The 72,089-nt window shown below is 34.5% G+C and overlaps 4 protein-coding genes, 3 long non-coding RNA genes and 1 other non-coding gene across 12 annotated transcripts; 2 read left to right on the forward strand and 6 right to left on the reverse strand.

Annotated features, from left to right (window-relative positions):
- Nucleotides 1-9,716: 9,716 nt before the first annotated feature.
- On the reverse strand, nucleotides 9,717-23,356 carry LOC127876728 (ubiquitin thioesterase OTU1-like). 4 transcript variants are annotated; one of them, XM_052422162.1, is made up of 3 exons: nucleotides 23,293-23,356; nucleotides 22,957-23,095; nucleotides 9,717-14,538 (listed from the first exon to the last, which is right to left on the reverse strand). In XM_052422162.1, exon 3 carries the CDS (start codon nucleotides 14,532-14,534, stop codon nucleotides 13,620-13,622), a length of 915 nt encoding a protein of 304 aa, XP_052278122.1. In that variant the 5' UTR covers nucleotides 14,535-14,538; nucleotides 22,957-23,095; nucleotides 23,293-23,356; the 3' UTR covers nucleotides 9,717-13,619. The 4 variants fall into 4 exon arrangements, with proteins under 4 accessions (XP_052278122.1, XP_052278131.1, XP_052278137.1 ...); XM_052422171.1 differs by lacking the exon at nucleotides 22,957-23,095 and having other exon boundaries at nucleotides 23,293-23,355; XM_052422177.1 differs by lacking the exons at nucleotides 22,957-23,095; nucleotides 23,293-23,356 and adding an exon at nucleotides 23,157-23,260.
- A 12,745-nt stretch (nucleotides 23,357-36,101) lies between these two features.
- Trnaa-agc (transfer RNA alanine (anticodon AGC)) lies at nucleotides 36,102-36,183 on the forward strand. The gene has a single exon. It is a non-coding gene; the product is annotated as a tRNA-Ala (tRNA).
- A 3,187-nt stretch (nucleotides 36,184-39,370) lies between these two features.
- LOC127879949 (uncharacterized) lies at nucleotides 39,371-41,495 on the reverse strand. The gene is made up of 3 exons (XM_052427458.1): nucleotides 41,304-41,495; nucleotides 40,999-41,154; nucleotides 39,371-39,895 (listed from the first exon to the last, which is right to left on the reverse strand). Exons 1-3 carry the CDS (start codon nucleotides 41,338-41,340, stop codon nucleotides 39,708-39,710), a joined length of 381 nt encoding a protein of 126 aa, XP_052283418.1. The 5' UTR covers nucleotides 41,341-41,495; the 3' UTR covers nucleotides 39,371-39,707.
- A 3,178-nt stretch (nucleotides 41,496-44,673) lies between these two features.
- On the reverse strand, nucleotides 44,674-45,954 carry LOC127880728 (uncharacterized). Its single transcript, XM_052428466.1, has 3 exons — nucleotides 45,696-45,954; nucleotides 45,370-45,562; nucleotides 44,674-45,163 (listed from the first exon to the last, which is right to left on the reverse strand). Exons 1-3 carry the CDS (start codon nucleotides 45,727-45,729, stop codon nucleotides 44,980-44,982), a joined length of 411 nt encoding a protein of 136 aa, XP_052284426.1. The 5' UTR covers nucleotides 45,730-45,954; the 3' UTR covers nucleotides 44,674-44,979.
- A 2,102-nt stretch (nucleotides 45,955-48,056) lies between these two features.
- LOC127881402 (uncharacterized) lies at nucleotides 48,057-50,429 on the forward strand. The gene is made up of 4 exons (XR_008050169.1): nucleotides 48,057-48,200; nucleotides 48,680-48,793; nucleotides 49,045-49,207; nucleotides 49,359-50,429. It is a non-coding gene; the product is annotated as an uncharacterized LOC127881402 (long non-coding RNA).
- A 2,084-nt stretch (nucleotides 50,430-52,513) lies between these two features.
- Nucleotides 52,514-55,074, reverse strand: LOC127881823 (uncharacterized). Of its 2 annotated transcripts, none has more exons than XR_008050373.1 (4): nucleotides 54,937-55,074; nucleotides 54,324-54,428; nucleotides 53,808-53,947; nucleotides 52,514-53,064 (listed from the first exon to the last, which is right to left on the reverse strand). It is a non-coding gene; the product is annotated as an uncharacterized LOC127881823 (long non-coding RNA). The 2 variants fall into 2 exon arrangements; XR_008050455.1 differs by lacking the exon at nucleotides 54,937-55,074 and adding an exon at nucleotides 54,760-54,880.
- Nucleotides 55,075-57,191: 2,117 nt separating this feature from the next.
- On the reverse strand, nucleotides 57,192-61,356 carry LOC127830927 (uncharacterized). Its single transcript, XR_008026381.1, has 2 exons — nucleotides 61,003-61,356; nucleotides 57,192-57,770 (listed from the first exon to the last, which is right to left on the reverse strand). It is a non-coding gene; the product is annotated as an uncharacterized LOC127830927 (long non-coding RNA).
- A 3,293-nt stretch (nucleotides 61,357-64,649) lies between these two features.
- On the reverse strand, nucleotides 64,650-71,240 carry LOC127867531 (uncharacterized). The gene is made up of 8 exons (XM_052408813.1): nucleotides 71,068-71,240; nucleotides 70,152-70,302; nucleotides 69,606-69,887; nucleotides 69,051-69,317; nucleotides 68,022-68,204; nucleotides 67,498-67,608; nucleotides 66,859-66,945; nucleotides 64,650-65,769 (listed from the first exon to the last, which is right to left on the reverse strand). Exons 1-8 carry the CDS (start codon nucleotides 71,238-71,240, stop codon nucleotides 65,437-65,439), a joined length of 1,587 nt encoding a protein of 528 aa, XP_052264773.1. The 3' UTR covers nucleotides 64,650-65,436.
- Nucleotides 71,241-72,089: the final 849 nt, after the last annotated feature.

Here is a 72,089-nt window from a genome sequence, read left to right on the forward strand (position 1 = left end):
ACTTTTTACTAATATGCATATAGTTATTAATTCGCAAGACACATTGTTTGTACGAGATTTAACTTGTTTATATTTACCCTATATCCAGTTTTTCTGCCCCCGTATGATGCATTAACAATTACATTTATTTTTCCGTCCGTTTGCCGCGAAGATTGTGTTTTTAACTTCACGTTTTAATACTATTGGGTTAAATATCTCTCAAATTTTCACGAATTAATTTTCTTAATGTGTAGAGGATCGCAAAGAAAGGAGTTTTGGCTACGACACGTTTTGGCAGAATTATGGCCCTTTGATGTTGATGTTTTTTTCCCACCATAATTAATAGTCCCAAACATTTTATGTGTTAACTCCCCTTTAACAAGTGACTGCATGTCGTCCAAACTATTGCAGTCTAATTACCACAATGTGTATTTGATTGTTTATAAAGGAATCTTGACTGCGACCAGTTTTGGCTGATATTAGACATTTGTATATTAGTCCATTGTAGAAAATATAGTGGATTTTGTCCCTTCATTTCTTGTTAAGAAATTATCAACAGTTACATGCGCTTTTACGCTTGCACTCTTATGCAAGAATGGTATAGAAAGTATGTGTTAATGATGTTCGTTAAATTGTCGCGATTTATACTAAAACGTCATTATTTAATTGCGATCGGACACGAACCATCCAATATTCCAATGAAGATGGGAAAAGGCAAGCACGAGATCTTGACCCTTGTCATGTAGCAGCACTGCCTATCTCACGAACTTGAGTAATTTGGCTCGTTTCATTGAATAATTTATGATTGGGATCTACAGGATACAATTAACACGCATGGGTGGGGCGAATAACTGCTGCAATTTTGCGGTATGAGCAGTGTAAGTTTCGCCGCACAGCCAAGGTTTTACTCCGGTCAGAAATGAAAGAAATCTTACACAATATACATTAAAACGTGATCAGTTGAAGTATTCGATAATCAGATTACTAATTTTCGCATCAATTATTCATACGGTTAATATTAGTGATAAGTGCTGAAAACGTTGACAGTGATTGCGCGGAATTCCCGCGAAATTTACATATTCGAAATTGGTAAAAAAAACAAATTTTACTTTGCATTGCACGCTTCGTAATGATTAAGACAAACGTAACTAACAATTCAAAATTGCGGTTACTATTGCAACACATGCAAAATTCTGTTTAAAGCGGGTATATACGATTTTTTATATGTGTTTAATTGTAATATATTGATAAAATATGTTACAATAACACAAAATAGGCAAGAAAAATTATACATTAAAGCCGAATTTCATAAAATGCAGCAAAGACAAATTAGCGCCACGAGCCGATAGTGACGTACATATTTTCCTACAATAACCGAAGCATTCGTCTTTGTATTAGGATCGGAGATAGTGTTCGTGTGTCGTATGAATAGATATCGTTGCAGGAATTCAAATAAACCGTTAAACTAAGTTTAGATGCACATCGTACATGTATGGTATACATGCTGGCGAATTCGGCTGTACAGCCATTTTCAATTTCAGAATTAAATATCTGGCTTATTTCGCATTTTTCGACATATGTTCTTCTTAACTTTTATTTTAATTTATATTGAAATATATATATAATAAGTTTTTTACACAGTTTATATAAATTCATAAATATTTGACAAAATCGTATATACCCGCTTTAAATACCATAATGCATATACATGTACCATAACAAATACTGTTCTGCGAAATGTAATGAAAGCTGAGTTTTAATTTACCAGACATGCCAATTTATTTTGCAAGTATATATGCAGAATCTTGTCTGCAAGTAAGACTGTTACATCCACATACGTCCAAAAATGTCTGATCATTAAAGCGTTAGTTTATTTCATTAATTTGAAAAAAAGCGGGATTTTAAGTGCTATTAGATTTGCGAGCACAGGTTATGAATAATACAATTGTAATAATAAAGTGTCCTTAAGTTTTGCGTTGTTGTTATTTATTTCAAACCTTTTAAATACATATCGACTGTGTAATTTGTTTTAATGATTCACTGGTATGTATGATTGATCACTAAATGATAATCGGTTTGTAGAGATAAAATGTGTTGCCTGGCAAAATTACAGCATAATTTTATCATATACAGTAGAATAAACATAATCTTGTGCCCAATTTTCGATGTAAATTTGCATTTTAATGAGCACTGTTCGATTGTCAGTGTGTAAGTATAACATAGAATTGAATTAAAGAACGTGTTATTTCTTTGCATTATTTTAGACACTTGTTACGAAAGAAAACTGTATTAAGCCGTGTTAATATTATGAAGGAATTAGTAATTTTGCGCATTTAAAAAGAACAAAAAAATGTCATTGATTATAAATCAGTGTTAATGTTGGTTTAATCAGCGTAACGTTGTGATCGAATAAGATCATTTTCCACAAGCATAATATATCTGATAAACTTCAAAATGGAACGTTTATCAACCAATACTTAGAACAAAACACATCTGTAAAATCGATATGGAATTTAAACATGAAGTCGTTCACTTTATTTCTTGTAGGGATGGGATTTGAATACAAAAATGATAATTGAATATTCGTTTTCCCTTATTCGAATATATTCGAATATTCGATTTTAGACATAAAATGAAAATGTCCGAACTTAAGCCCGTCCGGAGTATAGTACTGTTCCTCATTGCCACACATTACACTTTCAATCGTTTTGTATATGCATCAGTGGAAAATGAGATAGATTTATCATTTTTGAGATTAATACATGATTATTTTTCCTTTTATATTCGCTTAATACATTTAGTTTCATAACATTTATTTATTTCACATGTTACCGGTAAACATTACCCTAATTCTGATTTATTTCATTTTTGGATTACTTCCCTTTTATTATATTTGTTCTTTTGGTTTCGCATTTTTTTCAGTACGGACTCCAGAACCACGACGATGTCAAAACTTGGATAGAACTTTAATAATAAATAAATTAAATTGCTCATTTGTACTTTAAAATAAACACAAACGTTATTAAAAAACATAAAAATAAATCGAATATTCGAATATGAATTTTGGATTCGAATATTCGGCCGATTTTCGAATATTCGAATATTCGGTCACATCCCTAATTTTTTCTTGTTAAACAAGGAACAGTAAACCAAAAATAATCCACGGAGTCAGAAATACATCAACTCATGCAAATCCAGCAACCCTGCTATGCCCGTATAACAACAAACAATTGTCTATCGATAAATGGGAGAGCAATACAGAGATATTTTATGATAGGCTTGCTTTAACCAACGTGCTTAGAGCTATTTCCAGACTTTATAAATTATTCCATTTTCCAGTCATTTGGCTTGCCTATTACCAGAGGGGCTAATCACGTGAGAGTCAAGATGGCGACGTCCATGCCCAGAGAGGTATTTTCGCCCTTATATATCCTTTTTTACTTGTTTATGTGTTATTTTTAATTCCGCTCACTGTCAAGCCATATCAGCAACAAGTAACTAGCGTTTATGTTGAATTAATATTATCTATTTATCTCGACTTTACTCGCTTCAAAATTTTTTAGCGGGATGACCTAATTAAAGCTCCACTAAAAAAATTCGCGGCAAGTAAAGTCGAGATATAACAGAAATGTTGATATAAATAAACGATAATCACTTCTTACTAATATGGCTGGAAAGTGAGCGTCATTTTAACATTAAACAAGTGAAATAAATGGTATAAAACGGCAAAAAATACCTGTCTCGGCATCGACGTCGCCATCTTGACTATAATCACTTAATTACGTCTTCTGATTTCACGCAAGGAAAACTCTAGGAGAATTATATGCTTCTTTGACTGTGCACATACTCCTTTCCTTTTTTATCTCGCAAAACTTAAGTCCCAAGATATGACAGTTATCAATAAATAGTAGATGGATTTTTCCCCATTTTTTCAAAACGGATACAATTGGGTTAGTGCTGGACTTTGAAAGGCGTAGTTCAAAACAAGTTGTGTGAAGAACATTGATACATGCTTACCATATGTGTCTTGTTCTGAGAAAACTTGGCTTTATTCATGTGCGTGAAGTGTCGTCCCAGATTAGCCTGTGCAGTCCGCACAGGCTAATCAAGGACGACACTTTCCGCTTTAATGGTATTATTAGTTTCAAGGAAGTCCCTCCTTACCGACAATCAAGTTTAGGCGGAATGTCGTCCCTGATTAGCCTGTGCGGACTGCACAGGCTAATCTGGGACGACACTTACGCAAATGAATTAAGCCCAGTTTTCTCAGAACAAGACACATATTATCCACTTACAGGTTTTCTTGCACGAATTATCATTCAGAAATACACTTGTATTCACAAGAGCAATACTTAAGATGGCATTACTCGAATACACTTGTATTCACAAGACGCAATACTTAAGATGGCATTACTCGAATACACTTGTCTTCACAATACGCAATACTTAAGATGGCATTACTCGAATACACTTGTATTCACAAGACGCAATACTTAAGATGGTATTACTCGAATAGACTTGTATTCACAAGACGCAATACTTAAGATGGCATTACTCGAATACACTTGTCTTCACAATACGCAAAACTTAAGATGGCATTACTCGAATACACTTGTATTCACAAGACGCAATGCTTAAGATGGCATTACTCGAATTCACTTGTATTCACAGGACGCAATACTTAAGATGGCATTACTCGAATTCTCTTTGTTTCACTTTTTTCAGGAGAGTTTAATTGTTTTTATTAAACTTCTAACGACAAATTGAAAAACATATTTTATTTTTATTATATTTAATAATGTATGCATTGAAAACCAAAATGTTTTGTTTTGCTTAAAATATGCATGTTAACAAACACGTACTTTGGATTATAATTTATCATACCATTCGAATTGGATATTTCTCCTCGAATTTAATTATTGTAATGTTATTTGTGTGTCTAATGTTTGAGTATTATGGATTTAAGTAAACGTGTGTATCTAGTGTTGATTTTTCGCAATGCTCTGGCTAATGATTCTGACAAGTTTAGATACCGATCGTTTCATTCTAGTATGACACCGCGTGGTTGGCAAAGTTGAAAAATTGTCAACAAAAACATGAGATGCAGAAGTGGTGACCACATGCGTTTCCGTTAAATCTATGTTCACCGTTCGTTGGTTGCTGTAGCTCTGTACCATTGTCTTGCTGGTTCACGTCTACAAATACTAGTTCTCAGGCGGCGAACTGATAATCATTTAGGTATACATGTATATAAACTTTCACAGAAAACGTAATTTGCCATGATCAACGAAAATATAAAGAACACCAAAAACACGCATAGCACAATACGTTTTCGCTTCAAATATTTTTTATTTTCTTTACGCTAATCGCCTTTTTGTACCTAAGCAGTGTGCTCTGTATATGTTTACAACTTAGACACTCGTTTCGGTTAAATTATAATTTATAAACCTTGTAGTTATTAAATATGAACTATTAAAGCTTCATTTTCACACACGCGAAAATTTCTTTTCGCCACGACCAATTAATAGTTAATAAATTCTAGTACAAATCATTTTGGCAGTTGTTAGGTTGTTTTTTTAAATTGATTCCTTTTGCAATACACATTGTTCGTGCGAGTTTAAACTAGTTCATGGTTATTTCATATTCGGTTGATGATCCATGGAGAAAAGGGCATCAATCATTGCATTTATCCGTTCGTCAGTTCGTCCCGAAGCTTGTGAATTGTACTTCTCTAGATCTCGATAAAACTTCCACAAATGAAGGACCATAATGTGTACAGGATCGCAAAGAATAGAGTTTTGGCTGCGACAAGTTTTGGCAGAATTATGACCCTTTGTCTGTATTTCCGCTATAGAATATATAGTCCCAAAATTTTATGTTTTCAACTCCTCTTTTACTATTGGCTGAATCTAGCCCAGAGTATAATTACATCAATGTGTATATGATTGTAAGTAAAAAAATTGACCACGACCAGTTTTGGATGAATTTTCGGTCCTTTGTTTGTATGTCCATTGTAGAATACATGATGGGTTTGTCAGTGTCGAAATTATAGTTTCGAAAAATTAACCCTTTTTTATAACTTATTTAAACATAACGATTATACTCAAACTTTCCTTGTAAGTGTGTGATATTGTATCGTGAAAGAAAGTAAAGAATTTTGAAAAAACAACAACATGTTTTCTTCCAAACTTGAACAGTGCATATATTCCTTAGGTTTTTTTTTATGGGGGGGGGGGGGGGGACATCCTGATTGACGGTATTTTATTTCGCATTTAAAAACGTTTACGTGTTCGATGAGACTATGTTGAACAATTTTAGCTTTAGAAACAAGAGAGATATAACAAAAGGGTTTTGGGCGCTCACTCGAGAGCCGCATACACTTAGTTATGAGCAAGTTGTGCTCGCACTGCACGACAGCCTAAAAAGGACATGGTAGCCATATTTTTCAACGGACCATTTTTAACTAGAGATATAATTCAAACAAACTTGTTGAAGATGTTTCGTGATGTTTAGAGTGTTCACAGGGTAAATGTTGACGACGGACAAAAAGTGATCCTAAAAACTGACCTAAAGCATATATTGTGCTCAGAAGACCTAAAACATGGACTTATGCTGCTGTGGCGATTTTGCCATATTACCATTAAAATAACAGTCATGCAAAATGCAATGAAAGCATGGATGTTATTCGTCAATCTGAAGAAGCTTAGTCTGCAAGTAAAAGTGTTCCACCCAAATACGTCAACAAACGTCTAGTCACACACGTGTTAACTAATTTAAGTAATTCGACTCAATCGATGCTTTTTTTGTTTGGAGTGATATACGATATATTTCATAGAGATAAAAGCCATTGACAGGTCAAATAACAAGATCTCAGAAACAGTTGGTTTATACGTTATCCAGTGTCTGATCTTTGATGTAAAGTTGCATTTAAACGAGCGCTGTTCTATTGTCCGTGTGTAGTTATAACATGGAATCGAATTCAAATATTCGATATTTCTTTGGATTATTTCGGACCGTGTATAAAATGCACTTGTTAAAAAGCGAACTGTATTTAACAATGTTCGTATTCGATTAGAACGTTTCATTGATTAAACCAATATTAATGCTGATATATAATCAAATTTAAAAATCTATTTTACTTTTATTTTATTAAAAGCAAGGGACTTTTATATATTCGCAAAAATATAATTTCCTTTACTAATATTATTTCCTGCATGTAACATAAGCATAAAAAACCGATGATCTTCAACATGGAACTTATATTAATTAATACTTAAAACAAAACACATCTGTAAAATCAATATGGAATTTTAACATGAAGTTTAGGGAGCATTATACTCCACAGAGAGTCAGATACACATCAACTGGTGCAAAACTAGAGATCCTTTAACAATACATTTTCACAGGATAAATAAGAGGGCAATCATGAGATATTTTATAATATGCTTGCTAAAAGCAACGCATTAAAAGCGATTCCCATACTCAATAAATGATTTCCTCAAGCCATATGGCTTGCCAAATACACGCAAGGGAAACACTAAGAGAATAATATGCTTAAGTGGCATTGCATATAATCGTTTCCTTTCTGATCTTGCAAAGCTTTCATCCCAATATATACAGTTATAAATAAATAGTGTATGGATTGTTCCCTATTTTCCCAAAACAGATACATTTGAGTTAAAGCTGGAATTCGAAGAGCGCAGTTCCCAACAGTGTTTCAAGAACATTAAAACATGCTGACTATAGTATTCACATGCACGTTTTTTCAAAGGATGAGCCCAACATGCTTATTGCAATATGGAATATTCTAGTACTGCGTAACAATATCGCAGACAATAATTATGGAAACCAAATACTCGTATATCTTATTCCATTCGGATGGATTATTACACTTTATTCATCAAGACAATATATATGTCATTATCACTTGATACACCAACTTTGTCATATAAATTTAATAGTGAAGTGTTGTATTTTTTATTGTATATACTGGAGGAATAATATACCATGTTAGTTCAACATAAGTTGTATAGTAGTTGTTAAACAATAAAAAATGATTTTTTTCTCAGAGATTAATTTCTCTAATTTTGCCTTGACCTACATTGTTGACCTTGACCTTAAACATATTGACCAACTCCATTGGCGAACTTATTTACCGACAATCTCAGTTATGCTAAATAGTAAATACTATATTTGACCGATTACCTCGACAAAGATCGTGTATCTTGGTTCAATCAACTCCTGTCACTTGTTAAAAGTTATAATAAGATCCATCCGCTATTGAACAAAGTTGCACTCAGTACAAAGATTTGCTTGGTGGACTCTTTCATGTAAATTATGACCTTTACGATTGCATGGGACCGTTGAACCTAATATTACAGAAGAACGTTATGTAGCACAATTGTGTCACTTCTGCCGAGTTATATGACGGATCATTTATGCTGGACAAAGTTATGTCTGCAGTAGGCAGTGTTAACCTTTCACCTTTAACTGTGCCTTGTAATTGGAACTGGCGTCTGTGTGTGACAAGCCATAAAACATGTTACTGCGAGGTTCTTTGAGAAAACACATTCATGCTAGACAGACATTGCCGGACGAGGAATTTCAGAGTTCATTTTTCATTCCCTTGAACTGTGACATTTACCTTGAAACCAGATATCTGGTTCTTGCGATTTCCATAATGCTGTGGATTAAGTTTCAATGATTTATTGCCCCAATGCTACATTTTACTATGACCTTGCTTTTGCTTGTATTGCTTATTATCATTATATTAATCACTATACAATGTAGTTTTCTTTTAAATCCATTTGATGCTGCATAAAGATATGCTCCAGAAAAAAGTGCTTAAAATTCATGTCCAATATTTGAGTTTATATCCTTAATAATGGCATTGAGCTTTGACCTGATTTTTTCGCAACAATTTTATATCATGCTCATCAATTTCACCAAGTTATTTCAAATATGATCCATATTACCAAGGTTCTGTAACAAACGCAGGACCACCTAACCTGTTAGTGTATTCCCATAATATGACGATTTTTTAAACAGTTATTTTTTTTTAATATAGCTCTCGCCCTCACATGCATTATGTCACAATTTTTATGTCATGCATATACGTTCTAAAAATGAACAATTTACATAAACTATCAGCTAACTTAACACATTGGAAAGGAAACACTGTGGCCCGTGCTCTTTCAAGTAATTTTGCTTCGCATCTTTTTCAAATTGCATATTTTTTACATAAGAATTGTAAGCTATATTCATGTGTATAATGTCATTTGTTTGTCTGGTTGTCTGACAATACTTTGTCTGCTCAAACGCAAAGTCAACGCAAGTCAAATCATATGGAACATTAACACAAAGAGGTAAACAAGAACTTTGTCATAAAATCCCCGCTTTGCTAGTCATTGCAGCAATGTCCATGGCTTAGTTTAATGGCACACAGAAGAGACAGAAATGATTCACTGCGCGCATAACATGTTTATTACACATCTTCACTTCATGTTTATTTGGTTATTTTAAGTGTCTTGAACATTAACACTTCATAGTGGCAATATTTTCAGTTTCAATTCGTTTGCTTGAAATATATGTAGACCATCCAAGGACCAGCGGACTCCAACATACAACGTCAACATTTGTTTTAGGGGTATAAAGATTTATATGTGTTCCTCTAAAATAAACAAGTAAGTTAATTATAGTATTGATGATACAATGTCGAATAATAATACAAATGAATATAATATATGGGAGTCGCTTTATTTTTTGCATAAACAAACATCACATACATGTACATGACTGAGCAACATTTAAATGTTGGACCATGTCCTTGTATAAGTCATGGAAACAAAAAAAACACTATATTGTTATAACTACATGTACATTTTTATAAATACTTATTATGAGTAACAAATTTGTCAAATATATAAACAGTACTCTTGGAAAACAGGGCTTAATGTATGTGCGTGGTTAGCCTTTGCAGCCTGCAAAGGATAATGAGGGAACACACTTTCTGCTTCTATGGAATTTTGCCATTAAAAAGTGTCTTCTTAATAAAAACCAGTTTAGGCAAAAAAGTGTTGACCCTTTAAAGCCTGTGCGGACTGCGTTTTCCCAGATCACGGCTCGTATGAATGTGCATTCCTTACATATACAGTTTGATTTCATTGAATACTGGTACCATCAGGATGGTTAAGGAAGAGATTATTCAAAAAGTTATAGGGTAATAATTCCAATATACACATGTAAGATGCATGTAACACGTGGATATTTAATCTGTTTGTATCCCACTGATTTTCACACACTTAAACCTATTTATAAACACCATATTAAGTTGAAAATAATGTGATGTAATCTTGCCACTTTACATATTTTTGTATGTCTCTCCAGTGTCATTTAAATGTAATTTAATTCTCAACATGCAGGAATCTTATACAATTAAAATTTAAATAGAGAAAAGACAATACTTAAATATAAAGCATGTTGATATTTTGTTATTTGTATTCCTTGCAAAACCAAACAAGAGCTGTTAGAGGACAGCGCGCTCGACTTTTCAAGTGCTTAACAGTATATTATAACCTAAGCCATCATGGGGAAATTGTTCAAATTATATAATAAGGTCAAGGTAATAGTTCAGGTATATTTTTCACAATCTATTGAACATTTGTAAAGACATAACACAAACTAATAAATTTTTTTCCAAGTTTGATAGCAATAGCTTGGGTGGGAAGTTTGGACGGTCCTTCAAAAATAAAGTAAAGAAATATTTATGCTTTTTGTAAAAATGTTTTAAATAAAAAAAATTCGTTTTGGGTTGGGAAGGGGGGTGAGAGGGGGTATGTGGGGTGTGGTCATTTATTAGACGATCTTTCAAAAATAAACAAGAGGGCCATAATGGCCCTGAATCGCTCACCTGAATAACCAAATACAATCCCAACCCAGATTTCATCAAGATAAACATTCTGACCAAATTCCATAACGATTGGATGAAAACTGTGACCTCTTTTGTCTACACATAGTTTTCCTAATATTTGACCTATTGACCTACTTTCTGACCCAAGGTGACCCAAATACAATCCCAACCCAGATTTCATCAAGATAAACATTCTGACCAAATTTCATAAAGATTGGATGAAAACTGCAACCTCTATTGTCTATACAAGGTTTTTCTATTATTTGACCTAGTAACCTAGTTTTTGACCTAGTGACCTAGTTTTTGACCCCAGATGACCCAAATACAATCCCAACCCAGATTTTATCAAGATAAACATTCTGACCAAAGTTCATAAATATTGGATGAAAACTGTGACCTCTATATACTGTCTACACAAACAAATTGTTGACGGTTTTTCTATTATTTGACCTAGTGACCTAGTATTTGACCTCAGATGACCCAAATACAATCCCAACCCAGATTCCATCAAGATAGAAAATCTGACCAAATTTCGTAAAGATTGGATGAAAACTGCGACATCTCTTGTCTACACAAGGTTTTTCTATTATTTGACCTTGTTTTTGACCTAGAGACCTAGTTTCTGACCCCAGATGACCCAAATACAATCCCAATCCAGATTACATCAAGATAAGATTCTGACCAACTTTCATAAAGATTGGATGAAAACGATCTCTATTGTCTATACAAGGTTTTCTATTATTTGACCTAGTTTTTGACCTAATGACCTAGTTTTTGACCACAGATGACCCAAATACAATCCCAACCCAGATTCCATCATGAATAACATTCTGACCAAATTTCATAAAGATTGGATGAAAACTGCGACCTTTATTGTCTACACAATGTTTTTCTATTATTTAACCTAGTTTTTGACCTCAGTTGACCCAAATACAATTTCAACCCGGATTTCAGCAAGATAAACATTCTGACCAAATTTGATAAAGATTGGATGAAAACTGCAGCCTCTAAAGTCTACACAAGGTTTTTCAATTATTTGACCTAGTTACCTTGTTTTTGATCCCAGATGACCCAAATACAATACCAACCCAGATTTCATCAAGATAAACATTCTAACCTAATTTCATAAAGATTGGATGAAAACTGTGACCTCTACTGTCTACACAAGCAAATTGTTGACGGACGCACACATGCATGCACATACGGACGCCGGACATCACAAGGTCACATAAGCTCACCATGTCACTTCGTGACAGGTGAGCTAAAAAGGAAAAAAAACTTTTTTTTTTTTTTGGGGGGGGAGGGGCAGGGATTCTGGGTTGGGGTATTGTTTGGGTGGAATCCATTGTGGTATTCAGGTAAGTGTTGTTTTGTCAAAGTATTAATAAAATCTGATCATAAATAAAGAAGTTATGTCAATGTAAGTAAAGAAATATGCATATTATAAGTGAAAAAAGGGCCATAATTCTTACAAAATGCTTGAAACAGTTGTCTGCTCTTATTTATAGATTGGGGTCATGTTGGTAAAGAAGTTTGCAAAATATGGAAGCAATATGTCAAGTGATGATGAAACTTTAACATAGATTAATTAATAATATGCATATTGTATTAATTAATAATATGCATATTGTAAGTGAAAAAAGGGCCATAATTCTTACAAAATGCTCAATACAGTTGTCTGCTCTTGTTTATAGGTTGGGTTCATGTTGGTAAAGAAGTATGCAAAATATTAAAGCAATATGTCAAGGAACAATGAAAATATTTGGGGTGGTACGCAAACTTTAACATTTGCACGCTAACGGTAACGCCGACGCTGGGGTGAGTAGGATAGCTCCACTATATATATTTCATATATAATAGTCAAGCTAAAAAATGTGAATTACACTTGTATCAATAGTGTGAATGTTGTTCTGTTTCTCATGATAAATTGATCAACATGCTTTCTCAAGGCAAAGTGTTGGCTGTTCAATCTCATACTCAATTTTTACAAAAAAATAGCAATTCTAAAAATAACTTAAAATAATTTAAATCAAGGCTAAGTGTTCTTGTGCCTACAAGGGCACTAAGAATTTTCCCCACACAATTCCATAGCCACTATAAGTACAATACCTTAAATACCTGGAACACATTTCACAAGTCTTGCAGCCATATGAAAAATAATCTTAATGTGCTCAAAACATTTATATAATAGCCTTAAGTTACTTATAAGACTAAGTTACAAGGCAAAAAATACATGAATGCATACATGTACAATGTAACAATCAAATCTGAATTTCGAATTTTAAATTCAAATAAATGATATATATATATATACATTAAAAACTAGATAAAGAAATAAAATAATGACAAATCTGTGTAGAAAAATGCACAAAAAATGTCCAGTGAATATCAAACAACCAAAAATATGTACTAGACATTCTATTTATTTTAAATGATATATTTACAGATGACAACATTGCAGTAAGAGTGGCTTTCTGTTGTAGTTTAAAATTGAATTGCATTTGTGGACAAAATTATGCTTTATTTTGTAATCGAAAAGCATTACTTCAAAATTGAATCATACAGAAAATGTACTGTAGTAACTGCTTTCAGTTACATAAAGACAATATGGGGATAATTTTAAACAGTTTTACAAAAGTAATTAGTATCACCATGTAATGGCAAAACCAGCAAAACATGGTACTAGCAAGAATTGCTACAGACTACATTTTATGAACTGTTCATGCTGTGCCTAATACTCGCCAAAGTTAATATGTGCAGTTAACTTGGCATGCTCCTGTGCCTCTTTCTGGCCAACCAAAGACTTGTTACAGATCAGGCACCTGAGGGTAAATTGTCCTACATCGGTGTACTGTCTAGACTGCTTGGATTCATTCGCAATGTCCAGAGCCTGAGCCAGAACACTGTCATCTTTTGTGGAAAAAATCGTTTTCACCGGTTCTCCAGGGACTAATGGCTCCAGGATCAGAGGGTCATAGTGAATGCCATCGTACAGGACAAGTACTCGACGCGGGTAATTTTTGTCTTCACCAAACCTGTCAATTCTGCCTGACTGAGTATCAACCACATCAATTTCTACTTCATAAGACTTGGATAGAATGGAGATCTCAATAGCACCACCCCATGAATCCTTTTTCCTAATCCATGCGCAATAATCTTTGCTACTTTTCCCGAGGATTGCAGAGTCATATGTAACTGGGTCACTCATTACAATACTGGCTATCAAATCACGCATCTGACTCGAAACACTTAAATCCACTTTGCCATTGTTCATAACGCAATCCACGCTGGTAAACAGGCAGGAATTGTCTGCGGGAACGACTTTTCGCATCAGCATTCCCGAAGTGTGCAGCATTTGATTTTGCAATGCATTATCAACAGTCTGCTGAGCTTGCTTACGAAGAGATGCATCTTCTTCAACTATCAGAGTATCTCCTGACCTAAATGGCAGGGTAGACAATTCATTGCATTCAGATGAGAGGTCCACAACTTTGGGTGGGAACCCTTGCTTAACTTTAATGCAGTCTCTGGGAATGTTTGTAGCTGCCTCTATCTGGTCTTTTAGTTTGGATATAGGGCATTTTAATGTTAGACCACTCAGAACATATTTTCCTGACTTCCATTGGCAGCGCAGATAAAGTGTCATCACTCTGAAAATATATTTCATAATTAAATAGTTTGTTGTTTTTGTTATTTTAAAAATAGAAGGTTTCACTAGCAACTAATTTGAACTAAAACAAAGTCAATACTTATGTTTTTAAAATCATTGTCTAGCTTCAGTAAAGTATTTTCACAAGACATTTGAAAATTACACTGTCAATGACTATAATTAATGTTTTAAGTATATTGTCTAGTTCCAGATGAAATGCAGCTAAGTATTTTCACTAGACATTTGAAAATGGGACGGGTAAAAAATTTCTTAAATATGTTTACAGATGAAAAAAATAACTTGATAAAAAAAACTGACTGCTGTACAATTTTACTTTCAAGTTCTAACCAAACACTTTTATTTTGCTTCTTCAAACATCATTTAATAATACAAAACCAATATAAAACAAGATGATTCTATTGGCTTTAGAGCGCTTAGCCCACTTTATCATATAAGGAATAAGTAAATATTTAAATTGAAAAAAACTATTTAAATATGTTCTGACCCACTTTTCATTAAAAAAAGTGCCACTCATCATTCTGCATACCGGTAAACGCATAAAAACTATATGTAATTGTTTATTTTGGTTCGGTGTCGCAGTCTTTGAGTGTAGTAATAGTGAAACTTAAGTACTCAGCAAAAACCCAATTATTAAGGTTTTATCTCAGATATTTTTGCTTTAGTAATCTAGCTTTCACTGAACAGTCTCGGAAGATGTTGAAAACTTGCCATAACGAGCTTTAAAACTTTATTTTGGCTGCAAGATTTACTCAAAACCTCTTATCATAAAATTGTTTGTAACATTTGCCACAACATCACATCTTCAACTCAAGATGGCTGGTTTTCTATTAGCCTCCAAGTAAAAAAGCAAAAGATTAGTGACAGCGCTGATTTATCTGAGAAGGAAAAAAGGATAGTCTATTATAGCGTGCTCCCAGAGCCTTTAAAAATTTTTGCTTTGGCAGCTCTAGGAGTTCATATGCACCCGTTCATAAAAACAATCACACAGATTTCATGAGCATCACTAAACAGATGTCGTTCGTTACCAATTAAGGAAAGTGATGAATAAACTTCACAAACACATTAAATTTACCTAATTGGCAACACAATGACGTTATCCTTTGCATGCAACCTTAAACAAGAGGGCCTGAAAGGCCCAAAGTTGCTCACCTGAGATAAAAAGAAATAACCTGTTCTTTACAGCCCAAGATATCAATGGAACAAATGTTCTAACCAAGTATCATGAAGAATGAACAACAAATGGCCGCTTGGCGGCCATGTTTTTTTTAACAGACCTGAACCATTTTTTAACTCTTCCACGATATGTCTAAATTTCGTAAAGATTGGGAAAAAAATGTGTCTTCTAGACTGTTCACATGTTGTCACTAGTATATACATATAAAGAAAACTGCCCCACTCCCTGGCGGCCATGTTTTTTCACTGATCACAACCATTTTCAACTCGTCCGAGACATCCACAAAACTAATGTTTTGACAAAATTTCATGATGATTAGGCAAAACACGTGACTTCTAGAGTGTTCACAAGCTTTTTTACTATATAAATATAAGAAAAAAGACCCCCCCTGGCGGCCATGTTTTTTTACCGATCCAAACCATTATCAAACTCAACTGTCTTATCCTGGTGTGGTAGTGTGGTCTCCTTCACTAACGCAAATGAACCGGTCACAGGATGGTTACAAGTTATGTAACTTTGTAAGCACTTATGTAATGCGGAAATATTTATTTGACAAACTCTTATTTCTGGTCAGGATGAATATACTGACTGGATGTAATTCAATTAAGTAAAGGTGATCAGTCAGGGATGCTTAAATACACTCAAAGAATTTATTTATAAGTGAAAACCAAGGTAGCTTTAACAAAAATAACTAATTTTTATTCCAAGAACTTGGTAAATGAAGAACAATGACAGGAAATTAAGAACAGGTACAAGCCAAGTCTAAAGAATCTAAGTAGCATTACAAAAATGAACAACATACAGCAAATAACTTAATGAATGTAAAAAGAAGTTCAAAATCTGTCAAAAAAAACTGATATAAATATAAGTTACTGTTAGTCTAGAAAGTGCTTCAAAAATCGGGTTTACAAAATAGGTCTAATTTAATCTAAAGAACAATATTTATGGAGATTAGGAAACTTCAGTGAATCAAATGCAAAAATAAGAACAATTTACTACAGTTATTGAAATAGAATAGTCTTTCTAACTTAGAAAATGCCAAATAAAAATAATCTAAATAATAAGAATAATTTAGAAAATAATGCCAAAATGTCTTGATGCTGGTGTTAAAAATAATTTAGAGTTTAATTTTTTCAAAATTCCAACCTTTCTCAAGAGCTGTTAACTTTTCAAGAAAGCATCAAGAGGTGTTTAACTCAGCCAAAACAGCTTATTTTATACAGTTCAGAAGAGTAGTCAATGGCAGAGTAGTCAATTTTCTCTCTGAACAGTGCATTTATCAATGATCAATATATTCCCAAATTCCAGAGCAGAACTAAAAATAGATTACTGAACCAGGTTAAACAAGGGAGATAAATACTGCATAAATACTGCTAAATCATGTACATGTTGTCTTTCTTTCAGTTATCTCTTAGTTGAAAGGCTTATCATAAGTGTCAATGACTAAAACAGTTATGTTAACTATGAAAATTCTGTGTTATGAAAAATTACATAACACAGTTAATGACACATAATATTGACATAATAAAACCAAACCTTACTACACAGGAAACCAATGTTCTGACCAAATTTCATGAAGATTGAGCAAACTAGAAAGTTAACAAGATTTTACTATAGCCATATATAGCCATATAAGGAAAAATGCCCCGCCCCTTGGCAGCCATGTTTTTCAAGCCAAGGTTACCATTTTTGAACTCATCCAAGATATCATTGGGACAAATCAGATGAGCAAGTTTCATGAAGATCGGAAAATAAATGTGGCCTCTAGAGTGTTAACAAGGTTTTACAAAAGCCATATAAGGAAAATGCCCCACCCCCTGGCGGCCATGTTTTTCAACCAACTGACATCATTTTTTAACTTGTCCAAGATATCATTGGGATGAATCTTCTGACCAAGTTTTATGAGGATCGGACAATAAATGTGGCCTCTAAAGTGTTAACAAGATTTTGCTATAGGCATATATAGCCATATTAGGAAAAATGCCCTGCCCCTTAGCAGCCTTGTTTTTCAAGCAAACGTAACCATTTTCGAACTCATCCAAGATATCATTAAAACCAATCTTCTGACCAAATTTCATGAAGATTGGACAATAAATGTGGCCTCTAGAGAGTGAACAAGGCAAATGTTGACGTCGCACAACGGACAACGCACGACGGACAAAAGGCGATCACAAAAGCTCACCATGAGCACGTTGTGCTCAGGTGCGCTAAAAACATGACGATATTTCAACACACTATTCTTGCTGACACTTTCATTTTGAAATTTCTAACAGTGTTAATATTCGACTACTGTGCAAAAAGATTGGTGTACTGAGTCCTGACCGACAGCGACAACAGAACAGTTCCGGATATGATGGATATTTGTACAAAAGAATAACGCAGTAAATAAAAAGCAATTATTTCTTGCTTTAATGGTACCATTTGCATAAGTTTGTGCTTTAAACTGGTAAACGTTGATACGTTTTTGCAGTATCAGTGTTCCTTAGCCTTTGCACCTTTGGACAAAAGACGGCGCATTGCTACTCTCAGTAACCCTTTGGATTATAAAGCTGAGAGTTGAATTATTGCAACAAGAAACAAGAGCACCGCCTTGCGGGTGCAGACCGCTCATCTATTCTCTTTTTAAAGGCGAAGGGACTCTCATTTTCAATCACAAAGGAGGGAGGGGTGGATTGAAGAGGGGTGTATAGTGTGGGGTTGTGGACATTTATTACATTATCTTCCAAAAAAGCGAAAAAAAAAAAAAAACAAGATGTGTTTGTGAAACACTATGTCCCCCTATATGATGTTTGACATTGTAGGATGACCTTGACCTTGTGAAGGATGACCTTGACCTTTCACCTCTCAAAATGTGCAGCTCCATGAGATACACATGCATGCCAAATATCAAGTTGCTATCTTCAATATTGCAAAAGTATTCATAAAATAAGCGATTTGGGCCACATATATTTGACCTCTGACCTTGAAGGATGACCTTGACCTTTCACCACTCAAAATGTGCAGCTCCATGAGATGCACATGCATGCCAAATATCAAGTTGCTATCTTCAATATTGCAAAAGTATTTATAAAATGAGCGATTTTGGCCACATATAATTGACCTCTGACCTTGAAGGATGACCTTGACCTTTCACCACTCAAAATGTGCAGCTCCATGAGATACACATGCATGCCAAATATCAAGTTGCTATCTTCAATATTGCAAAAGTATTCACAAAATGAGCGATTTTGGCCACATATATTTGACCTCTGTCCTTGAAGGATGACCTTGACCTTTCACCACTCAAAATGTGCAGCTTCATGAGATACACATGCATGCCAAATATGAAGTTGCTATCTTCAATATAGCAAAAGTTATTGCAAAATGTTAAAGTTGGCGCAAACAGACCAACAGACAGACCAACAGACAGACAGACAGGGCAAAAACAATATGTCCCCCACTACTATAGTGAGGGACATAAAAATCGGGGGGTGGGGGGTGGGGGGGGGGATGGGGGGGGGGGGATTTTTTGGGTGCGATGGTTGGACGGTATTTCAAACATAACCGTTTAAAAAAAAAAATTGGGGGGGGGGTGGGGTATAGTACGAGGGTGTGGTGGTAATTTGTGAGATGATCTTAAAAAAACAAAACAAAAAAAACAAAAACAAAAAAATTGGGGGTGGGGGGTGTGGGGGGGGGTGGGGGGGGGTATAGTGTGAGGGTGTGGTGGTCATTTGTGAGATGATCTTAAAAAAAAAAAAAAAATAGGGGGGGGGGGGAGGGGGGGAGGGGGGGAGGGGGGGAGGGCACGGGGGATGGTTTGGGTGGAGTCTATTGTGGTATGTCAGGTAAGAGTAGTTTTGTCAAAGTATCAATCAAATCTAAGCATAAATAAAGAAGTTATGGCAATTTTAGCAAAATTTAATAATTTGACCTTCAGAGTCAAGGTCATTCAAAGGTCAAGGTAAAATTCAACTTGCCAGGTACAGTAACCTCATGATAGCATTAAAGTATTTGAAGTTTGAAAGCAATAGCCTTGATACTTAAGAAGTAAAGTGGATCGAAACACAAAATTTAACCATATATTCAAAGTTACTAAGTCAAAAAAGGGCCATAATTCCGTAACAATGACAACCAGAGTTATGCAACTTTTCCTTTTACTGAACCCTTATGATAGTTTGTGAGTGTTCCAAGTATGAAAGCAATATCTATGATACTTTAGGGGTAAAGTGGACCAAAACACAAATCTTAACCAAATTTTCATTTTCTAAGTATAAAGGGCCCATAATACCGTCCAAATGCCAGTCAGAGTTACATAACTTTGCCTGCACGGTCCCCTTATGATAGTTAATAAGTGTTGCAAGTATGAAAGCAATAGCTTTGATACTGTAGGAATAAAGTGGACCTAAACACAAAACTTAACCAAATTTTCAATTTTCTAAGTATAAAAAGGGCACATAATTCTGTCAAAATGCCAGTCAGAGTTACATTACTTTGCCTGCACAGTCCCCTTATGATAGTTAGTAAGTGTTGCAAGTATGAAAGCAATAGCTTTGATACTTAAGGAATAAAGTGGACCTAAACACAAAACTTAACCAAATTTTCAATTTTCTAAGTATAAAAAGGGCACATAATTCTGTCAAAATGCCAGTCAGAGTTACATTACTTTGCCTGCACAGTCCCCTTATAATAGTTAGTAAGTGTTTCAAGTATGAAAGCAATAGCTTTGATACTTAAGGAATAAAATGGACCTAAACACAAAACTTAACCAAAATTTTCAATTTTCTAAGAGTAAAAAGGGCACATAATTCTGTCAAAATGCACGCCAGAGTTATCTAACTTTGCCTGCCCAGTCCCCTCATGATAGTAAGTAAGTGTACCAAGTTTGAATGAAATAGCATTGACACTTTCTGAGAAAAGTGGACCTAAACGCCAAACTTTACCAAAATTTTCAATTTTCTAAGTATAAAAAGGGCACATAATTCTGTTAAAATGCACGCCAGAGTTATCTAACTTTGCCTGCCCAGTCCCCTCATGATAGTCAGTAAGTGTACCAAGTTTGAATGCAATAGCATTTATACTTTCTGAGAAAAGTGGACCTAAATGCAAAACTTAACCGGACGCCGACGCCAACGCCGACGCCAAGGTGATGACAATTAATAGCTCATAATTTTTTTTCAAAAAATAGATGAGCTAAAAAGGAAGGCTTATGAAAGTCAACAAGAAACATCCTTCCGAAATTCCTGGAAGACAGTATATAAGTGGCTGCAATACAATGATGACAAAAAAGGAAAAGTTGTTCTGTTTGTCCTTAAACAAAAAGAAGAGTTAGTGTTAAAATCTAACACTGAAAGCTGTTAAGAAGCACAGCAGTTCAATTACCAGGAGACTTTGAGTTTGATACGAGCCTACATGATATTCATTGCTGGTGCAAAACACTAACATTAACCAGCTTTAGAGGATATTAAATAAAAACATCCATGTGTATATATAAACATCAAAAATCTTAATCTTCGGACTACTTAAGTATGTTAGGGCCCCTAGGTTTCAATAGTATATATAGAGAATACTAGGTCAATGACGAATAAAGCAAAGTTTATTTTGTGAGGCTTAGAAAATCTGAACCCAGGCTTGGTGAAATTGAAAAAACTGTGCTGGTCATCCGGACAGGCATTTCAGAAAATGTGCCGGTCCGTAGAAAATTTTGCCGGACCGAAAAAAACAACAACACAACTATGTACATTGACATAAACTCTTTATTTTAGCTCAACACTGCCAGTGCATTATCTTAATAAGATGACAGTTTTTCGGTGTAAATCAATTCGTCTTGATACAGATAGTCTGGACAATCTTCTTCAATTTCCATATCTTCTTTAGTGTCACACAGTTGAGCAATCTCCTTTTCGAATAAAATTGCGGTTAACGGACACTAACTTGTACAATGTAAAATGATAACATTTTTTTGGAGACCTATGACGAGTGCATGTTATAAAGATATCACTAGAACATTGTTTATATTTTATAAACAACCTTTCAAAGCAATGCTTTATAAAGAAATTAATATTTTAATGTCCTTATCTACCCGCAAAAACATGTCAAAGATATCAAGATATGTTGTGTTAGAACGCAGTTGCCGATTTTGCGACTAAGTTTGAAGAATGTGTTGTGCAACCAGTTGGATTTGCTAATTGTACGTAACAAACTTATTGCACATATCAAACATTGAGTGATTTCCTTTTCATGATGTAGTAAGGGGTTTGCTCTTCAATTTTCAACTTTGAAAAAAAAATGATTTGTTTGCATTCATTTCACATTTTGCCGGTCGCCAGGAACGACATTCTTGTTAAACCTGCCAGACCAAATGGAAATCTGCCGGTCAGGACCGGCGGACCGGCAATTTCGCCAAGCCTGTGAACCACGAGCCTTGGCGAGTGGTTCAGATTTTCGTACCAAGCAAAATAAATTTTGCTTTATTAGGCACCAACCTATTATTCGATTTATCCATTCAATTTTCTTAGCTGTAAATTATTTCTTTAAAATTAGAATAGGAAAATAGAACTACACGGAAAATCCCAAAGTTATTTCAAGCAATCATTGTTTCATTATTTTAATCGTGCCGAGCCTAATACATTACAAAAAGATCAGTAACTAACCTGTTTTTCTCTTTATCATACCTCTACGTCCCTGATTTTTAAGAAATAATAAACATAACACACTAAACAACTGCAGCTTTAGCGTGAAAGAACATGCATTGTATTGTATGACGTGTTAATAATGACGTCATGAGTACGCGCACTTAATATTTGTAAATAATGTTTTTTTGCTTTTTGAGTTGCATTATTTGTTAAAAATATATTACATCTTGGTATCAAATTGTTTGTTTTGTTAAATCTGATTCGATTTTACTAAAAATGATTACTTTATAGTTGATTCCGAGTAATATGATTATGACCATTCTCCGCCGCGTGTGACAGCTATATTTAAGCACTGCCGAAATAGAGGAAAATTTATTCCACAGTGATTTATTTCGACAATGCATGTCTGATGATGGGATAAATATTCTTTATTTCCTCCGATATCGAAGATTCGAAATACATAGTTATACTTATACAATAATCACAAATAATCACAAGGCATGTTTAACAAAGTTCAACACTTCGTTTTTATATAAAAACAGCGATGTGCGATAATCATTTTAAAGAGCACAAGTGTGTGCAGTAATCATCCTTTGCAAGCAAACTTAACCTTATCTTAATATTTGTAGAGAAACAAATTCTTGTAACTGCAACTTTTCCACTCGCTGTAAACTTCCGGTCGAGGCTGTTGTTGTCGTGTCTACCAAACACTGATATATAAGCGACACTCTGATTGGCTAACGGAACAACTGAAGCGGTAAATTAAAAAATATAAATTACAATAATGTTATTTTTGACATAAAAACTTACACGCAATCCAATCAAAGCTAGAAAGAAAACGATTTTTATTGACAAGTTAAATTAATTTATGTGAGAAATGTCAACGAGAGTCAGATTTTTTATCAAATTTTATCAAAGTAAACATATAATTATATAATTAGATTACGTTAACGCTGTGTTGCATCCCGAAAGTTGTTTACATAGCGTGACTTCACTTGACGTTGCAACGTAATATCAGCAAAAAGTAATTGGTCAGTCAATCAAAACGTAGCCGATGAAAACGCTCAAAAACGCTCAAAAAGCTGTATGACGCATTTTTAAAGTGATATTATGGGCTTTTTTCACTGTTGAATTGAGCTGAAAAGAATTAACAGGTAAAAAGAGTTAGTTAAAATATGATTACTTACCAATATCTGCAACTCATCTTGCTTCAAGTTGTTTATAAAAAATATATATTATATTCGATATTTTACATGACTGGTGAGTCCTCTAAGCCGAAATGATCCGTAAAACAAAATAGTGTTTTTGTGTCGTATGAACGAATCTGCACTAGTACGTAACTTAGATTCACATCGTAAATCGAATTATTTCTGTCGTCAGTTGTCAAAACGAAAGTACGGTTGGTATTTAAATGTATTATTTTTCTCTTTCCGAGATATTGTTTTAGTTTGTTGATGTTGCATTAAAGGGAACGTCCAACAGATTTTGGCATGTATTGAAGCTTGTCATTGAATGCTTTATATTGATAAATTTAAACATTTGAACTATAATCTCCAGAAAAAAACACTAGAATACAATTTAAGAAAAAGGAAAACAAGTAACCCTCAACAGGGCTCGAACCACTGACCCCTGGATTCCTGGAGAAAAAGCCTTCCGCCTAGACCACTCGACCATCCAGGCTCATATGCAGACCGGATGTATTGTTTAGCTATATAAGCAATCCTCGTAGTTTCCCAAAATATCGATTCGGGTCGATACGACGCTTTATCTGTTGGACGGCCCCCATTAACAAATATAAGTGTATATGCAGTGAAAACATAAAAAATAAACAACGTTTGCGATAAACACCTATACACTGTTAGATGCTCATAATATCACTTAAAGAGGAAAACTATTTGTAATCGTTATAATATAAACACAACAATGCATAGCATATGATATAAAGTTATTCGTAATGTTTATTTTACATGGAAAGAAGGTGTGATAAAGGAATGTAATATAGACATGCATAGCTTTCTTAAAGAACTGTTCCTACGAAGTATTGGAATCCACATGCTGTTTTTAGCGCACGTTGCCATGGCAATCATCAATGTTTAACATTTAGATTTAGGTTTAACTTAATGAAGGGGAAACAGGAACATATATATTAAATGATAAACACAATAAAATGCTGGTTGGTAAATAATATTGATACCAAACTATTCTACAAGAAATTATCAGAAGTGTACGGGCTGTTTTCGTACGGGTTATTTGGTTTTGTAGCAGGAATAAATAATCAAAACTTCATATCAGCTAAATGGATATGGGGATCTTATGTGATTGCAAGTTTTAAGAGATCTTTTCACGTTTTGGTAAAATGACAAAATTGAAAAAAGTTGTTTCAGAATCGCAAATTTTCGTTTTAGTTATGATATTTGTGAGAAAACAGAAATACTGAACATTTACTATGGTCTAATATAGCCATTATATGCATCTTTTGACGATTTAAAAACCTGAAAATTATAAAGCGTTGCAACGCGGAACGATTGAATAATTTGGAGAGTTTTGTTGTTGTCGTTTAATTTTGTGAAACTACGAAGATTGCTTATATAAAGTATAAAATACGTCACTCGTACATACTTGGCAGGAGCGGTCTAATTGGTTTTTGCTCCAGGACTCCGGGGGTCTGCTGCGGCCTACTTTTTTTCCTATTTTTAAATGTTATTCTTCATTTTTTTTTACTGGAGCTTTTTAGATCCAATGTTTACATTTAACAATATAAAGCATTTAATGACAAACTTCAAAACATGCCAAAATCTGTGCAAAAAGCCCCTTTAAACCAATATGTGCGATCGTATTTTTGACCTCGCAACATACAAATGCGATCAAACGTAACAAATGTTTGTTATGCTTGTATGAAGGATATATATATATATATATATATATGATCGACGTTCATGTAACAATTTTACCAGAATAGATATAATTACATTTGAATTTACTTTTTTGTAATCAAGTTAAAAGTACCATATTTAATATTGGACATATCGTACGTTTTAAAAGTACAAGTATTTAACAAATTTTACATTCAAATTTTGAAATATTAAGCGTGTATGTAAAACATATTCTTATTCATTTACGTAACAGTACGTACTTAAAAAAGAGTAGCATATATTTTGCAAGGCACAGTACGCATAATATTGTTCATACATCGCACTTAATTCTAGAAACACTAAAACTCACTGCACAACACGACCTCGGTACGCATCGAACTAGCGGTAATTACAAAACAGCACCACGCCCACAAGTGCGAACTGTTCGGAACGAGTGATTTCGCGCGTTCCCGCTTGAACAGAATAGTAACAACGGCGACAGAAAAGATTAAAGGCTAATTAGCCCATACACGCATTTCGAGCTGGTCACTACGGTATGTCCTACAACAAAACACTATGGATGCCAACACCATCCTTTCACTAAAGCCCCATTCTCATATAGTTGCCGCATCAAAACGGATCATATCCGGCACGATCTGGCATGTGATCCGTGTAGCCGCCGTGTGCTTAGGGTGTTGAATGGATTTGTCGTGCAAGGTGTAGAAATTGTATCCGGTTAGCCGAGCCCGATGAACTTCGCCCATCCAAGACACTTACCATCTATTATGTTGTGTTATGTTATTCTCTATTCAAGCTTTTCTGCTCATGTCGATTAAACACAATAGTAACCGTTCGCGTATCAACTAACCGTACATGTATATTACTTACTACTTAGTTTAAACTTAACCTAAACACCCTTTATCCGAGAGTTATTATTTTGGTAATGTGTTGACAGGATAAAAATAACACCATGTACTAAAAATGACAAAAAATCATATGAGTAATATAAACTTAAAGCCACACAACTTATTTGGCATAGTAAATTTAAGTATAAATAAGAAACAAATTTTATCTATGCGAATTACTAGTATAATATATCTGGTGGTTACAAGGTAGAAATCGGTCTTTTTGCGCTTTAAAAGTTAACAATAATCGCGTTTGTCGAAATGGACGTATACGTCTAGAAATCCTACTTTCTGTTTGAAAAGCGGTACCGTTTGAAAAATAATAAATTACTTATTAACTAGGCTATAAACTTAATGTTATCTATGCCAATTAGAATATATCTGGTGGTTACAAGGTAGAAATCCGTCTTTTTGCGTTTGTCGAAATGGACGTACATACGTATAGAAATCCTACTTTCGGTTTTAAAAGCGGTACCGTTTGAAAAATAATAAATTACTTGCTAACTAGGCTAAAGATTTAATGACAAATTTGCGCACTTTCAAATTGCATCTATATGTATTGATTAACATGTATTTCATTTCAAGTTGTGTGGCTTTTAACATGCTCTTCCTGCTGATCTGCCTTACAGCAATGTTTTTTGTTGCCGAGCCTCTCTTCTCCTCCCGTAACAGGTCTTCAGCATAGACCCCGGGCTCAATATTAAGTTCTAGTGCGTTCGAATTCCAGAGGTCTGTCTTCTGTATCGTGTTTTTGTATTTATATTTGCTCTTCAGGTACAACATAAAGTTCTCTTTGAGACAATCGGCCATGTCGACCCCTAGTTGCAATAATTCAACTCTAAGCTTTATAGCCCAATGGGCTGCTGAGAGTTGCAATGCACTCTCTTTTGTCCATGGGTGCAAAATGTTATCAACAATGCAAGGGTTAAGGAACACTGAAACTGCAAGAACTTTTTAAAGTTAACCTGGCTAAACCACAAACTCATCCAAATGGTACCATTAAAGCAAGAAATAATTGTTTTTTATTGACTTAGTTTTTCTTTCGTACGCTGTATCCGCCATATCGGAAAATTGACCCAATATTGGTTAGGTCGCATTACACCAATATTTTGCACGTAGGGTTATGTGTTGGAGCCTATTAAAGTCGATAACGATGTGGTATTCGATACAGAATACACTGATTCAAATTTAAACATAAACATGTCAGCGAGAAAAGTGTGTTAAAACATCGTCGTGTTTTATAGGGTGCATGCAAAGGATGACATCCATAGGTTGCCATTCGGGTAAATTTAACATGTTTATGAAATGTTTTATTATTTTCCTCAATTTGTCTCGAACGACGTCTGTTTAGTTATGCGCACGAAATCTGTGCGCAGATTTGCTCTTGTCTTTATGAACGAGTGAATATGGACTCCCAGAGCCGCCATAGCAAAAATTATCAAAGGCTCTGGGAGTCGTTTATATGGAATAGTCGAGCCCCTGTTCCTCAGACAGGACGATGGGCGTCTTTTTTTTCTTTAAAGCGTCAGTTTTCGTGAGTGGTGATGTTGCATGTAGATCTACTTGTGCAGCTGATGGCAATCTTAATCTGGATCACGAACTTGTTTCTTCTTGTTACTGCTGTTCGGTAGCGGATGGTGCTCGTAACGATCTTGTTGGATCTGGAATGCCCACTTCAACAGTACGTTTCATTTTTGCTGTCATTTTGAAGTTTTAGCTAAATGTATGTTACCGAAATACGAGGGTACACCTTCAAGATCCGATTGTGGAATGATGAAATCACAGTGTGAGTGTTTGTATGTGCATGTTTGAGTTCAGTAAGCCCTCCGCGCCTGGATCTGCATTATGTAAGAACACGGAGTGTGTCGAAACATTCCCATCTAATTAATTTACTTCCCTCACGAAATTTTGACAGAATTTTTAATCATACCTGCACTTTCCATCCATTTGTTTGCTGTAAGATTTCAATATAAGTGTGGTATTGTGCTGTTGGGGGTAGTCGGAGTATAGATCTCGAGGAAACCCTACCTGCCCGGTATGGTGACAACCAACCAAATTCACATGCTGCCGGGGACGGGTATTGAACCCGGGTTTTCTACGTGAGAAGCGCGTGTACCAACCACTGCGCTGACCGGTAAGCCGCATAATTGGAGTCACCGAAAATCAACCTGATTTTATATAAATTATTGTCAGTCAGGGGCAAATCGTGTTTGGTCCGTATCGCTGCCGTGTTTATCAGTGTCATTGTCCTGAAGGTCCGGGTTGGTCCGTGTAGATGACGTGTTGATCCGGGTTTATCCGGGGCTATCCGTATTTTTGCCTTGCTATTCCGGGACAGTTCGTCCATGTGGGCGCCGTGTTGATTGCGCGTCGCTTGCAGGACTGTCCGTATTGTACGCGTTAGTTGTGGATACCGTGTTGTCACCGGGGTGAAGACCGTCGTCGCTCAAAAATCCGCGACTGCAGTGTTCATTCGTGGTTATATATGGTACTGGGGGTTAAGTTATACTATTATAATGTACTATTTTATGGAATATTCCCACGGTCCTTGTATTTATTTGTTTTGTAATATATTGTGTCAAAATCCATGCATATTACATACACGGTCGTAATCACGGGCGCCACCTCTCTTTTGCGATGCATAAATAAATGAGCCAGTGCTATTTCCGAGGTGGCGCTAAGGACCGGATGTTTTGAATAGGTTTTAAATGTTTTTCCAAAATATTTCGCAATGTTTAAAAAAATCGGGAAATGTAGTGCGATTCAGTTAAGATTTATTCATCCACAAATGTACATACACATACAACCACAGCCCATTTGGAAACTTTAGGATCTTTATAAGTTGCGACATGGTGGAGTTTTTGAAAGCAATTCAATGTATTTTGCCTGTGTGACGAGCAAAATTCCACCCGATTAATTCGCGAACGACATCAAACGATTGCGTTTAACTTATAGTTGCTGCATGCACATACACATTGACATCTTGCAGATCTATTAGATAATTTAGTATTTTTCCAAAAGAGCCAATAGAGCCAATGCCATGGAGGTGGAGCTAAAGACATGAGGTTGCGCCAATGCACGATATATGAATCATCACATGACTTACATTTGATAAATAATTTAATGCTCCTTTTTCAGATTTCTTTTTTATTTTTCAACCTAAATACTTAAACCCAAAGCTATAAAGAACATATACACATTCTGTAAAACAAAGATGTAAATATGTGAATATATAAGTTACCTCAATTAAGAAATCAATAACCTGAAAAAACATGTATGATATAAATCCAAAATGTAATACTCAATAAATCCAATAACTAAATGCTCAACGTTCTCAAAATATGTCCTCTTCAACAAATGTGTTAATACAAAAACAAAATGCACGAAGTAATAAAAAGATATTACTCCTTCTAGAAACGCTGAGTTTTGTCCGCTATTAAAATTGCTTAATTTACTAAAAGGCAAAGGTCAACGAATCATAAATAGACTAGCATATGCCGAATCTTAAAAAGACTAACATATGCAATTCGTTCCAATTGATATCTGCAAAAAATTAGGATAGTTAAGCTTTAATCGTTACCTTTTTGTTTATGATACTGAAGCTTCTTTCACGTTTTGTAGTATATTCAATAACAGAAATTAAAACATTTCTTTGCAACACATGTTTCTTCATAATTATGTAGACTTTACTTTTTGAGTATATTTCATTATCGTCGAATTAAGAAAAAAGACGAAACAAAAAGTTTATGGTCGGCATCGAAAATTAAAATAGTTAAAATAGTGCATTGGATTTTATGTTAAAATCTTTACCATGCCAAAACTTATAAAGGTCATCACGTTTCCAAATGGGTTTTTATTATATGTTTCTGTACATGTGCGGATGAATAAATATTCGCTGAATCGCATTTCATTGCCCAATTTGAAAATAATGCGAAATACAATGTATGTTGAAAACCCCCCATATAAAACTAACTCACTATCATTACTGTATAGAATTATCCGTGACATTTAATAACATCCGGCCCTTAGCGCCACCTCGGAAGTGGCATTGGCTCACTTATCAATGCATCGCAAAAAGGAGGTGGCGCCCGTGATTAACGGTGGTGACATACGTGTACTTCTCTAGACAATCAATAGAACAACATCGAAGGTCGTTAAATTACGCGTACATATTAATTTCTGCCAACGGTTCTTTCCTACACGGATATGACGGTGTTGTCCTTACCACCATCAGACCTATCTCTCACACATACACGCTTGTAATACACAACGGTGTTGAAGAGAAGGCCGTAGTGACTTATATGAGCGATTTGGGTGGAATCACGTAAAGGCCCTCAGTCTTCTAGAATTCGGCATCTCTTTTACGAACCACACAAATCACAAGAGATAAGGGAAATGTAATTGTGTTCTCGTTATCTACTATGTGCTCCGGCTGGCAGTTGGCCATGCTTGCAAATCTACCATAATGACCGACAGAGATCTAGTGCGGGAAATACAGTTCGTTGTATACAAATGGAACGAGGTGATGATGAAGTGAAGAGATGAAGAGAAGGCCCAATGGCTTATATGAGCGATGAAGGTTGAATCGTGGTATTACTCACAGTTTTGCAGGCTTTTTCAAATCGGCACCTCTTTTACGAACCCAACGTCATTGGAGATAACGGATATTTACCATCCTCGATACGACTAGCACCGGCTGGGTGTTGACCATGCTTACAAATCTCCCATTCTCACCGACAGATATCTAGTCCGGGTCAGAGAGTTTGTTACATATAATTGGAACTGGGAGTGAGGAACCTACATAAACATTCAAAGGCGCTGACAAATAGTCAGTTTTTAAATTGAGAAATTGAGAAACAGAGTTATTTTGAGGCTGGGAACATGCCTTCTGAAATCTATGGCAAATACAGCCTTAAATTAAATACCGTGTTTGGAAAAATACACAATCCTACATGGTCTGCATCTCTGCTGCGATAATAACTTGAAATTCTCGAGTAAACACTAAAAACATAAGGTTGGAGCTCAGTCTGGGGTCCACACTATACCCTAGCTTAAGAGTTACTGTTAACTTACAACAATAAAAATATGAAAACAAGCACATTACTTTTATATAAAATGCTTTATTATTTTAGCTATTAGCTAATGGCATATCTAATACATAATGTATATGTAAATGATCATAATCATATTTTGAGACACCTAAGAAGATCTGATAAAAGGAGGATTGAATTTTTATTCAAAACATGAACAATAAATAAAGGGAGAGTAATCTTACCTAACCTCATTTTCATGGTGGACAAAGTTAACCTCTTGCTTATAGAGGATGATATCAACACGATGCCTTTACCACGTGACTTTTTCGGATCTGTGTTGGGAGAATTCGCTCATTCGCAAGAGTTTTTAGCTCACCTGAGCGATAGCTCGAGGTGAGCTATTGTGATCACTCAGCGTCCGGCGTCCGTCCGTCCGTCCGTCCGTCTGTCTGTCTGTAAACAATTTGTAAACATCTTCTTCTACTAAACCATTGAGCCAATTTCAACTATATTTCATGTGGAGCATCCCTAGGTCATGGGACAAAAGAATTGTTAAACAAATTTTGATCACATAACCAAGATGGCCGCCATGACCATATATGGTAAAAACCTTAAAAAATCTTCTTGTCAGAAACCGCTCATCAGATTTTCAAAAAAATTCACATGGATGACCTTTGAAGGCTCCCCTGAAAAAGTTGTTCAAAGAAATTTGATTCGTCAAAAAACATGGCCGCAGGAGCTCGTTGAACTTTGCATGTTTATTCGTTTTTGCCTATTTTGTGAAAACTTTAAAAAATCTTCCACATTTTTTGTCCAATCCTTTCCAAATTTGCACAGTGTCTTTATATCAATGAGGACACGAACCCTACAAAAAATGAGCATTATTGGTCCATGAAGTACAGAATTACCTCCCCTTGAATTGAGAAAATGGTGTTTATGCAATAAAGTCCAAATTTTTCATCCAATTCTTTCCAAACTTGTAAGGATTTAGCATGGTTCAAACAAGGGAAACAACTACGGTTTATGCATGTTCTTTTTATTACAGATTTGCCTCCCTTTAATTCATTCAAAATCTCATTTTACAGCAGAGATTCCAAATCTGACCTGTAAATGAGCCCCATATTTACTGCCAGTGTAGGTTACCTTTTCCCATTTGATCATTGTTAAGTATTGGTCTTGTAATGCTGCTACTGCTTCTGCTACTGATACTGCTACTACTACTACTACTACTACTACTACTACTACTACTACTACTACTACTACTACTACTACTACTACTACTACCACTACTACTACTACTACTACTACAACTACTACTACTACTACTACTACTACTACTACTACTACTACTACTACTACTACTAGTAGTACCACCACCACCACCACCACCACCACCACCACCACCTTCTACTACTACTGCCACTACTACTACTACTTTTACCACTACTACTACTACTACTACTACTACTACTTCTACTACCACTACTACTACTACTACGACTACTACGACTACTACTACTACTACTACTACTTCTACTACTACTACTACTTCTACTACTACTACTACTACTACTACTACTACTACTACTACTACTACTACTACTACTACTACTACTACTACTACTACTACTACTACTACTACTACTACTACTACTACTACTACTACTACTACTACTACTACTACTACTACTACTACTACTACTACTACTACTACTACTACTACTACTACTACTACTACTACTACTACTACTACTACTACTACCACACCACCACCACCACCACCACCACCACCACCACCACCACCACCACCACCACCATTCACAGTGACAAAAAACGTATTCACACAATGGCTGCTACTACAACTTATAGCCCATATAGGGGGGCATGCATGTTTTACAAACAGCCCTTGTTTCTATGGGATTTTAACCACAACTGTTCATGTTTATCTCCGACACATATTTTTAGGTCACCTGTCATTAAGTGACACGGTGAGCTAATGTGATCGTGTGATGTCCGGCGTCCGTTGTGCGTGCCTGCGTGTGTCCGTGCGTCCGTCCGTCAACAATTTGTTTGTGTAGACAGTAGAGGTCACAGTTTGCATCCAATCTTGATGAAATTTGGTCAAAATGTTTATCTTGATGAAATCCGGTTTGGGCTTGTATTTGGGTCATCTGGGGTCAAAAACAAGGTCACTAGGTCAAATAATAGAACAACCTTCTGTAGACAATAGAGGTCACAGTTTTCATCCAATCTTTATGAAATTTGGTCAGAATGTTTATCTTGATGAAATCTGGGTTGGGATTTTATTTGGGTCATCTGGGGTCAAAAACTAGGTCACTAGGTCAAATAATAGAAAAACCTTGTGTAGACATTAGAGATCACAGTTTTCATCCAACCTTTATGAAATTTGGTCAGAATTTTTGATGAAATCTGGGTGGGATTGTATTTGGGTCATCTGGGGTAAAAATCTAGGTCAAATAAATAGAAAAACCTTGTGTTGACAATAGAGTTCACAGTTTTCATCCAATATTTATGAACTGTGGTCAGAATGTTTATCTTGATGAAATCTGGATTGGGATTGTATTTGGGTCATCTAGAGTCAGGAACTAGGTCACTAGGTCAAATCATAGAAAAACATTGTGTAGACAATAGAGGTCATAGTTTTCATCTGATCTTAATGAGTCAGGTGAGCGATTCAGGGCCATCATGGCCCTCTTGTTTATTGGTATCATGATCTTTTTAAACAAATAAGTATTTTTTCAGAAAACTGCAACAATGCGTTTGAACGGTTAGAAAAATGTCGGATCAGTGTGGGGACTTCATATTACAAACGCGCGGTTGCACTTTACTGAAAAAACTTACCTATTTTTAAAAGATCATGATACCTATAGGAAACTCTCACGAATGAGCGGGCTCTCCACTTTATCCCATTAAAAATGGTGAAATATTTAAAAAGACATCATTAAAAATGTTAACTGGGTCGCGCTTTATTCTCCCAACACATATCTTTCAAAGTCACATGGTATAGGCACCGTGATCAATGTTGTGGCATGCAGTGTTGTATTCTTTAAAACGTTGAAGTTACACTAGTCTGATATAAGAGTTTGATCTGGTGCATACCATGCTCATGCGCGACGAGTCTGGTGAAAAGGGAACACTAGATTAACTGGCCATTTACCTTAGGCAATATTTTATGTCGTAGTGTATTACAAGCTGGTTCATTATATCTGTAAGTTTGTTGATTGCTAGCTCGCTTGCATAAAGCTCGATATAGTAGACACAGTGGTCGAGTGTATCTGCGTGATCTTGTCCGGACTGTAACTTGGTCATTTATTAAGCAATTTTAAAATAACTTACCACGAAGGCTCACAATCATGAGACGACGTGTCGTGTATAACACCCCTTTACCAACCACACAGGTCAACAAAGGTTCACAATCATGAGACGACGTGTCGCGTGTAACACCCCTTTACCAGCCACACAGGTCTACAAAGGTTCACTATTATGAGACGACGTGTCGCGTGTACTACCCCTTTACCAGCCACACAGGTCCACAAAGGTTAACCATTTTGAGACGACGTGTAACAAAACTTTCTCAGCCACAAAGGTCAAGGTCACACTTACACACTTAGGGTTCACTATTCAAATTGAGCCATCACAAATCTTCTCCGAACTGTAACTTTGGCATCAATCATGCAATTTAACATTATTTCCCACAAATGACAACCGTATGAAGGCGGCGTGTTGCAAGTAACACCCTAATGTGTACCTCAACGGTCTCGGCAAAAGGTAAAACCGATTCATAAAACAGCCCGGATTGTAACTGTGTAAATCATCGTGTCATTTTAAAATAGCTTACAACAAATGACCACCAAGAGGCGACGCTATGTCGCATGTAACACCCGTGTTCATTGGCCAAGGTCACACCTTGATGTTGGAGGTCATTTTTCGAATTTTGTTATAAAATGTTTTCTGTTTGCAACTCAAACTGAAAACTTATATTCGTGCGAAAGCGTTTGCAAATGTTACTGTTAAAAAAGTCGTGGGAAACTCTATTCGTTTACATCAATTTTATCAAAAATAGAAAACAGAGTTTTGTCGGGTCTTTGTGATAAAGGTCGATATCAACCAGACCTAAACAATATAACAACAAAAATAAAGTGGTACTTGGGACGTCAAACCTGTACATGCAATTGAACGGCCATTTACAGAGCAATGAACTGCTACGGACAAGCTACAATTTGTTGAATTATAGTTTCACGTGTAATACTGGCTCATAACTTGCATAATAATATCGAAATGGAACCGCAAAATAAACATATGTACACATGTTCCCAAACAAGCTCCATCCGAATATCCGAGATATTGTAATTGCCTACATGTAATGCTAACGGAGGAATTACGGAGAATAAACGAAGTATATAAAAGGGCTTAATGAGCTATCGATTGTCTAACATTTGAGCTTGACTTGTTTCCTGATTCTAGCTTTGTAATGTTAAATAATTAGTGACCATTGCGTTAAAAATGAAATGCAAAAAATGATATTTCATGAAATCTTTTTTTTGTTAGCATATCGAAGTCAATTTTACGAACTGGATTTGTAATTTGGATTCAAAATGTACGCAATAATTAGTCATTCGTTCGCAAGAACTAGTCAACAATTAATCGTATATACTTGAATTCCTCTTTATTAAAAAGGACAGCAAGACATTCATGCAGAGTGCTTGTATAACGTGTATCATTTGAAAACTAGTAATGCATAAGCTTTCATTGTTAAATATACTAGTGTGTATTGTATGCCTGATGTTGTGTCATTTATTTTTATTTTGGAATAAATATAAAACAACACGAATTTGTTATTGTTTGTGTTTGATTTAATCGTGAACTGTACAAGTGTATTATTTAAGGTAGCGCACCTCTAATGATTTCCCGCGATTTCTTCGAAGGTTGAAGAGCCTACTATTAGGTGCCGTAGCCTAGTGGTTAAGGCGATAGACTAGCAATCTTTTGGGATATGCCCGCGCAGGTTCGAATCCTGCCGACGACGTATACTTTTTTGCGACGCGTTTTATTTATTTTCTAACGTAATTTGATTTAATATGGCATATAAGCTATATTTATTGTTAAATATGTTGCAATTTTTATGCACATTCTTCAATTATTAAAATTAAAACAACGTTATGGCGAAATTTGGTGATTTACTGTTGAAAATACGAACCATGCATGTTGCATTTTTATTTTTATTTCAAAAAGTAAACGGTAAATCTGTCTATTTCTTGGTATTTTTGCTGTATATAGTGTTTCTATAAAAACTAAGTTTAAAATATGACTTAAATGATACTATTTTGAATTTTATGACACTTTGTTTTTAACCGACCCAATTTTTACTTGGCTGAAATCACTTACATTTCATGGCGCTCTTCCATAGATAAAAATTTGTAAAAAATAAATGTCTGTAAAAGAATACTTATTTCATCTTGTTTAAACTTTAAACACCTTTACAGCATCTGTACACACCAACTGCATGCCCATATTTGGAAATTTGAATGAATTATGGAACTTTTATATACCCCAGGGGTGAAAATAAACTGGACAAAAGCCGAGCGTGGGGGTGGTTTTGAAAAAATCGGTATATTTTTTTAAAAAGCATGGAAAGCCTACCTACAAATTTGCATGTAGTTCAGTGAAATGATGCTGATTAAGAAAATAATTAATTAGATTATATTTGGATATGTTCCCATTAGAGGTGCGCTACCTTAACAAATTTATCAGCGTATTGTGATAGTATACAGTGTATCTGTCTAGTAAATAGTGGTAGTGATAAGTTTATAAAATATGCCTTAACTTAATACATTTGTTGTGAAAATCGCAAAAATATAATATTTTCTATTATATTACTTTATTACTCCTTTCCCCTCATAAACAATCCTGTTACTCATAACCTCGCTCCGTTCATTATAAAGAGGGTTGTACAGAACATAATCTGCACTTGATGAGGGTTTCTCTGGTAGAGGACTCAAGAATTACACTACTTTAATAAGCAAGTTCTCCTTCTTATTACAGTGCCATCGGGTAAGTTAGTGAATCATCAAGTCACATAAATATCAGACGGACGCAAAGTATGTTTACTTCCTGATGCTTTTATACAATTATTCAAAAGCTGTCATGTTGTACCAGGGATAGGCAGGTTTTGTTGCGTGTTTTGTGCTAGTTCGGATTGAAACGTTCGGGTTGCTTGTTCAGATCTCTATCGCGCGAAGCTTTTCTATAGACACATAAAACCGTCCTGTTTTGGTGTTTGCAAAGTCATTATCAAGTTACATGTGGCTGTATTTTTTTGTAATTATTGATGTAAAATAACTCTCCTGAATGGGTGTTCACTTTATTGCCTTCAAGTTAGAACATCAGTATAACCATTGCGTACGATACTGAACACTACAAAGATGCATTCCTTGTCGTTGATATCGTCTGATTCGAATAAAAAGATAAGCTTAGTTTAGGACACTCTTTCCTTGCCAACAAGGATGTACATGTACTTCGGCAGGTTCTTAGTTTAATTTCTTGTTAAAGGCTTGCACTTTTATTTAAACTTTCATCACTAAGAATTGGATTATGAAATGGGGATCGACAATTACCAGAATACTGATTATACGCCCACTTTGAGAAGGCGATGTTAGAGGAGGGGGGGGGGATATTAGAATTACTTTGTCCCATAATATTTGGTTCGTCTATTTTTCTCAGCTCACGACTAAAACTCGTGTAGATGCATTAAAAAAATTAAGATAAAATGGTTCAAATGTTCACCTTAATGAGAAAGTGTGTCAATTCAAGAACCATCTTGCTATCTTTAAAATCAAGGTAAAACTTTAAGGTAAAAAGTAAACAGACAATGCTTGATTTTTAAAGTTGGCTGTGTCCGCTATATAACGTGAACATGCATAGAAAGCTTTTGACACTACAAATGATCACCCATGTGGAATGATGTGTTCAAAAACCGCAGCTACCTTCAAGGTAATGGTAAAACTCAGTTAAATTGACAAAATACAGCAGTTAATTCTCAAAGTTGGTTGTTGAACACATTAACCATAGGGACATGACAGAGCTTGGATCGGAAACAATCATATATCTGCGAGGAGGTTGTAAAAATACACGTATTGCACTTGCTTGTGTTCGTATGGGGCCACCCCCTGTACGTCGATGTACCAAACTTGCAGCAGTTAAACCAAACTGCAGACAAAAAGCGTGTTCAATCTTAGTTTTTACCAAATGCGATTGCTTGTATTAATGGTGTCCTTCAGTTTATATAATAAGTTGCAGAATGGCACTGATATTCAAATGATATAAACGTGTATATAATAACACAATCTTGTTAACGATCGCCGCATCTGTTAATAATTTGAAAATAAAGCAAGTGAATTGTGTTAAAAAATAATTACACCGCAAACCCAGAAAAACAAACCTTCAGCTTTCCATTTCTCGCGCAGTTCGGGTTTTACTGATGTGTATTTTGTCTTTGTCATTAAAAACTGTTTTACCTAGGCGTCAATGCGCAAAGGATGTTGGATCTAATAATATTCATGCTAGTGTTGGAGTTTATGACGTAAATAAGAGAGACCAGCTTAAAGTCTACCATACGCTTCTATCCACACTTTGTACAACTTTCATTTTCATTTTCCGGGTAAGGCAGACATTAAGCGAATCATGAGCGAACATGTGCATTGTATAATACAGCACATTTTTAATTATTTCGCAGTCCAGTGCGCATGAGAGATGTGGTTTTAATAATTATTGTATCAATTCGTAAAATAACTGTTGTTGGTAACACATTTAGAAATCTGAGTGTCCTAAGAAAAGTCATAGAATGTATTCATGATCGCACATTCAGCTTATGTAGCTTGGATAATTCTTAAATTCATACGACACAATTTTAAAGCTTATATTTGATGTACAAATATAGTCGATTGTGTATCGTCGTTATATTATAACTAAAAGTATCTTTGCACATGCAGTTTGTTGTTGTTCTTCACTGTGGCGGTAGCCAACGTAGCAATATTCTGATTTACACGTGTATATGTAATTGTAAGATTTGATTTTATGAGAAAGAACTGAAACATACATAGATACAAGTTAAATAAATATTTATTAGAGAAAGCATAGTAATGGAAAATGAACGGTACACCATATTCTCAGCAGAATAAGTAAACGTCATAGTAATAAAGAATCGTTACACGAGCTTTGTTTTTATTTTACTTAATCGGAATTACATTAGTTAACAGTGAAATAGGAACAGGAAATATGAAAATATTTTACTATCCGTGCTGTAGAACTTTTTAAAACGGATATTGATTATAACTACTGTTTGGAAAAATCACACAGTTTTTGCGTCATAATTTTACAACTTATTTTACCTTAAGCTCCAAAACCTTAAAAAATATTACGTCAAACTGTTTAATAGCTACATTACATGCATCATTTTGTCCATACATCGTTAGCAATAAAAATTGCATATTACATAAAAGCAACTTATTAATACAAAATAAGCGATGTCCAAAAACTGTGATGTAGATTGTTTTAATCAAAACGCTTTGCAACAGCAGTAGCTTGGTCCACAGTGATTTGGTGGCCAGGTACATCCGCCAGAACCATAACCATAGGTGGCGAAACTAACCTATCTTGCGTCTGGCTGTATATACGGGGTTGGGTTAGCTCGCAGTTGATTGTGGTGTTTGTTAATGGTAAAGCCATCGAAGCACGCAACCCTGTAATAGCATGTCATCGATCAAGATTATGATTCATTTTATTGTAAATATGCAATCACTCATATTTCGACATTCTTCTGTATTTTTGTTTGAAGCGATATTATGCCGCACTTAAAACTAGTAATAGTATTTCTTAACAGAAATTGTAATAATATCAGCAGCAAGACTAAGTTGACCATATGCGATGCAAATAAATATTAAATAATCTTCCATTTCGTTCGGTGTTCCAAGTAATGCCAAAATGTATACACAAGAGCATTTCCATACCGAATTGATGGTATAGGAGTAAAAACAGGATCTCCGTTTAATCAAACTAGCTTTAGTACTTTATGGTTAAGGTAGGATCCAGATTTTAGTTTTCAATTATTTCTGTTAGCAAAACAGTTTTGTCTGAAACTTAAAATAACGCGCATATTTCCCATATCCACATGCCTAGTGATATCAACCTAGTACGAGTACATTAACAATTGTCGCATGGTCCAGAATTTAGTTTTCGTTTATTTATTTTACAGAGCAACCGCAATGTTTTTCTGACAAAAAAAACAACTGAAATAACGTGTATATTTCCCAAACGGGTTTATCAAACTAGCATTAACATATATATATAGTTTCTAGTATCTTATGATCCACACATTCCGGAAGGATGTACGGATAGACGAACACAACTCAAGTAATGTGCATATTCTTTATGAGGTCATCTGTAAACAAACTGATTTTCATCAACCTGTCCAAAGTTTACTTTAAGTCATTAAAATATCAAGATTTTTCGGACGGACAATCGAATGGACAAAATTTAAATAATTGGCCTTTTGCCTTTAGTTGCCTTTACTGACATGCTATGTTTTATCCACATATCTTAGTTTCATTTTCAGTTATGGGTGGATCAAGATTTTAGTTTTAAAATTATTTCTGAAATCATAACAACAATCGATAAAAAGTGTCTGATGGAAAATAGCGCAATAGCGTTCATGTGAAACCGGAAAGTAACAAATCCATTACTTGTCATTCAGTAACTGATATATCCGAATTATAGTTGATAATGATACATTATTTGTTTGCTTGATGATTTATGGTACGAAGAATTTCGGCTGATGCTGACGCACAGATGTCGTTACACGTTGGACCCACGCCGGCACAATCACGTCGCAAACTGAACACCCAGCCGTCACTTTTTGCAGCGCAATAATTCTGGGCCATCTCATCGAAATAATTGTAGGCTATGGCATAATGGTCAATCGCACAGGCAATGTTAATGAAACCTGAAACATAGGAACATGTATATGCAACCTAAAACGCACGTGTTCTCGTTAAATACTACAACGTATACGCAAGAATGTATAGCTGATTTCTCCATTTAAAATTGCTATATCAATTAATATAAAACACACAGCAAAAACAATATACTCACACAGTAGAGCACCGACAACAATAAAATATCTCTGCATCTTGTTTAGCTTCTGTTTGTCCTAGAGAACAACACTGTTTACTAAGCATTCGCGTTTTTCAGATATATATACAGAGACGTAATTTGAAATGATACGTGGCCATCAGAGCAAGGAACTTTATGTAAGCCAATACAAATGAGTATTAATGTCCACCTTTGTTTTACAATCTTTAACCGAACCGACTCTCGTATCACATGAATATAAACATTAGAGAAACAGGATAAAATGTAATAAAGCTGATTGTTTGAAGACTGGAGCACCGGCATTTTTTTCAGATATCGTGTATACGGTAATTTACAATGGTACGTGCGCAGCAAAGCAAGGAACTTAATATACGCCAATACGAATGACTATTAATGCCCACCTTTGTTAAACAATCTTTAGTGTATCATAAAATAATAAATATTAAAGAAACAGGATAACAAATCAATGATCGATTGAGGACTTTAATTAGGGTTGAAGTACGTTGATTAATTTTCCGCGTTTTAGTAGAAGCTAATGGCATATCTAATAAATAATGAACCGGTATGAGTATAATGATCATACTAATATTTTTGGATACATGCACGAAGGTCTGACTTGTTTGTATAGGTCCCAGTTTTAGTCAGACCTTCATGCATGTCTCAAAAATATAATTATAATCATTTACATATACATTATGTATTAGATATGCCATTAGCTTCTGTTTTAAATAAGTAAGCATTTTATATAAAAGTTTTCTTTTTTTAAATTTGTGTAGGTTAACAATTACTACAAATTTGGTTGGCTACTTTTTTTTGAACCACATCATTTGAAAAAAAAAACAAAAAAACAAACAAATCCATGTTGGCGAATAACTGGCCAGCAACACATTAGCTAGGGTATAGTACGGGCCCCAAACTGAGCTCCAACCTGAAATTAGACCGCGATACACGAGATTCGGAATATATGGGCGATATTTGAATAATAAAATAGTGTGTATCGCTTCGTGTGTCGCGCAAAATATCGTGTGTCGCTTCGTGTTTCGTGTATTGCGCGATACACGAAGCGACACGCGAAATTTACCACGTTATATCACCTTTTTGGCTACCTACACAAGGGCGATATTTCGTGGTACATTCTCGCGCGTCGCTTCGTGTAACGCGCAAAATATTGTGTGTCGCTTCTAGTGTCGTACAAAATATCGTGTATTGCTTCGTGTGTCGTGTGTCGCCCTTGATGAAAGAAGGGCGAGTTTATAGATGGCACTATCCGAATTCCGTAGAAATGTACGTATCTTAATGACTACCTAATTCGTGAGTAAACTTTAAAAGGTATCGCTCGCAGGTTATGTTTTCATATTTATTTTCATCAATTATCTTATTTTATATTTTAAATTGGTGTAAAAAAACACAAAAGTTTTGTAAAGGAAATTTCAACCATGAACTTATATTCTTAGTGTGATAGGTAATCGATAGTCCAACAATATTCATTTAATAAGATGGCGATTGCAAATTTTATTTTATATGAACTGGTTCTCATCACACCATTTTCATCATATGTTCAATGCTTTCAGAACGTCAAAAAGAGACATTTTGTTATTTTGTCTAAGTTATTTATATAACAAAAAGAGTGTGATAAACAGTGCACACAAATATCGTCATGTGCGTTAAAGGGGCCTTTTCACAGATTTTGGCATATTTTGAAGTGTGTCATTAAATGCTTTATATTGATAGATGTAAACATTGGATCTTAAAAGCTCCAGTAAAAAATCAAGAAAAAAATTTAAAAAAAAGTAGCCGGTACCAGGGCTCGAACCAGTGACCCCCGGAGTCCTGGAGTTAGTCTGAAGTAAAAACGCATTAGCCCTCTTGGCTATTCCGCCTGGTATACACAGTTTAAGTATTTTATACCTTATATAAGCAATCATCGTAGTTTCGTAAATTTAAACGAGAACAACAGAACTCTCCAAATTATTCAATCGTTTCGCGTTGCAACGCTTTATAATTTTTAGGTTTTCAAATCGTCAAAAGATACATATAATGGCTATATTGGACTATGGTAAATGTTCAGTAATACTGTTTCCTCACAAATATCATAACTTAAACGAAAATTTGCGAATCTGAAACAACTTTTTTCAATTTTGTCAATTTACCAAACCGTGATAAGATCCCTTTAAAACACACTCTTTATAAATTTGAATGGGTTGTGTTCATTTCAAACTTGCGATTTAAAAAGCTACACACTCATTTTTAAAAATAAGTTTCGTCTACAATCTTACTTACTTTACCTCATTTCCGCTTCTATGATAGTTTGCGCTTTAAGAAAGTCTCTTATTAGCAAAAATCTAATTTAGGTGGAAAGTGTCGTCCCTGATTAGCCAGTGCGGACCGCAACGGCTAATCTGGAACGCCACTTTATGCACATGCATTAAACCCCCTTTTCACAGAGCACGGCACAATGAAAGATGTGGTAGGCGTCGTTCCGTCCGTTCATGCATGTCTGCATGCGTCCATCCATCCGTTAGTCACACTCTGGATCCTGTGATAATTCAAACAGTAACTTGGGTATGTTTGACGAAACTTGGGATTTAGAAATAGGGCTGTATGAGGAATATGCATGTTGTAACGTGTTTTTTTTGTTAGTCCAAAACTGTGGTTGTTTTGGATAAAAATAAATTGAAAACAAGAATCTCGATCCTGCGACAAGTGCAGGGAATCGGGGGTATGGGTGGGGGGTGATTAACCGTCTTTTAGTACCAGACTGTCATGTTGACATGTTTTTTTTAATATAGATGTTTTAAACTGTAAAGACTATTCAAACCCATAAAGCAAATATTATATTTAGACTATTGAATGTATTCATCGCTTTAATCCACTGACTGTAAGTAGCAGTGACATGGCGGAGCAATACAACCAAGTTTTATTTTTTGCGAATAACAAACGTTTAACTAAATGCATATCTTAGATGTTCCTGTTTAAGCTTTTCGTTTAACAAAATTCTTTAGGTTATTGACGCGTTCGTAATCTTGTTAACACATTGATCGATAATCATTGATCGATAATCATTTAGATCAAACTTTAGGCCATGATATTGCTGGTATGTACAGGTTTTCAATGGAAAAAACATGTATAATTGTGTATCGTATATATTCGTGTATTTGTTTAAAAAGCAGATTTATTATGTGTTCGTCCAAAATAACACCACGTTCGCTTGTACATGCAATGTTTGTCAGTAAAGCATAGTGACGAAAGCTAAGTTAAAGTTCATCAAAACATTCATTTGCAATCGTTGTTATAAATTGCACTTGTTTAATTATTTCGTGGATGGATAGAAAAACGACTGATGAACAAACATACTTACTATCATGTATTCAGTTTTAAAAATCTATTACAAGCATATTCCAAATATACGATACACCACATATATCTATATCAAAGACATATTATCATAAACTTTAGAATACTAATATTCATAACAAGTAAAACAAATGGCGTCATTTTGTTTGACAGCTTACTTTAATCTAAAACTACGAAATATAGAGAACAATTCTTAATCATGGTTACAACGCATGCTACATATCATTCTCATTGTGTACATATACCGTCAGTTATACACGTTGTCCTTTAACAGCAATAATTGTATAATGCAATGTAGCCTTTTTCGACCATCGTCCTTTTTTTAAGAGAATGCTCGGCAACAGCAATAGTTTGGTCCACAATGATTAGGTCTCCAGGAACATCCGCTGCCTCCATATCCATAGGTGGCGAAACTAACCTTTCCTGCGTCAGGCTGCGAAAGTGTAGGATTATCGACTAGTTTGTTGTGATGCTTATTTATATATAAGGCATCGAAACACGCAACTCTGCAACACAAAGTTAAATGATTAATTAAAAACATATTCTTTGCGTTAATATGGCCAACTTTAATTTTTACATCCTCCTATTTCTTTAATATATGTGTACTTGGTGATATAATAATACCCACGTGCTTAGTAATTTCATATCATATCAGAATTTGAAATAAAATACACGTTTAACAAAAGTATCTTGTGAACAGATGATTACGTACTTGGTTTGTTGATTTCTGGTGGTGGTAAGAATCTCTGTCGTTGCTGATGTGCAGATATCGTTGCACGTTGGACCCACGCCTCCACAATCCCTTCGCAAACTGAACGTCCAACCTGTGCCTTTTGCAGCGCAATAATTCTGTGCCATCTCATCAAAATAATTGTAGCTTAGGGCGCAGACAGTGTTTAAATAGCCTGAAACAATAACGTTTGCTACGTCTTGAATGCCTTTTACATGTATTAATACAAAAAATGCATAAGCTATAATGCAGATCTGCTGACGTAAACTAACAAGTAATATCAGTAAGTTTTAAAACAATAAACTCACCCAGTAGAGCAACAAAAAGCACACATTTCATCATCTTGGACCGCTGTTTAGTGTGTAAATATCGAAATTTTAATAAAGATAGTGTTTTACAACGAACATATATACCAAGCGGCAATCATCCATCAAGCGATTAAAGATGGGGAGAGGCAACCATCCATCAAGCGATAAAAGTTGGGGAGAGGCAACCATGCATGTCACGCCGATATACAGTTGAACATCGCTTTTTCGAACAACGATAGTTTGCATTTATTACAATTTCGCATATTGTCAGGTCTTCATTGTGTCCCTTTTCTTCTTTTATAAATTAAACTTTAGATCGTCAATTTGAATTAATCTATATTTTTTAACTTTAACATCTCCCGATAGCATGGTCGCTCTTTAATATGGACTTGTTCACAATTTGTCAAAAAGACAATTTTGACCGTTTTTGTAACTAATTCAAAAAGTATACGAACAATGTACATGAAAGAAAAAGAACACTAATGACAGATTAAATTTTAGTCTTGTTTTATACTGAAGATTTTTAGTTGCGATGTTTATCAATCTAAAGCATTTAATTACAAATGTTAAACCTTTCCAAAATCTGTGAACAAGTCCCTTTAATTCTTTAGTGGCCTAAACGGTCAGCCCTGATAAATTACGGACGAATAGCCTGTTAATAATTTATTTATGACTACTTACGTAACAAACCTAGTTAAAGGCATAATGTATAAATCAATACTAGCAATACCAAACTATAAACAAACATTCATATCCTTGTACACACCATATCTTCTTATGGTATAATATGACCGCTTAAAGTCTTTTAATTATGACATGTTTAACATGTAGAACTGCTAAGAACATCGCTATTTCGAACTTTCCTATTGCGAAATACGGTTGAAGGTCCAAGCGACTTCGAAATATGGGCATTCAACTGTACACTAATTTATGCGAAAAAAATTAAAAGCAACATATCATTTATAAGGAAACTTTCTCAACTTGTCTAGTACAAATAAGTTGTGGTGAAATATATCCGGTTTAAATCTGGTTTATAGTTGTAAAATTATCATAAATAAAAAACACATAGAACACATTACTGGCGTTTCAAGGTTAAAAATAATATGTTTTGAAACATGAAAAAACAAAACAAACAAAAACGGCACGTACAGTCAGTTTATAACATCAGATCAATAAAAGCGCTGAAGGCACTGACGTTGTTCGCAGTTGTCGTCCTTGATTAGCTTGTGCGCATTGCACAGGCGTAAAAGTGTGCACTGGCTAATCTTATTTGACATGCATTAAGCCCCGTGTTCCCTGAAAGCAGCCAATACGTACAGATTTCAATGATAAAAACTAGACCAGCCAATGTCGTCTTGCAACCTGGTATAAACACTCACTGCGGAAGTAGAGCAGAAGCATTTGTCGTCTGCAGTGCAGACAGGCAGCGGTAATCGTTCCTAACATAGTGAGTTGCGGTTCTTACCGTAGCTAAGGCTTCTAAGTACATACTGATTTGCAAAATATGCTCTGTAAATTTAGTCGGCCGCTTACACGTGACCAACTAAAAACAATAACGTAGCGTGGTTACTTTAATGCGTTATTTTGTCCATTTATCGTCAGTGACGTCTCATTTTACATAAAAGAAATAATCGTGTAATTAAATAAAAATCGTGTGTGCGACAACTTTGCCGGGTAAACTTGTTAGAACGCATTTCAGTAGCAATAATTTGGTAAACATTCTGAGTTCCAGATACATCCACCGGAACCATAACCGCAGGTGGCAAGCGTTTCCTAAAATTTCCTGCATCCAGCTGCGAGGTTTTGTGGTTAGCCAGGAGTTGGGTACGGTTTGTATTTATGTAAAATGCATCTAGACACGCAACTCTGCGGTACATTTTTGTATTCCGTTATGAAGAATATTTTATTTAAATTAGCACTTCGTAATATTGTGTCATCCATCTTTAATATCGTCAATAGTGATATACTAAGCGAACTTATTATATTACGTCCGCGCACTTAACCTAGAACATTTATATCTTCACATAATTAGAAACGATCCCAGCAACAATTCTTATGTTGACATACATTTTAAAGATTCTACCATTGATTACAATGTTCAGAATAATTCCAAAATGCAACGAACTATTTCAAAATAAAGAGTTACAGTATGCGAATGGAGTAAGAACGGAAAAAAGTACACCAATAGTTATCGTACGGTGAAACCTGCAAATAATAAGTTACTTGCTTGTAATCCAGTCGATGATTTCTCTTTTTTTTAGGTGGGGGGGGGGGGCAATGTTCATGTACCATGTTAGTGTTCGGGTCGCATGAATAGACATCGTTGGCGGAAATTAACATGGACTATATTGTGACACCCTTTCAGTTATTAACTGATTATAATTACCTCCCCTGAATGACGTCATCCGGGGATACCCGATTATCGACTGTAAGCAAACAAAGAGATGTCTGTTTGACAATGTGTGTTTTCAACGGTGTAAATGGACTTAAAATATGAACGAAAAGGTTTGTACTGACCTTATTATTAATAATTTATTATTTTCTTATGCAATTTTGATTTTCGGTTTATAATGCTGATAAAGCAGCGGTATTGTTTTTGTCTGTTATATGTTTTCGCGAGGACGTTATTGTTACTGAAATAAATCCTGTTCAGAAATGTTGATATAGATTAAATAGGTGGAAATATTGACTTGTTTTATCTAAGGACATTTTGTATTCGTCAAAGTATGAACACTCTTTGGCATTTGTATTTTGAAGCAACTAAAGGACGCTCGTACTGGTCTTAGTCATACCGTGCTTTTGTACCAATTGACCATTTTTTTAAATTGAAAGCCAACGGCATCCAATGCAACATATGGTTTGTTAAAAAGCTATTTGTTTGATTAGAGCTTGTACTAAGCTATACCCGGCCTAATGTGTATTAACGTGTAAAGTACAATGTATCAGTTATCATGAATGTTATGAAACAGAATTTTGTTCAACAGATTAATGACCACGACTATGCTGTCCAGTTTTACACAGCAACACCAGTATTCGACTCAAAACCGGATGGAAAACAGATTCAAGACATTACCGTATCACTCGAGAAGAAGTCGAAGGTAAATTAAATTGTTTAGTCAATTGATTTGTTTAAATAACATTTGGGAATAAAACATTTATTGACATATAATAATTAATATCAATACAAATAAAATGAAATTCTTAACCAATAGGATAAAAGCACATCTTATTATTTGTTAACCACGTTTGTAGACTTTGTTATACTGATTTTAATGATCCAAAATAATTGGTAAAGTTGTTATTCACTTGATTTTTTTAATATTATTAGTTGATCTTCATAAAATTTCAGTCTAACAGGATCTGCTGTGTGCCCAAATGTCACACCACTGGCTACGGATTGTTAGAAGGCCATGGAAAGCCCAGCTATCATGCATTTCCAGCTGAGTGAAGATGATCCAGTTCAAGCTGTTTGGTTGTATAAAATACGAAGAGATGAAGACAGACATTTTAAGGTCAGTTGTTAGTGGTTTCAGTAAAACTTTAAATGATTTTGTATAAAGAAAAATAAAACATGTAAAGTACTATATATTTTCATGTCAGACAAATAGTGTTGATGTGATTCAAAAAAGCACACATATTTATTTATTCTTTTTTTTCTTTCAGATAAGTCACAATACGGTTGTCTGTTTTCTCCATTTTGAACGTGACTGTCTTGATGAATTTGGATTTGCTAAGCGGAGGTATCTAAAACCAGGAGCCATCCCTACACTATTCGACTGCTGGAAGGACAAACCGCATCTGTTGAAGCGAATTCACGTGGAACGTGCAATTAACAAAATTAAAAGTTTTCACATATTTGATCAGGTCATTCCGGTTTCTCTGTTTGGGACAATTAATCAAATTTGGACAGTTTGCTCATTGCTCACTCTTTTCCAAGACCCAATTATATCATGTCCTGGTGTTTAACATACATACCATTTATATGAACATATGTTGTTTGTGTACATCATACTACATGTAGGTTAATGAAATACCATTGGCTGTTCATGTAATATTTGTACATTTTTTGGCTTTGTATAAAGTTTTTGATAATTATCGTGATATAAGCATTGATTTAGTTACAGATTAATGCTTAAAGAGTAATTAAAGCTACACACCTTGAAATAAGGTACATGTTGATCAATACATATAGATGCAATTTGAAAGTGTGCAAAATTTTCATTAAATCTATAGCCTAGTTAGCAAGTAATTTATTATTTTTCAAACAGGAATAACTGCTTTTAAAACTGAAAGTAGGATTTCTATATTAAACACGATTATTTTTAACTTTTTAAAGCGCAAAAAAGATGGCTTTCTACCTTGTTACCACCAGATATATTCTAGTTGGCATAATAAAATTAAATCTATAGCCTAGTTTAATAGCAAGTTATTTATATTTTTTTTCAAACAATACTGCTTTTAAAACCGAAAGTAGGATTTCCAGACGTACACATCCATTTCGACAAACGCGATTATTTTTAAGTTGTAAAGTGCAAAAAAGATGGATTTCTACGGCTTGTAACCACCAGATATATTCTAATTGACATAGATAAAATATGTCATTCATACTTAAATTTACTATGCCAAATAAGGTGTGTGGCTTTTACATAAAAATTGTATATACATCTTTTTAATCATGTTTGTTAATTTGTTTTGATTGTATGACTACTGAATAAATAATTTTGTTAATAGAAATTTTAGTTTTTTTTTGGAAATATTAGGTAAAACTAAGAAAGTCCAATGCATATTGAGACAAATCAGTACTTAAGTTCGTTTCCTGGGAAGAACCATTACTGATTCTCGATGGGGATCGAAACTGGTTGCTCCAGATTGCTTAGCAGACACCATAGCAACTATTTCACTAAGACTCTGCTACAGATTTGCGTAATCCTTTGAGTAAAAACACTTTGTAATCAATGATATAAGCTTTATTACAACAGAAATAATGCAAGATAAGCACATTTGAGTAGCATAGTTCAGTGCTCCAGCTAGGCGTAAATCGGAGGGCGCTGCGCCCTGCCCTTCCGAAGCCGCGCCCTGCCTCTCAGACGATCCGCCCTGCCCCTCCGAGCATCCGCCCTTACCTAATATGACTACCGAAATGCCCTTTTCATCTGATCTGCCATCATCATCGCAATTTGCAAGTTACATAACGAATTGACATGTGCTAAATAACGTATGCACATGATCAAGTTTCAGCCGGTTTAAATGCAGACGATTTATTTTCCAACTGCCCTCCTAGAGTTCATCACGCAGCGAAGATCATTATCAGCAAACTATAATGCATGACTGATTAATGGATACACACATTGTCGATTTTGTTTTAAACAAAAGGGCTGTGCTATATTTTAATCCCAATTCAATGAGCTTTTAGTATTTTCAATCTAAGTCGTTTTAGTTGTACCGTTTTCCTCCGTTCTGCCAACCACCACGCAGAGATTTGACTGTATGTGAGAGCAAGGAACGACAGCTCTGCGTGGAGATTGCCGTAACGCGTTCGATTTGTATTAGTATAATGTGACCTTTAGTTCGGCCGTAATGATTGAAGTTTATATAGAAACCGGTTCGACCCGGTGTCTACATAAAAATCGTCCGTCTATAAAAATTCTGGAAAATGTCGGCTGCTAAACGCGGATAGGCTAGGAATCTTTCATAAAGGCGTGCTCGCCCGATATTTTCTTTGGTTACGCGACCCGTACCGTCGGGAAAAGACGTTGTGAAGAGTATATTCCCATATTTAAAAGCGCACGTGGTGACAGCTTCTGAAAAATATTCGGCTCAAAACTACGCGGCGATCCAATATCTTAAAAAAGGAATAACATGGAAAAATGATTTCTCCTGGCTTGACGTTGATGGATTGAATTCGAAACAAAAAATAACTCATCATCATCCATGAGTTGTCAATAGAAAATTTACTTATAGTTACAAGCAATCATTGACAATGAAAATTATAACGATTTAATTAATTGAAATAAGAATACTGAGAATTATCAATACCCGAAATAAAGAGCTCATCTCATCCAGAAATATATGTAAGGTTATATGATATTGTCAAAAAATAGTTGACAAATAGTTTTGAGCCAAAAAGTAATTGTTGCAAAAAGCTTGAAGTGAAAACTAAGTGACCTGGAATCTTATCTGTTGCCCTGCTTACTATTTGAAACAGCAATTCACTGGCAAACACAAACCACTGACAATTGTTTGAATTGAAATCTCTTTTGGCTGAATTAACTGTGAATGCTTGTAATCTAACATCACTTTCATTTAAATTGATTATTTATGTTTACATCTGATCAACATACAACATAATAATAAGAGTAATAATCACACAGAGACTATTATAGAGAACAATTTATTTCACAGAGTATTTGAGTATTTGAAGCCTTTCACAAGATGTTCACTGCACAAATACTTGTATTGCTTATATAAAAATGTCATCAAGTGCATACTTACATAAACCAAATAATTAATGCATTCTTTCAGTAGTACATGTGCCATGAAAATACAAATATATACATGATATTTATTTTTATTATAATATTACAATATGGAACATTCCTGATTGTACAACCGCGCACTCAAAAGTGCCCTTTTGACCAAAAGCACGCGCTAAGAGTGCCCTTTTGACAAAAATCGCACCCTGCCCTTTTCAAATCCTGGCTGGAGCACTGATAGTTCATCACAAAACAGTATGCAGTATCATTAATTGAGAGATTAATGATGAAAGACAACATGTGAAAGCTAGAAACCATAAACTAATTTAAGGAAACACAATCTGAAAATTACAAACAATCAGATACAGGTATTGCACCAAAATGAGCTGAGATCCTATGATTATATTGAATGAATAAATGTGATTTGAGGTGAATCTCACAAATACTGACACTAAATAACACAAAATTGAATACTTTCAAATCTAATTTAGATTATTTCAATACTCTTTATTCCTGATTACCGGTTTTTCATGGAGCGGAAACACTTACATCTAACAATTGTTGAACTGTTACGTTCAGATGTCCATGTGTCGAATACATAACCGTCATGAAAAAACACATAGCCTCGTTGAATAGGCTTTTCAACACCCAGTTTTGAACCTTTACCAGAACTTTTGGTCCATTCCAGAATGTTCATGTACGAAAAGTCTTTGAAGATCGGTCTGGTGCTTTGGGTCCATGTGCATTCTTCCAAATTAAGATGTTCTTCCGCTGTTGACACTGTTGATTGTCCTTTACAGTTCATACAGGACGACTTCTGCTTAGCTGCAAATGGCTGGTCTGGATAAGGATCCACAATTAGGATGTTATCCTGGTTGTCACTGAATTTCTTTACCCTGGAAAATATATAAAAGTAAAGATTTAAACTTTGTAACAGAACATTTAAGATTTAAGGTGTTACAAAAAAAGCACTACTCCAGAGTCTGTTTCAGATACTTGTTTTCCACCTAATAAACGCCACCCCTACCTTCTTTGTGACCAAAAAATGTATAAAGACAATGTAACTAGTGGTAACCAATTTCTAATGCAGACTTAAGAGAGTAATGTAACTTATTATGTCAGGGATTTTAATTGAAGCAGAAAGCTGTGTGCCACTATGCATGTTATATACATTATAAAGTACTATATGCTGTGTGGTCGAGTCAGGCTGACTAAACAGATAAAACTTATTTTTAACAGACTGGTTGACAGAAACATAGAAAAAAATTCACAACATGAATGTGCGTTTTTAATATAAAAAGCAGGCTTTTTCCTGGCCATTTTGGGAAAAAAGCAATTGCAGGATTGTGAATTTTTCATGCCAAAAATCAACTGATTTGGGAAAAACTAATATAAAATAACCCTTCACAATCATTCAAATTAGATGAAAAATCATATTATTCATGGTAATGTACTTTGTTAGATGTCATTTACATATAATTGAGTTAAAATAATCATAAACTCTTCTTTCTTTTTTTATTGGGAATTATTTTTTTCAAATCAGGAATTTCTATTACAATTTAGGTTAGGGAATGGGTCCGTTTAACTGACCCGTAGATACACCAGGAAAAGGCCTGAAAAGGCGATATAAAATAAGTACCTCAAGCAAAGTTCGGCTTTTGTCTCATTCGATTTCACAGCTTGTCCCCGACATTTCAACCATATTCGCAACTCTGTAACTGTGCATCTTTCTGGTTGAAGTTGCAGTAAAACAGCGCCAGGGACATCCTTGGCATACAGCTACAAAAAATAAAAAGGCAGGTTTTAAGCATTATTGCTTCTTTAGAAAAAAATCATGTTACTTATACAACATACAAAATTCATCATATTTTTTTTTTAGAAAATGGTTTGAAATAAATATGATCGATACTGAATGTAGTGTAAGTTACATGTTTTTTTTAAAGTGGCAATAATGCTTAAAACCTGACAGCTGAACTTGTATGCATTCATGTTGGGTCTCTGTACCGAGTCAATATTTATTAGAGTGTAGTTATGGTACATGATTATGTCCGGATATATTCATGCCACCAATGTTTATGTATTTGCATAATTATATTAATAATAAACTTAGGAGTATTTATTATAGTGAATTCACATTTTAAACAAAAAAACAAACCTTATGACAATCACAGTCGTGTACTGTTGTACTTTCTTTTCTGTTACAGGATCTGGTTCAGCCATGGTACTTCACTGTTTCTGAACATAGCATTTGGGATGATTCCTGAAAAAAACCCACATATAATGCTTTTTTGAAGCTGATTTTTATATTATTTCAACACTTCAGTCAAACACTCAAAGAAACAAAGGATAGTTTCGGTTTTGAAAGTTTATAAATATAGAGATTTTGGTGTAAAAAACATGAAAGTTAAATGACCCGTTCTCCTGATTGGTTTTCATTAATATTCTTCTACTGTCTAGTTCTATTTAAGAATAAAAAAGCCCCGAAATCATATAATTCCTATGATAAAATCATGATTACAAATATAAACTTTCTGAAAATAACTCGTAATACGCTTTGCTTTCAAAATTTGGCATTTTTATACAATATTTACATTTAAGTTCCAATCCAGGTGTAGTGGTATATGTACGAACATGAAATGTGTCTTGACAAAACGGAATGTTTAATGCATTTTTTCTCACTTCATCGTACTTAAAAGTAAATATACAACAAGCGATAGCTTTAATATGCGTCAATATAATAATAAAAATTAAACATGTGTGCAACTTACGCATATATTGTGCTAAAGACGTTGATTTCTTCAGCGACACAGTAAAATTTTATTTTCTCTGACGAATTTCTATCCCCCGTTGACGTCACATCCGGCTAAGGGACACAACTCTAACACTAGTAAAAGCGAATAACTGAAAGGGTGTATATTGTGCCACATAAAAACGAGCAAATTGTATCTCGTTAAACCATACCACAACTAGCGTTGAAATTTTGGCTATTGCTATAAAGAACAATGATTTTTATATGGGTTAAATTCCGTTGATTTTGAGTATTTATGTTGCTCTTAGGCTTTGTCCAATACTACACAATACTACACAACATCGTGTATTTTAGTAGTACTTGATCTGTTGTCGCTCTTTAATATCCTATACGCAAATCTTCCCAAAAGCGTAGACTTAACATTCGATATTTTGTACATAAATTTTAAACAGTCGTATACAATTAATTATGATGTTTACAAATACTAACACTATTATGAAAACAAATTATCGGAGTAAAATGTATCGTTTGTCTCAATCGACTTATATATAACTTTGAAATTGAGAGGGGATATCATGTTCGGTAGGATAATTTATTAGCACTTCATTCTTTGTCAGAAGAATAATAAATAATAGGATAAATAATAACTAACTCACTCAAGCAAACCGTCAGTTGCATTACATTTCTGCTCTGTTCGAGCTTTATCAAATTTAAGTTTGGACTTTTATCCACACATTATTTTGAAACCGTATTGCTTTTTCCACAAATGAACAAGCAATTCTAAGACATAAGTGGTATTAATCCAGATACACGTGATGCGGTATCGATGAATAAACGGTTGAAAGGCCTTAGAGATAGGCTATAAAAGTACTTTGAAAGAGTTTTCTTCAATACTTAGTCAATATAAAGGACAGCAATTGAACCATAACAAAGCATTTTTGTGTATTTCATAAAGACATGTCATATATTCATTCTTACCAAACCATGTTTTTAATAGATCACTTATATATTATTGTCACATTTAAATGTGCTAAATAATTATGCAAATATACTCTTAAAAATCGAAAAAAATAAATCAGATTTTAGCTGCCTCCTAACTATAGATTCCATTTGTGTCTTCAGTTTGGTTTTATGCTGCTAGTTTGATTTCTCGACGTATTGGTGGAGTGACCTGAAGTACCAAGTATGCGAGTATTGGTAATGCATCTTGGTTTAGTGTCACGTTTACTCAATCGGGCAACTTTTGTCCAGTATGCTCAGATTTACGTGAATCTTATAGCGATATTAAGTGTGATTAGTTTCATGACATACAAGAAAATTTACCAGACTAGATTGTAAACAAATCCTGTCTGTAAAAAAGAAAAAAAATCTTTGAAAATCTGTAAAAAGAAAAAAAACATAAACACTATGTTTTTAATTTAGATGTTTGTTTAAACGATCTCTTAAAGTGCTGTATCCTACTTCGTTTTATCACATATGTTGAATCTGTGGTTTTAAAACAACGGCGAAGTCTTAATTCCTCATATTTGAACTCCAAACTACTCCAAAAAAACTATGCAATCTAATTCTGTCAATATATGTTCGTATGGTGTTCTCCAATAATCAATTATACACGTATGTACTATGACAAGGTAAATCATAAAGGATATTAAAAATCAATAAATGTTTATTGTATGTGTATTACTGATGTGTATTTTCTCCTTGCCCTTGAAAACTCGTGTATTCAAGGCGCAAAATCTATGACAACGCAACGCCATATTCACGTTAGTGATGGGGCTAATAAAACAAATAGAATATATTTGCTTAATATCTACCATATGCGTCTCGGCACACTTTCTACGCATTGTAGTCTCATTTTCAGGTTATTCACACATATCGTGTGTTGTAAAATACAGCGCATCTCTGGTTATTTCGCAGGCCAATGTTCCTGAAAGATGCAGTTTAAATAATTATTGTACTAGTGTGACAAATAACTGTTGTTTAGAACACATTTTGACATCTGAGTGCACAAGTGAAGCTATAGAATGTATTTATGATCACACATGCATCCGATAAAGTGTTGAGGATTTTTAAATGGAAACGATGCCTAATATTTGAGTAAAACATGTAATAAATTGTTATCGTCCTTATATTATAACGTAACGTTTGCAAATGCAATGTGTTTCTTTACAAAACATTGGCGGTAGCAGATATAGCAATATAATTACACGTGTATATTAAATTGTCAGATTTGGTGTTAAGAGAACGACGAACAAACAACGAAGTTTATTATACCATTATAACAGTTTATTAGTGTACTAATAGTTATGGAATATCAACGGTTTATTCTCCTTAGACTCAGTAAATATAATAGTATTAAAGATGTATCACTCAAGCTATGTTTGTACATTTACTTCATTGAAATAACATTCGTTAGGAGTGAACAGGAAATGTGCTACTGTTTCACAATCGGTGTTGTATAAATTTGTAGACGCATATTAAGTATATATTCTATTTGGAAAAGTCACACATATGCTGAGCGTTATAATTTTTAACTTATTTTATCTTAAGATCCAACATTTGCAGAAAATATAACGTCAAATTTGTCAGTCGTAAAACGTTGCATATTCAAACAATCATCTAAATCAATAGTTATCGTCGTCTGAAAACTTGTCTGATAGTTCTCTGCTCTAACTGAAAGCTATGCAACAGCAATAGTTTGGTCCAAAGTTATGGGATGTCCAGGTACATCCGCCAGAACCATAATCATAGGTGGCGAAACTAACCTTTCCTGAGTCCGGCTGTGAGTTGGTTGGGTTAGCCAGCAGTTGAGTGTGGTTTTTATTGATTTCGAATGCATCGAAACATGGAACTCTGCAACAGAATATCATTTATAAAGATTGTTAATCATTTTGATATAAAAATGCACTTTTTCGTATTTCGTCATCCATCTACCTCCTTTAGAGTTTTGTTTAAACGATATTATAATGTTCCGTCCACGCACTTTAATCTAGTAATAATATGCATAATTTAATATGGTACGAGTAAAAAAGACGAAGTTGTCATATGCGATGCCAATAAATAATCTTCCATTTAATACGGTGTTACAAATTATTCTAAAACTCAACAACAATTAGTAATGCGGTGTTACAAGTTACTCTGAAACTCAACGACAATAAGTAATGCGGGGTTACAAGTTATTCTGAAACTCAACGACAAGTGTTAATGCGGTGTTATAAGTTACTCTGAAACTCAACGACAATTAGTAATGCGGTGTTACAAGTTATTATGAAACTCAACGACAATTGGTAATGCGGTGTTATAAGTTATTCTAAAACTCAATGACAATTAGTAATACGGTGTTACAAGTTATTCTGAAACTTAACGACAATTAGTAATACGGTGTTACAAATTATTCTAAAACTCAACGACAGTTTATATACAGGAGCGTTCTTACAAACAAAACAACTGTCCCCTAGCATGTTAATGAAATTGGATCATAAACAAGAATAAGTTTCATCAGCATAGCTAAATGACTTTATAGTTGTTGCAGGATCCATGTTTTAGTTTTTAACAATTTATGTTAACAAAGCAACCGCAATTTGGTCTTATGAGAACTGAAATAGAGTGCACATTCATAATATTGAACTCCACTCACACGCCGATATTGATTATCATTAAGTCTGCGTTCATGTTGAGTTGTAGAAGGATCTAGATTGTATTTTTGCATTCTTTTCTGTAACCATACCAATCTTTGCCAGACGAAAAACGTAAATAGAGTAAATATTTTTCAAATGGCCCTCGATCAAAATCCTGATTTTTATCAACGCGCTTTATTGAATTATCTCACGATCCGCATATATCGGACGGACCGACAGATAAATTTGTAAAACAGAAGTAACGTACTTATTCTCAATATATATAGAAATATATATAACACTGATTTTCATCAACCGTGCCTTATTTCTGTTTGAGTTAAGACAGGATCCAGATTTTTTGACGGGCAGACGGACGGACGGACAGACGAACAAAACTTGAATGACGTGCCTTTGTCCATATGGTCCCATATTCACATATCATGTTTTATAAACCTATCTTACGTACATTTCGAGTAATTGTTGGATCCAGATTATATTGTTCAATTGTTTCTGTATTCAGAGCAACAACAGCACAAATTGTCTTACGGATACTCTGAAATGACGCTCATGTTCCCTATATGACCTTCTTTAGACATATTAAGTTTTATCAACTCAGCTTAAAGTAACAATCACGCTCAAAAATATCGAATATTTCGTTAAATAAAGCTAACCCATAAAAAAAATCAATGTTCCTTTAAGCAAAATGCAAGATTTCAACGTTAGATGTTGTCTGGTAGAATTGATTTAACGAGATACAAAATGCTCGTTTTTATTTTTTTTTTTGTGGCCACAAATAATTCCATTTATATTTCCCGTGAAATATCCGAACATTTACGGGCGAACACGAGATTGGATACGGTAAGCGTCGGAAGTATGACGTAGCTCTCATGAATAATCATTCTGTGAAATCAAAATGTATTCTGGGTAACTGGAACTTAGCGAATGCGAAAATGGCTTGTATAAATTATGCAAATGAACGCAACCAGAATGAATCCGATCCTGACTCGAAAACGAAAGTAGATTACATCGTGGAACGATATTTAGATATTTAGATGCTTAAAACTTGCCGAATGCTTGTAATCACAGGTGGTTAGCGTGTGGCTATGATATTAATTAGTGAAAACATCATTTTGAATGATAAATAATCATATTATAACGAAAAATTAACTTTTCTGAAAAAAAAAAAAAATTCACTATCAAATATATATATAACAAGGTATGCAACTCAAAATCAGCCCAAAACGGGGTGCATCGCTTTGAACAGCCATATCTTCATAAATTTTGCAGCGATTTTCACGATCTCGGTCTTATTCAACGCAGAAATGAATTTCCTTTCTGGAAATGTATATGTCTTGCAATATTTTTACAAATGCTGGGTCAACTTTTAAGAAATAACACGATACACAACACGCATGACCCAGTTGACAGTGATCATGCTGTCTTTAAGACTGAAATCTTCACGGAGTAAAGGGCAACTTCTCTACAAAGTTCATGTAGTTCGATACCATAATTCAATAAAACGTATGAAAAAACATTATTACCGTTCTTGTCGTTACATTCTGCATCAAGACTAACTGTCCAGCGCCGTTTGAAACCTTTGTTTACATACATTTCAACTAACTGACATTTTAAACATACGAGTGATTTCATTGGTCCAATGCGGAGGTGTGTCTTTACAACTGGAGATTTCATTCATAAAGAATACATGATCACTGTCAACTGGGTCATGCGTGTTGTGTATCGTGTTATTTCTTAAAAGTTGACCCAGCATTTGTAAAAATATTGCAAGACATATACATTTCCAGAAAGGAAATGCATTTCTGCGTTGAATAAGACCGAGATCGTGAAAATCGCTGCACAATTGATGAAGATATGGCTGTTCAAAGCGATGCACCCCGTTTTGGGGTGATTTTGAGTTGCATACCTTGTTATATATATATTTGATAGTGAAAATTTTTTTTTCAGAAAAGTTAATTTTTCGTTATAATATGATTATTTATCATTCAAAATGATGTTTTCACTAATTAATATCATAGCCACACGCTAACCACCTGTGCTTGTAATATAACGTTTTTACATCAAAGTTACTTGTTTTTAGGGTCTTCCTATTGTAATTAACCATCGTATGGTACTACTTGTTGTCGAATGTTGTTATATAGCATAATACAGTAGCCGTATGTATTGGTGAGCGTGATAGTGACTTTAAGCACTTTTTTGTTACCGCAAACTCTAGATTAAGACGGACAGACACGCGGACAAACGTATGGGTCGTCGGTTAACCTATAGTGTAATCCGGTTTCACAGGTATGGAACTAACAAAACGAGGAAGAAATGCTAGTTGCGAATGAAAAAAACGAAGTTCACGTTAATCTCCAGTCGTAAACTTGTGTTATCGGTAAATAATAAATCACTGTGTTGTCATTCAGTAATTGAAGCATCCGAATAATAGTTAATGAATGATAACTTACTTGTTTCGTGGATGTGCTATGGTGCGAATTTCGGCCGATGCTGACTCACAGATGTCGTTACACGTTGGGGCCACGCCGGCACAATCACGTCGCAAACTGAACACACAGCCTATGCCTTTTGCAGCGCAATTATTCTGGCTCATCTCATAGAAATAATTGTAGGTTATGGCATAATGGTCAATCGCACAGGCAACGTTCAAATAGCCTGAAATAATAGTGTATTCTCGGTCTAAAATGCATTTTGCATCTTTAATTCAAACGCTGTAATGCAAATCTGTCTACTTAGACTAAAATCTAATATCCGTAAGATCTGAAAAATAAACTCACAAATTAAAGCAAAACCCAGCACACGTGTCATCATCATGATATGTATTTTTTTAATTTTGACCTAAATAAACAAAAGTATTTTTAAACGAACCATAGGTCGGAGCCTTTCATCGAAATATTTTTAGATTAAGCCTTTGTCATCCATGGCACAGGCAATGTTCAGAAAGCTTGACCAATAGTAATATGTTAAATGTACCTAAATGCTTGTGTTCTTGTTAATTTTTACAATCTATGCGCAAGAATGATTATCTGACTCTACATTCACAGTATACATATAAATTTAAAAAAAAAATACAGCAACAACAAAATACAATAGACTTACACAGTAGAGTACCAACGACAAACAAATTGGTCTTCATCATATTTAGCTTCTTTTAGTGTTAGAGACCAAATGTTTAATAAACATCAGCGATTTTCAGAGACCTTATATATAAATATAAGACGCAGTATCACATGGAACCTGGTTAAACACAACAAGGAACTTAATATACGCAATAAGAGTTGAGTATTAAATTCCACCTTTAATTAACGATATTAATACGACCGACCACCTTATCACATTAATACGAACAACACAGAAACATGCCAAAAATCAATATAGTTGATTAAGTGAGGAATAAAATTAATTTTGAATAACGTTGATAACAATTTTACGCTTTTCTCTTATCTTACAATCTTTCACGGTATGTGTCGCTTAAATATTATGCCGCGATGCAGTAGAATGTAGAAATTCATGTACAAAAACAACGATTTAACTTCTGGCATTTCATAAATCTTCAGCACGAGAAAACGTTTCCTCAATATATCTCCACGATTCTTTAAAATATCAAGATTAATGTTCACACACAATATTAAAATTTTCGGTCTTGACACATCTATTTTGAGATTCTTTAACTGACATTTAATTACATGTATGTCATAATTTTGAAGTTCTTCGATCCGAGTTGAACTGAAATGTTTCAGTCTACAGATAATAAACTTAAAAAGTAACCCTTCTGAAAGAACATCGTTTTTAGTTGAATACTTTTTTGCCAGATTGTATTTGTTAGAAAATTAAAAGAATATCATAACAATCTAGTCAGCAAGTTAACGTTGGTCGATTGTTCGACCCCCGAAATTCATGAAAATATTACATCAGGACAATAACTTTTTGCTTAATTTTCACCATTGGCCCCACCGTTGAAGCACCGTTGACTTTTTTCGCTGGGATATCATTGAAACAACATGGGCACAAATATTATGTGTCAAAATGTTGACGATAGCGTACATGACCTTAATTGTGGCGTACTTTTTCACCTTGAAGATGGCGTACGGAGTCCGACAAGTGATTATGGATTTTCGAAGGGGATGAAAGTTTATTCTATACCAAATGCTGGAGGTAAAAGCGGTTAGCTCGGGTAATTTTGTAATATGGCTTCTGATTCTTGCGCAAAGAAATTTTCAGGCTACGGTTTCATTGACTCATCTGATAATATAAAAAAAGTGTACAGCTAAACACGTATGTTAATAAGTAGATTACGCTGATATATAATGGCCGGGCAATTTCATGAATGTACTTAAATACTTGCGCAGACAGTAATGATCTACTTGAACAAAACAAAACTTAAATGTAATAATAATAATAATAATAATAATAATAATAATAATAGATCTCTAACATACATTATTATTATTATTATTATTATTATTATTATAATTATTATTATTATAATTATTATTATTATTACTATTATTTTTATTATTATTATTATTATTATTATTATTATTATTATTATCATTATTATTATTGTTATTATTATTAAATAGACATTAGTAAAAAGGGGCTTCGGTAAACTGCCCTAAGGAAATATATATATAACTTTTTTATAAACCAGTTTCAATTTATAACGGAACCATCTTTCCTAAATAATTTGTTTAAATGCACACATTTATTTTGCAATTTTCATTCCGTTTAAACTATTTCCTTTTAAATATTGATAATAAAACACACACGTTTTATCATTAATTTTGATGATTTTGCTTTTCTTTCAACCATGGTTAAAGAGTATATTACTATTTCAGTTATTACTTTTTATATATATTTATAAAAAAAATATAAAAAAGGGCTCATGACCAATTCAGAAGATTTTGCTTATACTAACTGAAATTGATAGTATAAATGATTTATTGCAAGTTGTTAAATAAGTCACCCGAAAACATTTCCTGGTGGCAAAAAAAGTTAAATTCGACCCCTGTTATCAATTTTGTGTGGCATGCTGCAAATATGCACATAATCTGTAGCTTTTATATTTTGTCTTTTTAACCTTGGTAAATAGTAAGAATATTTTTTTACGAATGTTATAAACACAAACGAACATCATTTTCGGAAGAACATGACTTGTATACAGTTGCTCTTGAATAAATTATTTAGTGCCTAAACAACCTAATTAATTGTAGATGGTACATTTAGATCTAGTATTAAACACTGTATCTATTTTTTGTGAATATTTGACTGACAAACAAACGAAAGTTCTTTTAAAAAATCTTTTAAACTGATTACTTTGTTCACATGCGGAACACACAAAAAAAACGAAACACCTTTTTTGACAGTTCAAAACAATATTGCGACAACCGCTGAAAATGTACACATAAGTGCAACGCAATAAGCACTGACACTTAATCCGATTTGAAAGCGATTGAAAAATAATCGCATTTGAAAAATATTGCTGAGGCCACAACAAATTGATGATTTGTTCTACGGATTTTAGCCAAAATAAAATGGAGCGAGCGAGCGAAATAAAAATAAATTAATTTTTATTCTATTTTTAAAAAAATCACAGGCGAGCGAAGAGCGATAAATAAAAAATAGATATATTGTCTCTGTAAATTGATGTTTGTTGCCAAATAAATGCATGATACCTTCAAAATACAAACACAAGGTCATTTAGTAGTACTAACTATGTTTAAATCTAGTCCAATGTTTGTTAAAGTATGATAAACAAAATATTCTCCAATAGTTATTCTGCTTATTCACAACAGGTAGAGACTACTTAATGTTAACATGGTACATTGTACTTTTCACTAGCAAAGTTATATAAGAAGCTCAGTCTTCTGTCAATGAAAGTTAAATAGCATGACAATAAATAATATGCTAAACATCAAGCATAAGAAATATCTTGAATCTGTATTAGTTCTAAATATCATAGGTTATAGTAGTATACATTATACTCAAATGCATTACTTTGGTTAGTTTAGCAATGTTAAAATTAGAAATGAGAAGTTTAAGTTTTGTAAAGTAAAAAAAAAAACATAACTTCCTAATGAAAGAACAATAAGAAACGGATAGTTAAAGTTTTTTATTTAAATATAAAACACATGCCTTTTAATCAAAACTATTTATAGATGTGATTAGTAGGAGCCCTTTATTTTAACATAGCACAGCGACATATATTTGTCTAATTTGAGTGCCAAACAAGAGATGTGTTTGTCAGAAACACAATGCCCCCTACTGCGCTGCTTTGAAAATATATATTTATTTTTTTACATGAACTTGAACTTTCACCACTCAAAATGTGCAGCTCCATGAGATACACATGCATGCCAAATATCAAGTTGCTATCTTCAATATTGCAAAAAGTATGGCCAATGTTAAAGTTTTCGGACAGACAGACGGACGGACAGTTCAACTGCTATATGCCACCCTACCGGGGGCATAAAAAGACTAGTATCAGTTCTAGTATATTTATTAAATGACTAGTACTATAATATATATTTATAACAATAGTAGTAGAACAATATTTAGCGTGACTATTTAAAAAACACATCAATTTACAATAAAACATACTTTTCCAAGAAAAGTGCCATCACAAATGACTAGTATCAACTTTAATCTTAACACAAAACAATTAAAATCTGTAGAAATAGAAATTAAACTGGAAAATACGAAACACTAATATTTTTAAAAGTTAAAGCATTTGCTCTTTATTCCAATCCATGATTTTTCATTTTCAATCACAACATGTTAACATTTATAAACATGATGATGATGGTCATCATAAACACATACTTTTGCTTTGGTCTCATTTACAAACCAAATCAAATTAAGAACTTTTGAAGGCTTGAATGAGTTCATTTGACTTTTTGTTTTTTTACAAACTTCTTGGCGCCCCATGTTTTTGCCTCTTTTCCAGAATGTCGACAAGACACACAAATTGGCCTGACTATGGAATATTTTGTATACAAATCTGCAACATATGCATCGTTGTCATCTAACAGACAGTCAGGAGATCCACAGTGGATGCACACTGGTGGTAGGTAATGCCGACACTTGGCTGAGAAATAAGCTGTTTCCACCTCAGAGCTGCAGGTCACGCATCTCCGAACATACAGGTCAGGTGCATCTTCCAACTGATCTCCATAGATATACGAATGGCATGCCTTAATGTTCCGCAAGAATTCCTCCTGCAAGGAAGTGAAATGTTATGGAGCTTTTCACAAAATTGACAGTCATCATTATTCGCCCTATCCAAACAGAAAAAATCTATGGTCTTTTTTTCAGGCTTATAGAAATTCCCAATTTTACCAGCCTGAAGTGCTTGTAAAATTCATAAAACAGATATTAAACAATTTCTTATTTTATTTTCGCTATTTTTTTTTCCAAAAAGAATTTGAGCAACTTTAAGCAACTTTAATCAACTGCCATTAGAAGCTTACTTTCAGAAAGATGAAAGTACGAAGAAAATTGCCATGTATTCGAAGGATTAAATAATATAAAAAAAATTGTGTCTGTTATTTTGAACAAAATGTAAACAAATGGCTGCGCTCGAAAATTCTGACTCAGGCTAGTAAAATTTCCCATATTACTAAATTTCTATTACTGTAATACTTCTCCAAAGCCTCTTCATAGACATGGAATTGATGGCAGCTATGTCTTGGCTAAGTTCAAGAGCACATACATGTAACTAAGGAAAAAGTGAATCAATATGTGTGAAAATTGTGTCATGTTAATCTACACTTTATGGTGATTCGCATGCAAACAAATTGCCAGAAGGATTGACCGACAGAGTGACTCCAATAAACTGCCTCCCAACCTTAGTGTTTGCAGCAGTTTTAGACTTGAAACCTATTCAAATCAAAGCAAAAACGAATGCATTTCCTTCATATTAAGATTATCATTTACCAATGCATTTTTTGTTTTACAACTATTTATATCTTGAATGGGCCTTTGATGGTATGAAATAAAAAACAATGTTTTGCAATGTCAATCTGGTGATATATTAACACATACCGTGTTTGATCAGACATTAGCAAAAAATATTCAGGCTCTAAGTTGCAAACCAACAAGCCAAAGAGCTTTTTTCTGATCTGTAAAAATATGTATCATTCATATCAATTTATTGGATTAATACGTGTCTTTTTATAATCCTGCCAAACTGTGTATAACTGTGATGTTTAAATGTTAATTTAGACTCTTAAAAATTATGTAACCAACATGTTATGATCCTATAATGTTGAAACACGCTGTATATTGTATTTTTACAAAACGTTTACCTGTTGTCGGTCAAGCTTGTTTGGACTGAAGACACATCTTGGCCTGCTACATTCTCCGCAAAGGACAGCATCTCGAAGCTTCTCATTCTAAAACAACATGGAGAGATATAGTGTAGTGAAAGCAAAAATATTTAAAAAATGCTTTTTATGGCAAAATTCCCGCTTCACTTTCCAGCCTGCAAAAATGTTGACAACATGATATCATTTTGACATGATCACTTTTTCTCTTGGTGTTGCCAATTGCCAGGTGGTAGAAGGAACGGATGTATACTGCAACAAAAATGCACTTGGAATATTTCTCTGATTTTTATTTTAATATCACAGTTGTAATTCAATGAGGTTTAGTTTAAACCTATTTAATTTAGCTCGATTGCATTGAAAGCCTTAGGCTTTTTTGAAACGCTCTAGTCCTTTTCCTGGGACTAGAACCAGTACTTGGTGTCTATGGGGAGATCTAAAGCACGCTCCTACTATGGCGATTGAACCCGTGACCTCTGGGTCGCTAGGCGGACACCATATCCACTTTGCCATGGCGACCTTACAATAAGGTTTGACAGTTTGACCTAAATATAATAATATAAAAATGAAATAAAGTGTTAAGTGATTTGCGAGCTTCTAAAATATTATAATTATCATTACCCTCAAAATTTCTCGAGTCTCTTTATCATGGTTTTGTAATTCCTCATCATAGGTTCCACATGGTCTGGTTGAGGGTCTGTACTTGTCACGGGTCAGGGCTTTCCCAAACAACTGGAATTATTATTATGTTATTATAATTTATATAATTGAATTAGCATGTTTAAATCTTATCTCAAATGTTGATTCCAGTTTCTAAACACAATAGTCACACATTATCATTTAAATCATTAAATTAACTACATGTCAGCTGGACAAGTTAAGTTAACTAAAATTTCAACAAGGTATATAGTTAAGTATATTAATGCCTTTTTATTAAACAAAAGGCAAAACATAATATGTTGTCAGATCAATGAAGTAAACATGAGTAAATTGATTATTCAAATTTAATTGTATCTATTGACCATTTGCACAGGAACACAACCTTCAAAGTCCAAAGTAAGTTTCCAAAATATATTTGTAATTTACACAACTTCATCCATTCAATAAATATGTCATATCATGGACTACAAATGCGATAAATATACCTCACTGAATGGTAGGTAGTGTTCACCATTTTCGTCCGGCTTTGGTTCAGGGAGGAACCTGAGGCGGTCAAAAACATCCTGATCTCGGACTGGGTTGACGGAGCAGTAGCCACATTCATCGGATGAACACTTCTTTAACTGGAAGCAGTAGTGGCCTGATTCTGCATGCCTCTCAAAGAAATCCTTTAGAAGAAAGGACACTGATGTTTATAGACGCTCTTCCATATTAATAACATGTTGTTGTTTTTTTCATTTTTTAAACAAGATGTATCTTTATACATAGGTTGATTTTTCATTATAAAATATAATAAACACACGTTTTCATTAATATTGTTAATAAGACAGCATAGTCTTCACAATATCCAATATTTAATAAAAAAATGAATAATGTTACCCGGTAAACATTTAACTTTTAAAATTAAATAATTGTGTATTGTTCTGAGAAAACTGGACATAATGCTTGTGCATAAATTGTCTTCCCAGATTAGCCTGTGCAGTCCACACAGGCTAATCAGGGACGACAATTTCCGCTTTTATTGAATTTTTCGTTTAAATATTGTCTCTTCTTAGCAAAAATCCAGTACAGGGGGAAAATGTCGTCCCTGATAAGCCTGTGCAAACTGCACAGGCTAATCTGGGACGACACTTTACGCACATGCATTATGCCCAGTTTTCTCAGAAAGCGACACAATTAAACTTTCCATAACCTAGACAAATTGCTTGCCTGTGCCAGATGCATATTTTAAGGTTGAATGTTAAAAACCTTTATTTGTTTTTCTGTCAGATAATAGTATACGCACTGGAGCATATTAATTTAATGCGAAACAAATACTTAAATTGGAAGTGACATATTAAAAACTAATATAAATATGCATTATGTAACCAGTGACCATAAGCAATTTTAGTAGAGGGCAATATACAGTTATATCAATATTATTTTACTGAGAACAACAATTATTATATCATTTCCAGACAAGCAGGACATTATCTATGCATTTTTCTTTAAAAAATAAATTTAGTTTGTTTTACCTGCAGATGCTTGCTTTTCTTCAATTCAGCGCTTTTTGTGTCAGCTGTGGCTACTGGACTATCTGCTCCAAAGCCAACACCAGTGATATCTAAGATGGATGTGATCTCTTTATCTGATGCCCCTTTCAAAGTTTTAACAGGGTTTCCTTTCAAGCTCATTTGTGAGACTTTTCGTCTGGCTTGGTTTCTTACTGCAGTTAGAGAAGACAAGTTTTTAACCATCTGTTCATACTTCTCTTCCATTTCATTTCTGTCTAGCGCAACATACTGCAAGGCCAAATTTAAAATGGACATGCAACGTTCAGCTGGGTTGGTCCAACTATGTGATGGTGCCGTTCGGAGTGCAATTAGCATGTCCTAATCTAAATGCATGAAGATAAGAGTGAGCGACAACTTAACCGTTTCATAAGTGACTCTATGATCCGGTCCTCCATCAGTATAAAGGCACATGATTGGGGTTCTCAAATTTAATCCATCTGCAGAGTAGGCATCATTTAATCTTACGAGTTCAATAACTTCAGCAGCATGTCTAAATGGGCTAGATGGGCTGAATACCTTTTCTTTTGTTGTCACATGCATGTCCCCTGAGAAGAAGCTGTCTTTGGAGTCCCTAGGAATTTCTGTGACAAGAACAACTGAAGGAACAAGACCGCAAAGATGAAAATCATGGTCAGTTGCAACTAATACAGGTCCCTCTGAAGGTGTTAGAACCTTGTTATGCCCTCTTACTCCAGTCGATATAGGGATTCCTGGTTCTCCCACTGGAACTATTGCCTTGTCGTCCATGCATAAGAACATAGCACTGTCTCTAAACATCACACAAAATTCTTTCATATGCTGAAAGTATTTTGCAGCATAGTGTGAATCAGGATGTGAAACTCTTGCCTAGCGTGTCTGCACACGGAATTTAACATTGAACTGACCAGTGTACCTTAAAGCAGTTTTATGAAATGGATTACTGGGACAAAACTGCAGTCGGATCGTTTCATTGCTAGGAATGGGTGTTCCATCAGGCACTCTTTTACAAATGTCATTCTTTAAAGTCTCTATTGAAATTGCCAATGGCAAATACATTTCATCACATTTTCGTCTTTCACTGACCTGTAAAATCTGTTCTTCAAAGAACTTTCCCATTTCTTCAAAAAAGGCATCATAATATGTATCAGAGCCATTAGTTGCTCGTAAATCAATCAATAACTGAGAGTCATCTGCGCCTATGATCTTCGACACCCTTTCATTAATTTCTTTTTCACTGGAAGAATTGGCACTTTCTTCATGCCCTGTTAGGCTAAAATACATGTGTCTAATGACTGACTTTGGGCATTTCACAAAACTTATAAACTTGTCAATAAATTCTTGTCTCATAGCCCTGCTTGAGAACGTCGGAAGATCTTCTGAAATTTGAGAGATAACTTTCATGTTGCGGGATGTTTTGTCTTCTGTTTGACCTGCTGGAACACTCCAAATGAAATTTAATGTTCCTATGCTTCCTCCATAAGCAACCCTATACAACATAATCGGTTTGGACAAACGAAGGTTTTTGATGAATTTGCGACGTTCAATACGATTATCGGGACAAAACTTGTCAAGGTGCACATAGGTATAATCTGATGTTTTCACTACTGTCAAATTTAAATGACTATATTCTTCTTTAACATTGGACGGTGTTACAAGATCTATGCAAACCGAGTTCGAGTCACCGCAGTTAGCTGTTTCTCTTTTATGACTTATGTTTTGGTGTTTTTGGTTATCATTTTCAAGTCTGTCTTTGTATTGTTTTAGAGATTCTGCTAATTCACCCATGATTTTGGCTAACACTGTGTTTCGTTTATCACTCAATGATGGCAAACTAAGGGCGGAGTATAGATCACCAACCAATTCGCCAAGTCTGGCTGCCTTTACAATAGGTGGTCTGTGCCAAAGTAATTTGTAGTTGTTGTAATTTTGAAATTTGTTTAATTCAGTTGGAACATGACAACTGGCATCTTTCAGTCTTGCATGGCAGTGATCTACGTACCACAAGGCATTGCTGAGAGATTTAAGGGCTTGTTTTCCACTGTCCTCGACAATATCAGATGGCCATCCACACCCAGTACTTTGGGCCCAATCAATCAAGTCGCAGTACAGTTGTTGTGGACCAGAAAGTTTCTTTACTTTTGAGCTTGTGTTTACTTCATATTTTTTTGGCATAATGCATACCTTGGGCTTGTTCATTAAAACTGTGAATGCATTGGAGTTTGAACTTGTTGATGGAAGTCGTGCAGAATTAATTGTATATTCGACCATTTTTTGTCAAGTTCTACTGCGACATTTAGTTGCATGCTGATGTTCGAAATTTTTATTCTATCGCTACTACCAACTTTACTGCAGATATTTACAGAATTCACGCATTCGGGCGACATTTCGAGGCCTGATGATGATGCGGCTGCGATGAATAAATCGCTAAAATCATCCGTAATCCGATGACACATTGCCACAGCAGAAAAAATTGAATTACCATTGGTGTCTTTCGCCGACACCACTATGCAGACGAGCGCCGCCATTATTTTACCATAAACCAATCTCATTATTATCGCAAAGCGTAATAAAAGTCGTAAAATACGTAGGCTAAATTAAACTAAATCTGTAAACAAATACATGCGGAGCAAAATAGTTGCTGCGGGCGCGAAATAAAAATAAAAATATTTTTATTTAGTTTTAAGATTTTTAGGTGCGGCAAATCCGACGAACATTTAATCAATTTGTTGTGGCCTGATAAACATATTGGTGCTTTTATTAGTCTAGGCTGATTATACTTACATGTTATACTGGATTTAACTATTGCAGTGATGTCTAGAATGCTAGTGGGGCATAGGCAACTCGTGGGTAACCATTGAATGCTTAAATATATCATTCAAGCGTTTGGGGAAACAGACCATTTATAAAAAAAATAGTTTCTGGTCCTTCGTTTCTTTTAAATTATTATTTTAAAATAAGAATACACAAAATCACAAATTATTTTGTTCCAATATTAGAAAATTACCGTTATTTGGGACCTGA

This window comes from Dreissena polymorpha, chromosome 1, assembly GCF_020536995.1.
Source record: "Dreissena polymorpha isolate Duluth1 chromosome 1, UMN_Dpol_1.0, whole genome shotgun sequence".
Classification (NCBI taxonomy): domain Eukaryota; kingdom Metazoa; phylum Mollusca; class Bivalvia; order Myida; family Dreissenidae; genus Dreissena; species Dreissena polymorpha.

Excerpts from the sequence above, each read along its gene's own strand:
- LOC127876728 (XM_052422162.1), bottom strand. The coding sequence starts at position 14,534 with ATGACACTTTATCTGCGCTGCCAATGGAAGTCAGGAAAATATGTTCTG.
- LOC127879949 (XM_052427458.1), bottom strand. The coding sequence starts at position 41,340 with ATGCAGAGATATTTTATTGTTGTCGGTGCTCTACTGT. Across the intron at positions 41,155-41,303 it reads TGTTGTCGGTGCTCTACTGT|GTTTCATTAACATTGCCTGT; the intron begins GTGAGTATATTG and ends CCTATGTTTCAG. Across the intron at positions 39,896-40,998 it reads TCCAACGTGTAACGACATCT|GGTTGCGTGCTTCGATGGCT; the intron begins GTGCGTCAGCAT and ends ATGCTATTACAG.
- LOC127880728 (XM_052428466.1), bottom strand. The coding sequence starts at position 45,729 with ATGATGAAATGTGTGCTTTTTGTTGCTCTACTGG. Across the intron at positions 45,563-45,695 it reads GCTTTTTGTTGCTCTACTGG|GCTATTTAAACACTGTCTGC; the intron begins GTGAGTTTATTG and ends TTATTGTTTCAG. Across the intron at positions 45,164-45,369 it reads ACCAGAAATCAACAAACCAA|AGTTGCGTGTTTCGATGCCT; the intron begins GTACGTAATCAT and ends TTTGTGTTGCAG.
- LOC127867531 (XM_052408813.1), bottom strand. The coding sequence starts at position 71,240 with ATGCCAAAAAAATATGAAGTAAACACAAGCTCAAAAGTAAAGAAACTT. Across the intron at positions 69,888-70,151 it reads TTGAAGAACAGATTTTACAG|CATATGAAAGAATTTTGTGT; the intron begins GTCAGTGAAAGA and ends AAATACTTTCAG. Across the intron at positions 67,609-68,021 it reads ACTACCTACCATTCAGTGAG|TTGTTTGGGAAAGCCCTGAC; the intron begins GTATATTTATCG and ends TAATAATTCCAG.